We start from the raw sequence: 60,948 nt of genomic DNA, 5'->3' as shown, positions 1-60,948 counted from the left end.
GAGGAGGAATCATCGGAAGTTGGGCTCAGGTTGCCCAGAATCGATTCTTCACCCGGGGCGTCGCTTTCTCCGACAGCCTCCTGCTGATCCGGAGCGACAGCGTTTTCCAGCGCCTCATCCTGCACGGGGCCAGCTCCGATCTCTTGAGGGGCGGCTCCGGCGGTATGGGCTATGAAGTGCACGAAGTGACACCTTTGCTTCTCTAACACCTGGAAGACCCAGACGGATCTGCATTGGTCTTCCACCGTTATTTCCTGCTCAGGGGCGGATTGGGTGGGTTTTGATTTTTTCAGATCCAAGGCGGAATCCTTCTTAGGAAGTTCCTGCGACTCAGATCGGATCTTCGCGACTGCGTCCTGCTCAGCGGCGGTCGCGTCAGCGTTACTTACCAGTGGTTTTCCGTCGGAATCGACGGTTTCCCCGATGAAGATGTGTATGCCGCCAATTGGCACGATGGAGAGCTTGACGGGGTCGGTTTTAGCCGGAATCCAGCACTCATCCGGAGGGACGATCGGCAGATTTCCGGCGTAAAGGACACGCCCCACAGCGATGGTGTCGTCGAAGCTTCCCATGGCGGAACCCTCCCGGTTCCGGCCTCCAGACGCCACAGGCCCCACGGTGGGCGCCAACTGTCGTTGCCTAATCGACGGTACCCCGGAGGAGGGATCCTCACGAGGGGGAGAAGAAGTAGGGGCCATAGGGCGGAGTGCTCTCGGGACGGTGGTACGCGATTTACCCAGCTTCGGAACACCTGCACGATGACAGGGCCTACTGCTGCTTGTCTGGAATTATCTGGGCGCTTTCGCGTTGTTACCAAGAGTTGTGGTTGTGCCTCTAGGGCTCCCGAGATCCGGCTTATATAGGCGCACGGATCTAGGGTTTACATGGAGAGTCCTAGCCGGAATACAAGTTACCTAACTACGGTACAATATCTTGCCGTGTACGTCAAGGATCCGCCTTCATTCTAGGCCGTGCTGGATCCGGATACTTTATGGGCCTCCACGGATCCGGCCTCCTTCGTAGGTCGGTTGAGATCCGGCTTCCTGTTCCTGGGCTGGACTTCATCCTTCATGATCTACAGCAACTGGGCCGCCCGATGGGCCACATGCCTCACCACCAACTATGGGCCACCTGGGCTTGCCGGATCTAGGCCATGCCGTTGATATACCCATAAAATATACCCACAACAGGTTAACTTCCTTCTTCCACAGTGGGTCTAATTGGGGAAGCTCATATTCCTCGGGATTTAGGGCCAGCGGAAAATCTGGCAATGGAGGTGGCGGTGTGATGATCCGGCTGGTTCCAGTGTTTGAAGTTCTGAATTTGAAAAACGTTTAATGATCAGTATTTACTTCATTGAAGATTAATAGTAATTGACAGCCCTTCTAGAACATATAATTATTACCTTCCTTGAGTGTACAGGTGCTGGTTGTTCTGGAGCTTGCTTAATGTATCTTTTGGGATTCTGTCCAAAAGATATTTGGTTGTTCCAAAAGGGATTGAGATCCTGCAACGTTACATGCACTAAGGTCAGTCTCATTTTAATTTCGAGCAAACTTATGCAAGTGATTTTGGACTATTACACCAGGCAACAACAGCTTTCAAATGACAAAGACTCTTCGGTATTATTTCCTTGTTATGCCAATTTTTTCATACTAGATCTAGAAATTGCCAAATGACACAGTACTAGTAGATTTTTAACAAGTTAATCAAGTTCTAAAGAAGGCTTAAAGTTTGTCAAATGACCTTGATGTCGGAGGAGTTGAATGGAAGGCCTCTGAAGCCCTTTCACTCTCTTTCAAAAACTCCTCTGATGCTTGTAGTGAGGATATTGCCATCTCGTGAGATTTTTCGGTGTCTCCCTCATCAAGAATCAACCCATGGAAATAGTATGCAGCAGCCTGGCAAATATAGAAAGAAAAATATCACCTGTTTAAATCCCTCTAGAAGGAAAAGTAAAGAAATCTACATACTGTCTATCGACATGTCGAAGAGAGTGTATGATCTGGTCCAGACTTCAATTTAAATTGGATATGGGTGGTTGCATCCAAATACTTATGTTTCAATTCAAGACATGTAACATATTTGCAATTTTCAAATCAAAATAATTAACATTTTCGAAATTATGAGAAAATAGTTTCTTTTGCGAATGGTGAGAAAATAATGTTAAGCTGGTCTGCACACCTTTGCTTCAGCATACTTCCACTTTACAAATAGTGTGTGCTTTTTCGCCCATCCATCTGACAAAGGAAGCTCTGGTATGCTATCCTTAATCTGTAGAACAATAATTTGTCGATTCAAGTGCAATAAGTTTTTGGAATAGCTTTTTAAAGAAAAAATGAAATGATGTAGTATGATGGAAAAGAACAGGCCCACATGCTCATAGGCCCTTCAAAATAGGTCTCAAAGAAAAAAGATGTACCTGTTGCCAATATTTGACCAGCTCACAAGCTAAACGCCGTTTTACTGCTAAAGTAGCCTTTGGATTATCAATTGCCAATCCAAGTTGCATATCAACTCCCTGTAGGATTTGAAGATGATAGGTCACTCAACATTCCAAGAACTGAATTGAGCTAGTTCAGGTTTGGTCCTTTTGGAGGAGGTTATGAACTTATGAAGTAATCTATTTTGTAAAGAGGGCCTTATTTTTCACAAAAAAATGTTTTGTTACATATTGAAGAGTACCTGGCCAAGTCCTTGCAAGCTAAGTGCTTTTAGATTTCCTTCTGCTAGATCAACTGGGAGTGCCCTTCTGAAATTAACATAAAAAATAAAACTCAGTAGATGTCATTGCGAGTTGGGCTCTTTGAGATTTATAAACTGATATCACCAAGTATGAAACCTTTTCTCGGGTGGCATCTGCAGAAGTACTTGATTAACTGCACAATCCAAGAACCCAGCTGCTTTCAAGAAAACATCGACAGTGGCTCGCCTGCTCTCTGCACCGGATATATGTGTATTGTGTTGTTAGCGCTTATCACAATGCAATAGATCATGAAAATTAACAATATTCATAATCCAAGATGTAAGTACGAATCACGAACCTTCACATACTCTCGGCCCATAGCCGTCAGCCCGTCACTGTATGACCTAGGAAGAATCAGAGAGTTGGCCTGCAGGAAGCACACCATGGCCATCAGGTGCAGCACAGACAACACCTCGACACCTCGTACCAAGCATTTGCCATGGATGTCTCCTGCAATCAAACCATGATTTAACTTTGAGAATCTTTACCCCAGCCTCATCTTTGAACATGGATGGACCACAGAATTGCCTCAGCATCATCTTCTTGGTTAGACCAAACAAACTGCACTTTGTTTCTCAGCTCACTGCCTGCAACATCAGGCATGATAAGACAAATAAATCAGTCCACAACACTATCATAGCAACAACAAAAACCAGTATAGGATAAGATGATCACTTTCTTTCACCAGTCCTAGAAGAACTGGCAGATACTCTTCCAAAGTCTGGAGAAGATTAGCAGTGCTAGACCCTCCTGAAACCAACCAAAGGCTAGAGATCAAAACAAAACATTCTCATATTTCACATAGCAGCCAAGCTGAATACACCCCTACACACCGTGCCGTGTCGACGCAGCCTTTCGCCTCGGCTTCAGAGCTGTCGCTGATTCCTGCATTGCCATTTCCACAACCCTTGCTCTTAGAGCTGACAGCCTCTCCACCGTGCTCTTGTCCAGGTGATCACCCAGATACTGCGAGAAGTCTACGGTCCTCGGAACCCGGAGCCCCGGGAGGAAGACGACCACCTCACCAACGCCTTTTGGCCTCCCCTGGCGTCCAACGCCCGGATCCCTCGATGCCCCACAACCCATGGATGGGTCTGCAAGAATGGATTTGTCGGAAAGCCGGTGCGGTACTTGGATGCTGTGGCCTGGCTGTGAAGACTGAATGACAAAGGAAGAAGTTTATCGTAAGGAACTCGTGGAGTGAAACCAAAGTTCAGTAATGAGTGTTTGAAGACATTGACGACCAAGAGGCGAAGTGGCAGTGAAGCAAAGCCTGAAGATCAGAGAAGAAGCACACGCCGATACAACAAGTTCAAAAGCAGCGGAAAGATCCTTACCTTTGTTCCTACTTTACGGTGACCTTTTGGGTTTTGCTCAGCGACTACACTAATCTGAACCAGAACATATGCACCTTTACCCCTGCCTGTTCTCTCTGAGCAACATAAAGAAGGAGAGTGCAACTTGAGCTGGATGGAAGGCCAAGTTGGCAATCCTTTGTGGAAAAGATAACACATATGGTGGGAAATAATGTCAAGTGGGGTATTCTGAAAACTAAAAAGTGTCATGTGCCTAGTGCTGCTGCTGGAAAAGCAGTGCTGCATCGCCTGATGCATGGAACTTGGCCACTTGATGCCTCTAGTTCAGTCTTGAAGCAATGGAAGGGTGCGCCGAGACTTCCGTTGCAAAAAAAAAAAAAAAAACGAAAAACTGCCTGGCGACGAGCTAAAAATTCAGAGAAAAATTAGAGCTACGTACCTCAACCTTTGTGAAGATGTCACATGCGGCGCTTCTCCCAGCAAAGATACACTTCTAGGAGGAATATCTTAGGAGATATTGGATTTGATTTGACGGGGAAGAACACTAGACTGGGAGGGGATTAAGGCCCTCTTGGTCTTGGGAGGTGATGAGCTGAAGGAAGAAGTCGAGGGCAATGAGTTGTTAAATGATGACGTGTCTATTTAAACTCTACGCGCTTGGTGATGTGTGGGCGCAACTGGCTTGGCACGCCGCAATGAATAGGCGGCCACCTCGTCCTCGACTCATTCATGCCAATACGGAGCCATCGACACAGAAGTGGTTTCGGAAATATATTTCCCCAATTCGCAAAAAGAGATATATTTCCCCAGATACAGCGTTTGCCAACACCGAGAAAATGTCCATAGTCTTTTTGGAAAAGGCAAACGCTGTGCTGAAATGGTGGTTACTAATTTATAGTTTCGGTTTTGCTGATTCTCACTCGATTGGGAATTAGCTTAATTCTCGGTTAACTCTTAGCTAGTCACAGATTTGCTCCGTGATTCATGCTAGTGCCAGTTACAACATATATTTTTTTAAAATTGCATGTGAGGTCGCAACTGAAAAAGTCTGAACCGTTAAATCGATTCGTAAGTCATGTTATTTATAAGTTGTAACATAGGTTCCGCTGACCGTCAAATTGCTTTGTGATTCGTGTAAATCATAAGCTGCAACTAACATCACCACCTTTCTTTTCCACTTTCAACTTTTTGGTTTCATCCATATTTGTTGGCGTGTCTCTATCTACATCTTCATCTAGTGGCTGCCATAGTTGAACGGCAGTATCAGAGATCGAGTGCGCTAGCTAGATTTAGCATTGGTGCTAGCGAAACTAAACAGATACTGCAAGGGGTGAGGGCATCTCCAACCGGGCGACCCAAACGGACGCGCTGGGCCGTCCGTTTTGGGCCGTTTGGATCGCCGCCCGGACACGCGGATAGCGCCCCGCGTCCGCGTGTCCGTTTGGGTCGCGCGCTGCGCCCAACGCGCGGACGCATCGCAAATTGGAGAAACACGAAAACAAAATGAAAATGGCAAATTTAAACGATATTTGATTAAACATATGCCCTATTTTGGGCAAATTTAGTACATAGCCCTATTTTGGGCAAATAAAACTAACAAAAGAAGCCCCTATATGGGCTTTTAAATTTAAACTAAAATATAAACAGAAAATAAAAAACCCTCTAGGGTTTGGTCGGCGGCGCGGTGGCCGCCGGTGCGCCGCCTAGCCCCTGTGGGCGTCGTTGGCGACGTCGTCGAGGTCCCCGGGCGGCGAGCTGTTGTGGCTCGACCGCGCCGGGGACTCCGGCCAGGGAGACCATAGGGCCTCCTCCCACGGCGAGTGGGGGTCCGGAGCCACCCGCGCCGCCACCCGCGCCGCCCCGGAGGCGCTGCGCCTCTCACCGCCGGCGGCCCCTGTCCTCTGGCGCCGCCTCCTCCGGGGCCGGCGGCACCTCTCCTCTGGCGGCGCCGCTGCTCGTCGGCGCGGCGCTGGCCTCCTCCCGCCGCGCCGCCTCCTCCTCCTCCTCCCGTCGCGCCCGGAGGGCACAGGCGTAGAGCTCCCAGCCCTCCGCGTCCTCCACCTCCCGCCGCGCCGCCTCCTCCATTTCGGAGGTGCGAATGGCCGCATGGAGTTGCGGCCATTTCGCCTCCTCCTCCGCCGCCGAGATGATGAGGGCGGCGCGGAGGTCCGGGTCCTCCTCCGAGGACTCGGGCTTGGGCTCGAGCAGCAGCGGCGGCGGTTGCGGTAATGCCGCGCCGCCGCGGGCGGCCTCTCCGATGTGGAGGCCGCCTCGGTTTCCGCACGATGGTCGCAGCGCCGGCGGACGACGCCGGCTGCTGCTCGCCTCGTCGTCGTTGGCTCCGGCGAAAACCCGCTTCGGGGCCATGGCGGCGGTTTCGCTGCGGGAGTGGAGTGGGGACTGGAGTGGAGGGCCAGATCCCCTCCAGTCCCCATTTAATAGACTCCCCTGGTGTTGATTGCCAAAACCCACCGGCGGGCAGCGGCCTGTCAACACGGTAGAGCCGGGGAGAGCCTAGAGCTGCGGCTGGCTGAGACCCCTCCGAGCGACGGCCCGCAATGCTCTTCTGGTCACACGCGGCGATGCGAAGTGCAAGGGCGTGCCACCTGACCTATACCTGGTCAGGAAGGTGATGGGGATGCCTCGCTTAGTTTCCTGCATGGCATACACGTAAACATTAAATACGAGCCTCGATCGGCTCTCAGGTTATCCTGTGAATCGGCTCAAAGAGCCGATCCACCCATGATTCGTACGGGGTGCACGAATACTTGGTGATCCTGCTTGATCAAGATATAGCTAATGAGATCTACGACGATTTAGGGTTTTCACCGCATAATCGGATCATCCTACTCCAGGTTGGGCCTCGCGGCCACGCACGGTGCTCATAAGCCGATCCTAAACAAGGCCTGAAAACCAACAATGAAGTTGATTCTTGGAACATCCTGTTTAGGACCTGCGAACGCCACCCTACGTGCCACTGGATCCTCCCCCCCTTTGTAAGGCCTAACTATTGCAGATATTAAACTAATCCTTGCATAGCAAGAAGCAATCGTAACGGATCAGATCTACTAAATAATGAACAAGCAGGGTGCCGCCCCCACGCCTGAGATAGGCGTGAGGGCGGCTAGACATGCAAGGGTTGCACTACGTAAGCATGTTTATACGAAGAACAATGCTAACCCTAACACATCTATGATAACTACGTTGCCCGCCATCAAAGACGCTTCAGTACGGGCAACGCATGAACAACGTGGAGCTTGTGCTGCCTAGATCGCAAGATGCGATCTAGGCAGCATGTCGCTTACCTGATTGAAACCCTCGAGACGAAGGAGTTGGCGATGCGCCGAGATTGGTTTGTTTTGGGGTGAACGTTGTGTTGTCGTTTATTCCATAAACCCTAGATACATATTTATAGTCCAGCGGACTTTCTAACGTGAGAATATCCCACCGTGCACGATACAAACTCTAACTTTCGATCTAAGATATAATCTACTATAATTAAAGATACACAGGCAATCTAGCCCAAATTCTTCGTGTAAGGCCGCTTCAGAGATCTTCCACGTGTAGCCTTCCAAACCCATCTCTCGTATGGCCCACCTCTGGATTTGTCCAAAATCTGGTGATAACACATGCCCCCCTGGTTTTGGAAATAAATTTTCCAAAATCATTATGCTTTCCTTCGTCGGGTCATGTCGTGGCAGAGCAGAGCTGTTGCAGTATCCGTTATCATTATGCCCCGTCTTCTCAGCTTCTCTGCAAAATTCGATAGCTCTGGCGTCATCTCCTTGGAAACTGTAATGACAATAAATTTCCACCAGGCTCCTCATTATTTAACTGTGCCGATCGATTAGCTTTCCTCATCCCCTTCCTCTGTTCCAACCATCGGCACCCAAAAAACCCTCTCCTCCTTCAGCTATGTCTTCCTCTTCCTCCTCCTTCTCAAACCTCTTCCCCCCATTCTCGCCGAAGAAGAACGAGGACAAGCCTGATTCCGAGGTGAACCCCCTCTCCTCCAATAATGAGAAGAAAGAAGGAGAAGTAACGAAGGTCAAGACCTTCCCCTCCGCCAAGCTCCCGCCGAGGAAGCGCTCCCGCATGTGGGCGGACAGCGAGGATGAAGATGACGACGAAGAAGAAGAAGAGGAGGAGGAAGATGAATCTTCCTCTTCCGCCGGGTACCCGCCAACCAAGCGCTTCCGCTCCTGGGCGGACAGCGAGGACGATGATGATGACGAGGAGGAAGAGGCTCCGGCCACGGGCTGGGGTAGCAGCGACGAGGAGCTCCCTGGGAGCAGCGCCGACGACATCGACGGCGGTGACGACGAGGACAGCGACGACTAGTAGAATAGGACTAGTAGTAGCAGTGCGCTAGGCACTAGATCCCTCTTTTGAGAGCCATCGGCTCTTTCTTGTAAAGCCGCTCCTCTGAATTAATGAAATTGTTCTTTTTGATTCATCCTTCCATTGCCCCAATTTCATTCCTTCCGCCTGTCATGTCAAGACCGATAGCAATGTATCGGATTTTTTCTCTTTTGGACGCCCATGAAGCCGGACTCTCATGTCGATTAGCCCGTAGGCCAAGAACTTCTCAATTTCAGGCTGCGATTTGGTATCTGACCATAATTTTCCGCAATTCCTTAGCCGATGACTACCCATCGGCTATTTTGAGAATCTAGGATGGTCCAAAATCTGCAAAAGCCGACGGCCTCCTTTCCTGACTCCTCTCCATAGCTTCAGCAATCTTCTTCCACGAACGGAACTGCTTCCAGAGAGGATCACAATGCAGGATCAACCGATGCAACCATGTAGTCCGTTGCCCCCCGAGCCTTCATCAAGGCGAGAACAGTAGTGAGCCAATCACATGTGCCACCATCAGTCTCCGAATGGTAATGCATAAACAGCCGATTCTATCAAAATCGGCTCCCCAGAAAATTTTTTAAGGCGGGCTGCCCCCCGAACCTTAATCAAGGCAAGAATACCGGCAAGGATGCACAAATCGCTGATCAGCTTTCTTTACTGAACGTCGACATTGATGTAAACCTTGAGCACATAGCCAGTAGGTCTTGGTCTTGTGTAACTATACTAAAGTCGATGGCTGCGCATCGGCTTTGCTTCTTGCGAAATTTTTTTTTTATTTGGCCTATTTTTCCTTAATCGGCCCCCAATGTTCCACTGCACGCATGTCTGCATGTGCCTATCTGCACACGTTCATCTGATTATATGCCCCCCGAGCCGAATCTGCCAAATGACTGCAGATATCGGCTTTCTTGGTTAGTTAGGGCACTGCACTTGCACGTCGGCTCCGCAAAGATTCATGCTGACTTGCATCTGCCGACGTGGCCGCTGCCCAGTAGATCGTTGCTGACCACAAACAGAATATGTGCAGAAGATAATTTTGGCCGATTGCTGAAATCGGCCTCCACATTGCTTGTTCGATGAAGGTTTTGTAATGTCCCTCCATAAATTTTTTGGGGGCCGATCACAAGGATCAGCCTCGCACGGTTTGCTCATTGGTTTAATCTTGCTACTCAGTTAGGCTGGATAAAACCAACCCAACCTCTGACTTGATGCGCCTGCTGTCGTCCACCTTGAGTGCATCGTATAATCGTGGAGCACTAAGCTCTGTCGGCAAGACAAGCACCATGTTTGTGCCAGCCGATGTGTCATCATCGGCTTTCTTCTGCTTGGGACGCCACTCCATTCTCTGGGGACGACCTTCTTCATTCAGGGCTCGCTGAACCTTTGCAGCCAGATCAGGCCGTGCCTTCCTTAGCGTGTGCAGGTATAACCTTTCGGCTTCCTCCAGGCCGCGCAACCGCTGGACCCTGCGTTTTTGTGAACGGCTGAGTCCGTCAGGGCACCACCTTGGACGGTGGTACCTGTCTTCTTCTTCTGGTCCCTCGTCTTCTGAATCCTCAAGATCTGCCCAACGAGGTGACTCAGCGCGTTTGCTCTGTGGCGGGAGTGGCCCTAAGCGCCTGAACACAGACACGTTAGCTGCCTCCTTCTTCTTCTTGTTGCATTCTGGGCAATTGCCGATTGTGGGCAATCGGCTCATTCCTGAATCCCAGCAGTGTCTGAAGAAAGGGCAGTCCCAGTGTCTAGCGTTGTCATCCTGCTCCCTTGATGTGTCCGTGGCACGGCGCTCGTGCTCCTCCTCATCGTGATCCTGCCGACGATGTCTTCTGGCTTCTCTAGCCAGACGATCTCCTTCATCATCATAGTTGGACCGTCGGCGTTGGTCATACTGACTCACATATTTGTTGAGGAGGTGATCAGAGAGAGGTCGTTGATATCTTATATTCTTCACTTCTCCCTCTGTGACGTAGCGCTTGCCATCATGATAGAGCCGATCGCGTGGAGCGGCCTCCTCTGTGTCCTTGCTATGAGAGCAGCTGCCCTCATCTCCATCTTTGCCAGAGTGGTTCCCAGGTCCTACCATGTTGATGCTGAACGTGGGACCTGGCTGGCAACCCTCGGGGTAGATGACTTCTACCATATTAACGGCGGGGAAGGGCTGGGTGTCTACCTTCATGGCGTACTGGTTGAAAATTAAACGCCCCTTCTCTATCGCCGCTTGGATGTGCTGACGCCACACCCTGCAGTCGTTGGTGGCATGGGAGAGCGAGTTGTGGAACTTGCAGTACGGCTTTCCGTTTAGCTCTTGCGCCGTGGGGAACTTGAGACCTTCAGGAATCGTCAACTGTTTCTCCTTGAGCAGGAGGTCGAAGATTTGTTCAGTCTTGGTCACGTCAAAATCAAATCCCCTGGGCGGGCCTGGTGGCTTTACCCATTTGCAAGACACGGGGGTTCCTCCCCGAGTCCATTCAGCAACTGCTACTTCTTGGTCTCCCGCAGGCACTTCACCTTCCTCTGTATCGACCATGACTACTGCACGCTTGAATTTGTCTTGGTACAGGTCTGGGTGGCGCTGTTCATATGCTGATAGTTTCTGAACCATGTGCGCCAGCGAGGGATAATCTGCTTGGGAGGCCATGTCCTTGAGCTGTGTTGCAAGGCCAGCTACTGCCAACTCGACTGCTTCCTTTTCAGTTATACGAACCGAATAACATCGGTTCCTAAGATTCCTGAAGCGCTGGATGTACTCTGTCACCGTTTCTCCGCGCTTCTGACGTAGTTGTGCTAGATCGGCAATGCTAGACTCGGAAGCTTCTGAATGATATTGCATATGGAACTGTTCTTCCAGTTGCTTCCAAGACTGGATGGAGTTTGCTGGCAAAGAGGTGTACCATCCAAAAGCCGATCCCGTGAGGGACTGTGAAAAGAGCCTCACGCGTAGCTGATCCGACACTGAAGCCGGTCCTAGTTGCGCCAAATATCGGCCGATGTGCTCGATGGAGCTGGAGCCATCCGATCCACTGAATTTGGAGAAGTCAGGGAGCCGATATTTAGGTGGCAGCGGGATCATCTCGTACTCGTCGGGGTACGGCTTGGAATAGCCGATTGCCCTTCTTTTCGGCACCATGCCAAACTGGTCTCTTAGTATGGTACTGATCTGATCCGCTGTGCTGGCTGCAGGAATTGCACTCTGAAGATTCGCCGGGGTGGCGTACTTAGCCAGCCATGTTTGCTTTTCCAGCTCTGAGCCAACTGCAGGAGCTGGACTCGGGAGTTTCGTCGGGGTGGCGTACTTAGTTAGCCACGTCTGCTTCTCAAGCTCTGTTGCTGACGTTTCTCCTGTTTTCGCCGGAGTCCCTGATGTTGTGGCCTGGTTTGAGAGTGCCCAGTTGCCACAATCTGGCACATACGTGCACGCGTATCCTTGAGGTATCTCCTTAGGCGCCTCAGTCAAGAACTGGTAGTCACTAGGGTCACCACCAATCTTGTATACGACGAATGCCGGTGTAGCCGGCACTTCAGCTGGTGCTGCCAACGCATATGGCAGCGGTGGACGGGACTGGAGTGGCAACTCTCCTTGATGCGTCCCGAGAGCTGGTCCTGACGGCGAGTACTGGTGGCTCATGATCTCCTGGATCACGCGCAGAGCGAGACGCTCCAACACGTTGACCAAGTTTTCAGAGTGGCGGTGTAGCGAGTGAGCCACCAAGTAGTTCATCTCCTGCCGCAGGCCCCTGGTGCGTTCCTCCGACGGGGCAGAGAGATCTATCCCATCGAGTGCACCTTGTGGTGAGAATCCCTTCCATCTGATGCCATGGGTACGGGTTCTCTGAAAAGAGCCGATGAGGTCGGCTTCGAGGGTGACCTTGATCTCGTCATATCTCTTCTTGAGGTCAGCAGGTAACTCCTCGTAGGTGACTGGCGTGCCGTCCGCCGCCATCTCAGATGTAGATGGCGATGTGGTTGATGTAGACGATTGTCCCACCGGGCGTGCCAGAATGTGTTGATTGCCAAAACCCACCGGCGGGCAGCGGCCTGTCAACACGGTAGAGCCGGGGAGAGCCTAGAGCTGCGGCTGGCTGAGACCCCTCCGAGCGACGGCCCGCAATGCTCTTCTGGTCACACGCGGCGATGCGAAGTGCAAGGGCGTGCCACCTGACCTATACCTGGTCAGGAAGGTGATGGGGATGCCTCGCTTAGTTTCCTGCATGGCATACACGTAAACATTAAATACGAGCCTCGATCGGCTCTCGGAGTTATCTGTGAATCGGCTCAAAGAGCCGATCCACCCATGATTCGTACGGGGTGCACGAATACTTGGTGATCCTGCTTGATCAAGATATAGCTAATGAGATCTACGACGATTTAGGGTTTTCACCGCATAATCGGATCATCCTACTCCAGGTTGGGCCTCGCGGCCACGCACGGTGCTCATAAGCCGATCCTAAACAAGGCCTGAAAACCAACAATGAAGTTGATTCTTGGAACATCCTGTTTAGGACCTGTGAACGCCACCCTACGTGCCACTGGATCCTCCCCCCCTTTGTAAGGCCTAACTATTGCAGATATTAAACTAATCCTTGCATAGCAAGGAGCAATCGTAACGGATCAGATCTACTAAATAATGAACAAGCAGGGTGCCGCCCCCACGCCTGAGATAGGCGTGAGGGCGGCTAGACATGCAAGGGTTGCACTACGTAAGCATGTTTATACGAAGAACAATGCTAACCCTAACACATCTATGATAACTACGTTGCCCGCCATCAAAGACGCTTCAGTACGGGCAACGCATGAACAACGTGGAGCTTGTGCTGCCTAGATCGCAAGATGCGATCTAGGCAGCATGTCGCTTACCTGATTGAAACCCTCGAGACGAAGGAGTTGGCGATGCGCCGAGATTGGTTTATTTTGGGGTGAACGTTGTGTTGTCGTTTATTCCATAAACCCTAGATACATATTTATAGTCCAGCGGACTTTCTAACGTGAGAATATCCCACCGTGCACGATACAAACTCTAACTTTCGATCTAAGATATAATCTACTATAATTAAAGATACACAGGCAATCTAGCCCAAATTCTTCGTGTAAGGCCGCTTCAGAGATCTTCCACGTGTAGCCTTCCAAACCCATCTCTCGTACGGCCCACCTCTGGATTTGTCCAAAATCTGGTGATAACACCTGGTCACCGACGGGTGGGCCCAAGGGAGACGAGGCGACCAGCGCGCGGACGCGAGCGGACGGCGCGTGCCATCCGCGGCCACGCAAACCTAGCCCAGATTTGGGCCGGGTTTGCGTCGTTCCGGACGCCGCGGCCGTCCGCTTTTGCGTTGCGTCCCCGCGTTGGGCCGGGTTTTTGTCCGTTTCGACCCATCCGGACGCGCGGGCGCGGGATGGGTCGCCCGGTTGGAGATGCCCTGAGAGCAGGCACGGCACGAAGTCCACATTCCTCTCCCCCCAAAGCGATCTTTCTTGACTCGGGAAGAAGAGAAAATTAAGGAATCGATCCTCCATTCCCAAAAGATCACGCACGCACGCACGATGATCTGATTGGAGCTCTTCGCTTTCAGCTCATGGAGGGAGGAGGGTCCCTGCAACCACCAAATCTGCTGGAACGGAGCGCAAAAATGGAGCATGTCCCTTTCACCGATTAGGTAGCGGTGTTGCCGATCGATAGGGCCGGCAGATTTTGATTAGATCCGATGGGCAGGTTAGTTCCTATTTTGGGAGTTGGAGTGGGTAGGCCGGAAGTGTTTTGCCATAGCGTTTAGTAGATTCTACTGGCTGATTCATGATCCATCTCAATTCATAAGGCTCTAAATGATGATTTTGGATAAGTAACCTTGTCTTGGGAGGAGGTATTTCGATCATCCACATATCCGAGTTCTTTGCACTATGGAGCAAGATTCAAGCAATTCATCCATCGGACCACTTCAGAGACACAATTGTTTGGAAGCACACGAGGGATGGAAGATACTCCTCCTCGGCCTATTTGATACAATTTGAGGCACCTAGCAACTTCTTTATGAAGCCGGCAGTTTAGGATAATCGGGCACTTCCAAAATGAAAATTTTCTCGCTTGGTTGATTCTTGAAAATCGTGTTTGGACGGCGGATAGGCTTACACGTTGAGTCCGTGTTTGGACAACAGATAGGCTTACACGTCGAGGTTGGCCAAACTGAGGCATTTGCCAACTTTGCAAGCGCGGGCTGAAGACCGTGGCGCACATAATGTTCAAATGTCAGTGTTCTATCCGAGTTTGGAAGGGCGTCAAGGAGTGGCTCAACCTACTTCAAATGGACACCTCCCTTTGGAGTAATTTTGCATCGATCAAGGAATGGTAATGCTCGCTTGTGGGAGTGATGGGGGTGAGAAGGAAAGGACTCTCTACTTTGCTTTTGCTCGTGGCTTGGGGGATTTGGAATGAGCGAAATGCCCGAGTATTCAAGAACTACGCTTCGATGCCCTCTATTGTCATTGCGGCCATTAAGCGACACGCCTATCTTTGGGTGGCCACGGGGGCAAAACGTTTGAGTGCTATTATGTCACGAGAGTATGCTTTTGTGCCATAGTCTTCTAGCCTTCTTGGTTATTTCGGCTAATTTATAACCTTAATAACTTCTTAATCAATGAAATACGCAAAGTTGTCGCCTTTGATTTTTTAAAAATAAATCAGTGATGCTGCCTAAGAACATTCCTAACCAATCCCCTAAAAACTTTAGATGAGCAAATGAAAAAGAGGTTAATCGCACCTAACCAATCTCTTAAATCTTTGTAGGAGCAAATATTTACTAGTGTAAGTTACTCCAACGCCCAACTCTCATATTTTTTACTCATCTCTGATGTCACTTCTTAAGAACTTCTCTTTCCTTTTATCCTGTTCGCTGTCGCCGAAACACATGCCGTAGGCCGTTGGCCGCCTAGAAAATGGAACCCCCAACGCCCTTGCAACTTTTTTTTTCTTTTTTTCGAAATGGGAGAAATATCGTCCCAGCTTCTGCATCCAAGGGATGCGCACGGCTTTTTTATTAGATTATTCACAACATCTTACAAGAGCAATACAAAAGATCAAAACTCGAAGCCACCTCGCTAAACCTACAGAGGGATGAAGTGGGTGACAATTCACCAACTCATAACATCCAAAAACGAAATGCCTTCTCAGGCCGTCCAATAGCAGATGAGAAGCACATCCAGTCAAGCAGACTCTCAGCATACGCTAACGCACACACCATAGAAGTTGCTACCGCCGTCTTCCTCGACTCCATCTCGAAGAGAGATCATCGCATTGACCATGTCAGGCCTGTCATCGATGCCGCCACGGCGCCAGACGACTCCACCACATTTCGGTGCCCTTGCAACTCTGGCGATCCATGTCGTCGAGGAGTTCATAAATCGTGTCGTTCATGCTCCCGCACTTTCTTGCGACCCCCACATCACTGTTACCCCCCCCCCCCCCCCTTGATCGATGTTGTTGCCTTCACCTGCGAGTTCCCTTGTTCGCAAGACAAGTCTGCAACAAGTCCAGAACACAAGGACGACTATGACGCACCGCTCGGAGACGGGGACGTGGACGTGGACGGGCACAACAGCTCGTGCAGTCGTGCCACCAACTCCTTCTCCCAGCGCTGCAGTTGCATCCCGACGCCTGCCGCTACGCATACGTGCTCGCCACCCGGGGAACAACCTTTCCTCTTCTGCATTTCAGTTCGGATAGTTTGACACTACATGTAAAGGATAAGCATTTACCGTCGTGCATTCAAGAGCACACCGAAGATCACACACTGATTAGCATTTCCGTTGATGCTGACGATGAGGATGATGAGAAGCGTCATAAGAGGCCAAAAAGGCGAAATATTGTAACTGGGAGGAAGAAAAGATGGGGCATTGGCGCCCCATAGGATGAGCTAGTTGCTACGAGTGAGACCAAGAAAGCATTGATGGCCGAACACAAGGAAGACAATTAAGCAAGGTGGAATGAGATCAAAACATTGGAGGACGAGAAATGAGGTCCAAGTTGGCGGCCAAGTAGAGGAAGACGAGGGTGGAGGAGCGTAGGTTTGCACTCGGGAGGAAAAGTTGGCAAAATAGAAGAAGGCTAAAGAGCGCATGCTCTAATGTCCATGGATCCAAACACGATGGATACCACAACAAGGATCTATTATGAGTGCACTTGTCAAGAGATCCCAGACCATTATGGTGGTGGTGGTGGTGGTTGTTGTCGCGTCCTTTTTTTGCGAAAATTCCGTCAATCTATTAATAATCGTCAATAGGTGTACAAATAGATATAAAATAATAAAAATTACAAGTAGGTCCTTGGACCACCTAGCGACGACTACATACACTGATGTGAGCTGAAGGTGCGCTGCCGTCCTCGCCCTTCCATCACTAGAGCCGGGCAAAACTTGTCGTAGTAGAAAAATGGGAAGTTGTTGTGCTAAGGCCCCAAAGACCCAGCACACTAGAGCATCAACCGTCGTCAAAGATGACAACCTAGATAGGAAGAGACTGACATGAAACTACACCAACATACATGAAAACAGGCCGGATATCAGGGGATCTGTTGGGCACACGACTCTACGCACCCTCCGTCGATGCTAGACGCACCTTCGGAGAGAGGATAGAGCGGGATGACCTTGTTATGATTTCAGGGTGTAGTTGCCGCCTCACCTTCTTGAAGAAGACGCTAAAAACAATCTAACAAAAGAAGTAAACCCTCCCACCAACAAGAGTGGTGATGGTGCCTCGCGGTGGACATGGATGTGCTAATGATTTTGATGATGGTTTTCTTGTTGGTGACAAGCAGGAAAGTGGTTGAGTTCCATCGGAGTTGATGTTATCGGTAGATGTGATGGTTTTCGGAGATGCTCTACCCATCTTGATTGGTGTGTTCCTTTTTTATGAACTTGATCAATGTGGTGACCCTCGAATGAATTATATGCACGTTTTTATTTGAAATGTTCAATTTGATGAGCTATATGTTTGTCTACTGGACAAAAGCTAATTAAAAGAACTGCTGGAAAAAAAATATAAGGAGTTGAATATGAGAAATCGGTTAGAAACGACCACCTTTTAACTCTTCAAATTGTAAGGGCTCATTTGATTTATAGGGTTTATATAGGAGTTGTGTAGGATTTGGACACTACAGAAGATTTCCTATACAAGTTGTTTGATTTATAGGAACATGTCCCATAGAAAATATTCCCGTATAAATATATTGTACTGTAAATCCTATTAAAAAACATAAGATCATACCTCATGAAAAAATTCCTTTGCTACAATCAAAGATAACTCATCTTTCCATAATATTCAACTATGCATAGCATCTCAATCATATGTTTTTTTCTATTTCAGTCCTATGAATTAAATGAGATCTAAGGAGTTAAGGATGCTCGGTCGGATAAGGAATTAAGTTTGGGGGATTTTTCGATTCATATGATTTGTATATCAATTATGTAGGATTTAGATCTTATGAATTTTTTTTACTATACTAGTTGTTTGATTCATATAAACACATCCTATAGGAAAACTAATCATATAGAGATTTTGTAGTGCAAATCCTATAGAAAAAAAAGTTAGGTCAATATCTAATGAAAATTTCCTTGATACAATAAAAAAGAATTCATCTTTTCATAGAATTTAACTAGATATGACACCCCAATCCTACATTTTTCCAATTCCTATACTTTTCCTCCTATAAATAAATCAAAGAAACCCTCGTGGAGAGACGTATACCCGTGTTACTTTGCAGTGGACTTCTGACTTCCCTAGGTAGAAGTATATTATTTGAGCCGTGACATGTGCGTGCGTGAGATGTCGGCTGTCGCGGTAAAAGAAAGGAAAGTGCTGAGCGTCCCCCGGGGGATCAAATCCCTGATCCCCCGGGTCGCCAGCCGTTGGATGCGGACGGTAAGGACCGTTAGATCAGGTCAACGCTTCCCGCACGGGAAAAAGGGAGAAAACACACTCTCCGTCTCTCCCGATGCTCACGCTCACACACGAGTTTGCAAAAACAACAGCGATGTTGAGTTCGGTTTTCAGCACCGTAGCCCGCGCCGGCAGCACCCTCGCCCGAGCCAGCACCACCGCCGCTGACGTCGGCAGCACCGTCGCCGGAGCACGCAGCCCCGCACCACCGCCGTCCTCGTCGGCAGCACCATCGCCTGAGCCGGCACCACTGCCGCCCGCGCTGGCAGCACCACTGCGCCTCCCAAGCAGCATCGTCGTGCATCGTCGCTCCGGGCTCGTAGCATCACCGCCGGCTTGTGGTAGCACCGCTGCCTCGCCGGTATCCTTGAAGCACGACGACGCTCGGTTTGTAGCAGCCGCCGCCGCCATTTGTAGCAACCTCCGACGACACTTGTAGCAATATCTGCCGTCGCTAGTAGCAAATCGCCGCCGCCATCCGTTGCCGCCCCTGTAGCAGCCGCCGCCGCCATTTGTAGCAACCTCCGATGGCGCTTGTAGCAATATCTGCCGTCGCTAGTAGCAAATCACCGCCGCCATCTATGGCCGCCCCCTGTAGCAGCCGCCGCTGCCATTTGTAGCAGCTACCGGCAGCTACTGTAGCAGCCGCCACCGCCATTTGTAGCAAACTCCGCCACCACATGTAGCAGAGGCGGATGCCCTTGTAGCAGGCGCCGTGGATCTTTCTAACAGATGCCGACGCAGCTCGCAGAAGACGGCGGCGCCGCTTTCCATAGACACCGTTGCAGACGCCGACGCCAACGCTGCACGCGTCACCTGCCTCCGTCCCTCGCAGCTCCAGCAACCGCCGGTCGCAACATCCCGGCTGGAAAACTCCTCTGCCTCACCCAGCATCAACGACGTAGGAGGATGTGGTATTGGAACTCCTCGAAGTGGCGGACGGCGGCACATGCGAGCGCTTGGGGCCTTTTCGGTGGAGACAAATAGAGGAATTAGGAAGGAAATCGAGATGCGAGATGTCGGTAAGGCGGCGGCGCATCAGGCTAGAGAGGAGCGGCGGAGCATAGGAGCCGGAGAGACTACGGCGAAGGTGCGTGAGAGGAACCATGGCGTAGCTAACCATGCTCTGTCTCGTCTCTCGTGAGGAAGATGGGGAAAAGGGAAAGGAAAGTGAGCGGTGGGAGAGAAGACCGTAGGAAAAGGATAAGGTGGGTTTTTTTCTCCTCGCCACGTTCAGGACACGCGTCATGCGTTGGAGCCGGAGGAACGCGAGCGTCCGATCCCCCGGGGGAAGCGCAGTGTTTTCCTAAAAGAAACCCGCTAACTTGGTCGTGTGTCCCCGCCTATCCAGTCGCGTCCCCCAAACCGCGCTGGATTGAGCGTTTGGGGGACGTGTTTTGTTCGTGCCGTGTTTGGGGGACGTCGCTCCCCAGCCGCGTCCCCCAAACGCCGCCCCCAAACATTAAAAATATTTTTTTTTGGCATTTTTATTTCAATTTTCACAAACTAATACATAATTGGGAACGTGGTTTACATGAAGACATAGTTAGGAACATGGTTTTCCACAAACTAATACATAGTTTGAACCATGGTGGACACAAATATAAAATATTGCAAAAAAACTAAACCTAACTAGGCCGTGCATCGAAGGTTTCCTGTGTTCGCTGCTAAGAAAGAACACTCGAGGGCACACCCAGTCATCTAAACTGGAAAATCCAGCGGGAGGATGGTGCCCTTGTTGGTTCTACCGATGAGGCGAACAAGCAGAAACCTCCATGCACGTATTCGCTGCGAAGAAACAACACTCAGTCGTCCTCCTCGTCGGTGCTGTCGTCGTGGGAGTCCCTGTCGCCGAGGTAGTCCCGGCGGCAGCGCCTCTCGTCGAAGACCTTGACGCTCATGTCCCTATTGCCGAAGTAGGAGAACACGAGGATGAGGCCGGCTTGGAGGCTGTGGTGGCGCGCGAACTTCTCCCAGCCGATGTTGAGGTACATCTTGCCGCACGCGTCGTAGATCGCATCGACGATCCACCGGTAGTAGCCGCACGAATGCTCCCGCAGATGCATCTTGCGCGGGCGTACGCCGCCGTCGTACTCGGCGAAGGAGTCCGGCAGCCTCTGGATGCCGCGCGGGTCGCCCTTGAGGACGAGGACGAACTCGAACAACACGTCCGGGTCCACGTCCATCTCCGACGATGACGACGACGACGTGGGAGGCGACGGCGAGTGTTCAGCTATGCCGCGGCCACGACCACGACCACGGCCGCGAGGTCGGCCTCCGCCTCTACCAGACATAGCGTCGAGTCTTGTTGAGAGATGGTGGCGGCTAGGGTTTGGGAGAGAGGCGCTAGGGTTTGTGTGTGAGAGGGACGATGAGAGGCGTCCCTTTTTATAGGCCGGAGGGAGACGGATGAGCGGTGGCGCTCATTAACGCCGGCACGCAGAGCTAGGCGCGACGGGACGCGTCGCTGCGCCCTCTGCGGGAACTGCACCGTCGCTGCGGGAACTGCACCGTCGCTGCGCGCCAATAACTTCCGTCGCGAGGTAGTCGACGGTTAGGTTAAAATTAATTGTGCCGCTGACGGGTCGGCCCCGCCACTCCCCGTCTCGCTTTTCGTTGTGTCCGGCGTTTGTGGGACGGGGACGGGCTCGGGGCGCCGGACACCGTATAGGGACGCACCGGACAAAAATGGGCTTTGGGGGACGCGGTTGGAACGCATTTTTGTCCGGCGCGCTCCAAATCCCTTTGGGGACGCTTTGGGGTGGAGATGCTCTAACCCACATCACTTTATGACTAGCTGGTGCGTTGGACCATGGCGTACCATGCCACCACTAGTTTAACCCCGGCCCGTCGATGGAATCGCTCGTGCTGGAGTACGCACGGCTGCTTCCGGCGATCGGTAAGCTAAGCTTAAACAAAGCACGTAGGAGTAGGCAGTGGGAAGAAAGCGTTTCGTCCCTGCCCGCTCCCGCGAGCGGCAGGGCGAAACCCTAGCCGCCGCCTCCTCCTCCCACCCTCCTCCCCCTCCTCCCTCCCTCGCCGCCGCCAGCAGGCGTCGCCGGGCAAAGCCCCGGGGCACCGGCGGCGGCGAGGCCTCTCCTTCCCCCTCGCGCGGCGGTGGCGGCGCGGGCCGAGGCTGTCGCCGGGGCGCCGTGCTGGTCGGGGGCGCGGTGGCGCGGCGGCTCGTCCGCGGTGTGGAGGCTCCAGTGTGCCGGGCGTGCTCGCGGTGGCGGCGTTTCGTTGCAGCCGTCGGCGGGCGACGCGCGCCAGGTCCAGATCGGACTTCGGGGGCCGATTCCGACCCGACGCGGGGGCGTGCGCGGCCATGGCGGCGCGGCAGTTCCGGGCGGCGATTCTGACGAGGCCGGGCAGGGTGGCCTTCTGGCTGCCATGTGCAGGGCCGGGGCAGGGGCCCCGGGGCCAAGTGCTTGCCCGCCTCCGTCCCAGATCCCTAACGCTGGCAGCCAAGGGGGCTGCTTGCCGTCGATCTGGAAGGGGATCCCCTTCCCCGGCATCTCCGGCCTCCGGAGACCTCTCGGCGGTGAAGACCGGTGCTTTGCAGTTCGTAGGGTCGCCTTGCGTGGTTCCCAGGGCGGCGGCTCTGGACGGTGAGTGGCGGCGTCGACCGGAAGGCGGGTGGCGCTCGCTGGTGTTGGCTGGTCTTCTTGGTCGTGTGGACGGCGAGGAGCTGGCGGAAGTCTTGTCGCGGCGTAGTGGTGCCCTGGCGCTTTCTATGTCTGTCCTGTTTATGTCTCCATGGCTCTTCTTCTCCGCGCCAGATCCAGCTCAGATGGTCCTCGGACTGACTGATCTGCATCCGTGCGAGGCGTTCAGGTGGTTTTCCGGGGGAAACCCTTGGCTGGCTTCGTCAGCCACATCCGCAACGACGACTTCGGTTGCCGTTCTCCTTCTTGAAGGGCGGATGAGGTTACCTTACCTTTCCCTTCCCCTCCACCCCGGGTGAAAACCTAGGCTTTGGCCGAGCGACGACGGCGCTCCGCGTCGTTCTCCTCCTTGGAGGCGCCGCTTTGGGATGAGGGGACGGAGGAGTTGACAATTTGGAGGCTTGGACGTTGGTGCGGTGTGGGCATGGTGTTGGCAAGGTCGGAGGCGCTTCCCAGCAAGTTCAAAGCTTTTTGGGTGCTACACCACTTCTATGTCCTGTTTTGCTGGTGGGTCGACACCCTCGAGCCTGGGTGAGGAGGGAAGGGTCCCTCCTCCGGCAGCAGCACGGCGAGGTGGTCTCTGAGCCGGTTCTTCATCCTTTTGGCGCTGGTGCTTCTCCTCTTTGCTTGGCCCTTGTCCCTTCCGTCCGTGGCAGTTCTTCGTGGCTTGTGCAAGATGGTGTTTCGATGGCGCGGCTTCACGGAATTCGGCTCCGAGTGCCAATGTGCAGTCTCCTCCACAGCAGAGGTTGGGCAGTCTAGGGACGCAGGTTAATTCCTGCCAATGTCCAAACCTGCACTGGATGTGCAGGGGCACTCCAGGACTTGCTGCTGTTGCTTCGGCCCTGCTTGCGGCTCCCGGTGCTTTTAGTTCCTATAGGGCTTTGCTTTTCTTTTAAACTTGTTCAAGTGCAAGTAAGCAACACCGTTGTATCCTAGCCGGTTGAGGGCTTTATTAATTTAAAGTCGGGCCCTTTAGGCCTTTTATCTAAAAAAAACAAAGCACGTAGACAGGCGTACGTGCGAGCGGCCGTGGCACGGTAGGGCAAAGAGGTGTCCAGGATCCCGACGACCCTCGGGGCGAAAGGGTCGAGAGGAGGCACCGCCGGAGCGGCGTCGGCGTCCCACGTGGCCGCGACGCGCGTCGGCGTCGGCGTCAGCTGTCCAAATCTAGCTTCCCGTCGGACTCAGCCGCCGCCCGCTCCGCCGTTGGAGGCAACCGGGAAATGGCAGCGTTTCTGTCGGGTCTGGGACGTCACTGCCTGCACTACAAAATGCCACTGTCGTGCTCGTGCAGCACATGCGTGTGCGGGCGGCTAGCTTTGTCCTGCGCCGGAGGGCAGCACGGATTGGCCGTTCCCGTCGTCTGGCACGCGAGAGCCGCCGGCGGGGACACGGCAAGCTGGTGTGGCTCCTGCGCGTTGCTCCCACGGGCGACGGCAGGGGCGAAAACCTAATCCGCGCCTCCACCCGTCCTCCTCCCCTCCTCCCCCGTGGCGCCGGCGGCGGCGGGATCTCCCTTACCCGCTCGCGCGTGAACCTGCGCGGGGCAGGAGCGGTCGGCGGCGGTGCGGCTCAGGGCGCCTCGTGCTCGGTCCGACGGCGATGGCAGGGCATGGCGGCGACGGTCCTGGCGGAGGGATGGGCTGGTGCGGCTCGTGGCCTTGGGCGACAGCGGAGGGCGGTGGCGGGGCCCCCACCGCCGGCGATGCGGCCCAGTTTGGGGCCAGGCGGGCCCCGATCTGGGCCAGAAGGGCCTCGGTCTGGGACATGCGGTCCTCGATCGGGGCCAGCTCCGGCGGACGTCCGCCCTGCTTTCTCCACTGTTGGTGCCAGGGCTGGGCTAGGTGGGCTCAGCTCCGGCGGTCCTCGGCGGCACGGTCCGAGCCGCTCCTCCTCCGTTTGGGGGGTCAAAGCGGTGTTCTTGCGGGAGTGCAATGGCGAGCGCGAGGTTGCCGACAAAGTGTCGGGCTTGACCAGCGACATGGCGGCGTAGGGAACGGTGCGGTTTTGTCCTTGGGAGTCGCGGTGGGGGTGCTTCTCTGCGGCGGTATGCGGTTTTGGCCGAGGCCGTCTTGCAAGAAGTGAGGTCGCGGCGACGCCGCCCTTGGTCTCTGGCTAGCGCATGGCGATTCGGTGGTGGCACGGTTGGGATTGGCACGGTGTTGCAGGTGGATGGCGACGGCGGCCTGGGCGCAGCTGCACAGTGGCACGGCTAAGGAGGCTTGATCGAGGCCTGGCAGGCGGCCGGGCCTGATCTTGGCTGAATCGGCTATGGTACTGTGTCCGGTCGGCGGGCACCTCCTGGTGGCGGAGGGCGGATCCCCACCCCTAGGTTGTCGTGTGCTCTGATGGCTGCTGGCAACGGTGCCTCCTACTTTGTCCAATTCACGTTGCGATGTGATGGCCGAGTCACGAGCTCGAGTTCGTGGGGATGCCGGGGCGGCGGCCCTGGAAGGCAGACTGCGCGGATGGCTCTACGGCGGGCAACGTAGCAGCGGTGGTGGTCTCTCTCTTCGGTCATGAGGATGGCGTGGAGCGGACGGTGGGAGTTCCTGGAGTTGGCGGCGCTTCGGCTTTGGCAACCCCCAGATCGTGTTTGGAGATCCCATCTTGGAGACAACGAGCAACTAAGTTCTCGGGCGCGGTGTGCGGATGCTTTCGAGCGAAAGTTCAGCGCCTCGGCGCCAACGACGGCGATGCCTGCGGGTGTCGTAACCCTCTTGGGGGCGTCCTTGTGGGTATCCGTCCCGCGCTACGGCTCCGGGTGAAAACCCTAGACCTCACGGTCTCGACGACGGCGGCGGAATGCGTCGTTACCCTCTTGGGGGCGTCGTTGTGGAGCCCCGAGTCGACTTGGTCTCACCTTAATGTCTTCGGTGGCAAGTGTGGGGTTTTCTGTGTTTTTTCTTTCATTTCTTTGATCTGCCTTGTATGAGGTTCTCCTCTTCATCTTGTATCGGTTCGGCCGTTGTGGCTTTATTTATAAAGCGGGGCGAAAGCCTATTTCGAGGGACACGGCAAGCTGCGACGGTTCTCATCTCTGCGATGATGGGTTCATGGCTGCGCTCCTGTGAGCAGTCAGGACGCGTGAAGCGGGCCGAATCCTCGTGGGAGAAACTTTTACTAGTACTAGTACGGAAAGAGAGGCCTGCTATGTGAATGTATGTGTGCAGTTGGTCTTTTGTACTTTCTCTAGTATATGGAGTGGGCTCTTCGGCGCAGGAGAACGAATTCTCGTTTGGGCCGGACAGGCCACATGAAGGCCTGCTTGCTCTCGGAGCCCGACTGGCGGAAGAAAACAAAACAGAGGAGCTTTTTGTTCGATTCAGATTCGACTGATGAGCCGTATGTAGTACGGAGTACTGTACTGTGTACCGGCTGCGCACATCGTTTCCAGCTTTGGGCAGTCTGATCCATCAGCCAACGGGAAGAGAGAACAAAACTAACCGGGACGTGAGCGTTTGTCACCTTGCCGTGAACAGCCATATGCTCCTCCTGCTACACCGCCTGACGGGACAAGAACCTGATGGAGCAGAGAAAATGAGAGGGCATATCACCAGTGAAACTCAACCGATGTCGTGGTTGGTTGCTTGCATGGCTTTTCCCGTTTTCGGCTTTTGGCCCGCCAGCTGCTGCACGAACAAAAACCGAGTGCGGATCTACTTTCGCACTATGATTGTTGCCGATAACGTTTCAGCCTACATGATACACCATTTGAGCCCACTTTAGTAGGTTGCCAATATATCGGGAATATATCAGATAGAGATTTGGTGCACATGAGCTCCAGTGATCCCTTTTCAGAAAAGAAATTAAAAAATCATATTTTAAAGTTCTAAAAAAATATGAAAATAAATCATGATGTAGTCCGTATTGTATCCCACAAACGTGTAAATTTCAACCGGAAATATTGTGTATTTTGAGCTGCACAAAAATAACAAATATGTCGATCTGAGTATAGTGATTCAAATCTCAAAAAAAAATCAGAATTTGTCATTTTTGTGTAGCTCAGAAAACAAAATATTTGTAATTGAGATTTTATACGTTAGTGAAATACATCATTGGCTACTTTTAAAATTTTACTACATAATTTTTTGAAATATATAAATATAATTTTTGAATTTTTTAATACACTGAGATCACTGGTGCCCATGATCCAAAAGAATTTTTCGGAATATATCGGGATTTTAGATTGTGCTGATGCAACACGCCTGTTTGAGAGGTTGTATATGGCCCATTATGATCACCGTGCACGTATGCTTGGTGACCTTACCATCTACCCGTTTCTACTTAGGATCTTACACGTTTACATGGGATCACAGATTCACAGACGCCTACGAGAAGATGAAATACATGATTTGCATCACCAGTCTGACGCTAATGAAGTTCTTGAGACTACTTGCTTCGCCATGACATGCGATCTTTGGCGCTCCATGTTCTTAGATCTTGGGAACGCCATATTCTGCGATCTTGGGAGGTTTATAATATACTGATTGTTCCGCTAAGAATTGGGAGTAGGTTGCTTCTGCCTCCTCTCTCGTCTTGAACCCTTTGTGATGGTTCCCCGCGTACCTAGTCACTTGTAGGCTTACATCATTCAAATTTGTGTAGATTATGAGCACTTTCTCATAGAATATCATGCACAGTTGGATTTCTACCAAGATAGAACATAGGAACTAAATTCAACATGCATGATCATATAAGCAAGAGATAATAGAAAATCTAGTTTAGAACATAAGGAAAGTAGCATAAGCATGCATGATCGTATAGTCAAAAGCATTCGATTTGTTCATTGCTGAAATTCAGTCTTGGCTCCACGAACCCTCACTTATCATTGATTCTGTCATGCAACACTTGATTCGCATGCACCAAAGGATAAAACGGCAGGGTAATAAGAGACGATCTGAAAGTTTTTTTTCTACAGCTGGGTGATAAGGTTTTCTTGAAACTTCGATGCTATCTTCAAACTTCAGTGGTTGGTCGAGCTAACCACAAGCTATCTTTCAAGTTCTTTAGGCCTTTCCCAGTTTTGGCACGCATGGGCAAGGTGGCATATAAACTGGAACTGCCTACAACTAGCAGAGTTCACCATGTCTTCCATGTCTCCCAACTCTAGCCTTGTTTCGGTCCTGGACAACAGGTTCTTCCTCTTCTTCCCAACCCTGATGACATATTTTAGATCCTAGTCACCGTGCTGCAATGATGAGTTGGTAAACAAGGTCTCTGCACGGTGATCCAGGTGGTGGTTCAGTGGAGTGGGAGCCCGATGACCCACAAGTATAGGGGATCGCAACAGTCATCGAGGGAAGTAAAATCCAAATTTATTGATTCGACACAAGGGGAGGTAAAGAATACTTATAAGCCTTAATAGCTGAGTTGTCAATTCAGCTGCACCTGGAAAAGCACTAGTAACAGGGGTGATATGAGAGCAGCAGTAATATGAGAGCAATGGCAATAGTAACACAGCAGCAGTAGCAGTAACACAGAGGCAATGTCACCAGAAAATACTTTGATGGCGTGTGTGAAGGAGATATGCCCTAGAGGCAATAATAAAGTGGTTATTATTTATATCTTTATGTTTATAATAAATGTTTATATATCATGCTATAATTGTATTAACCGAAACATTAGTACATGTGTGATATGTAGACAACAAAGAAGTCTCTAGTATGCCTCTTAACTAGCTTGTTGATTAATGGATGATTAGTTTCATAATCATGAACATTGGATGTTATTAATAACAAGGTTATATCATTGTATGAATGATGTAATGGACACACCCAATTAAGCGTAGCATAAGATCTCGTCATTAAGTTATTTGCTATAAGCTTTCGATACATAGTTACCTAGTCCTTATGACCATGAGATCATGTAAATCACTTATACCGGAAAGGTACTTTGATTACATCAAACGCCACTGCGTAAATGGGTGGTTATAAAGATGGGATTAAGTATCCGGAAAGTATGAGTTGAGGCATATGGATCAACAGTGGGATTTGTCCATCCCGATGACGGATAGATATACTCTGGGCCCTCTCGGTGGAATGTCGTCTAATGTCTTGCAAGCATATGAATAAGTTCATAAGAGACCACATACCACGGTACGAGTAAAGAGTACTTGTCAGGAGACGAGGTTGAACAAGGTATAGAGTGATACCGAAGATCAAACCTCGGACAAGTAAAATATCGCGTGACAAAGGGAATTGGTATTGTATGTGAATGGTTCATTCGATCGCTAAAGTCATCGTTGAATATGTGGGAGCCATTATGGATCTCCAGATCCCGCTATTGGTTATTGGTCGGAGTGAGTACTCAACCATGTCCGCATAGTTCACGAACCGTAGGGTGACACACTTAAAGTTGGATGTTGAAATGGTAGAACTTGAATATGGAATGGAGTTCGAATATTTGTTCGGAGTCCCGGATCAGATCCCGGACATCACGAGGAGTTCCGGAATGGTCTGGAGAATAAGATTCATATATAGGAAGTCATATTCCAAGTTTGGAAATGATCCGGTGCATTTATGGCAGGTTCTAGAAGGTTCTAGAAAAGTCCGGAAGAAATCACCATGGAAAGTAGAGTCCCGGAGGGACTCCACCTTGCATGGCCAGCCAACCCTAAAGGGGAGGAGTCCAAGGTGGACTCCCCTAGGGTGGCCGGCCAACCCACCTCAAGGAAAGGTGGGAGTCCCACCTTGGGTAGGACTCCCTCCTTGAGTAGGTTTCCCACATATGGGAGGTTTTAGTGTTGGGGTCTTATTCGAAGACTTGGACTAGAACTCTTGGGGCTTCCACCAATATAATGAGGGGCATAGGAGAGGGGGCTTACTACTACAAACCTCAAACACCACCAAGGTGGCCGCACCCCATAGTGGCCGGCGCCCCCCTCTCCCCAAACCCTAGCCGCCCCGCTCCTCTACTTCCCGCACGCTTAGCGAAGCTCCGCCGGACTTCTCCACCACCACCGACACCACGCCGTCGTGCTGTCGGATTCAAGAGGAGCTACTACTTCCGCTGCCCGCTGGAACGGGGAGGTGGACGTCGTCTTCATCAACAACCGAACGTGTGACCGAGTACGGAGGTGCTGCCCGTTCGTGGCGCCGGAACCGATCGTGATCAAGATCTTCTACGCGCTTTTGCAAGCGGCAAGTGAACGTCTACCGCAGCAACAAGATCCTCATCTTGTAGGCTTTGGAATCTCTTCAAGGGTGAGACTTGATACCCCCTCGTTGCTACCATCTTCTAGATTGCATCTTGGCTTGGATTGCGTGTTCGCGGTAGGAAATTTTTTTTTTCTTTGCAACGTTATCCTACAGTGGTATCAGAGCCGTGTCTATGCATAGATGGTTGCACGAGTAGAACACAATGGTTTTGTGGGCGTTGATGCTCTTGTTATCTTTAGTTTGAGTACTTTGCATCTTTGTGGCATAGTGGGATGAAGCGGCTCGGACTAACTTTATATGACCGCGTTCATGAGACTTGTTCCTCGATCGACATGCAACTTGTATTGCGTAAGAGGCTTTGCGGGTGTCTATCTCTCCTACTATAGTGAAGATTCAATTTACTCTTCTATTGACAACACTAGTATCACCGTTGTGGTTCATGTTCATAGGTAGATTAGATCTTACTCGAAAACCCTAAACCACGTAAAATATGCAAACCAAATTAGAGACGTCTAACTTGTTTTTGCAGGGTTTGGTGATGTGATATGGCTATAATGTGATGATGAATATGTATGAGATGATCATTATTGTATTGTGGCAACCGGCAGGAGCCTTATGGTTGTCTTTAAATTTCATGTTGAGTAGTATTTCAAAGTAGTTGTAATAGTTGCTACATGGAGGACAATCATGGAGACGGCGCCATTGACCTTGACGCTACGCCGACGATGATGGAGATCATGCCCAAAGATGATGGAGATCATGTCCGTGCTTTGGAGATGAAGATCAAAGGCGCAAAGACAAAAGGGCTATATCATATCACATATGAACTGCATGTGATGTTAATCCTTTTATGCATCTTATTTTGCTTAGATCGCGACGGTAGCATTATAAGATGATCCCTCACATTAATATCAAGATAATAAAGTGTTCTCCCCTCGTATGCACCGTTGTAACAGTTCGTCGTTTCGAAGCATCTCGTGATGATCGGATGTGATAGATTCAACGATTCACATACAACGGGTGTAAGCCATGTTGCAGACGCGGAATACTTGGGTTTGCTTGACGAGCCTAGCATGTACAGACATGGCCTCGGGACAACGGAAACCGAAAGGTTGAACACGAGTCATATGGATGATATGATCAACATGTTGATGTTCACCATTGAAGCTACATCATCTCACGTGATGATCGATTTTTGGTGTAGTGAATTTGGATCGTGTACCACTTAACAACTATGAGGGATGTTGTATTAAGTGGGAGTTCATTAGTAATTAGATTAAAACATGAACTAATTATCATAAACATAGTCTGAGTAGTATTTTGAATTAATTTTGTAGTATTGGCATCCGTTTTTCTACTATGCGCTAGTCTTATTATTGAGATAGAAATACTGTTAAAATCTGATAAGAAACTTTACGGATTGGTACCGTATTGTTAAAAAAAAAATCAAGAATTGATTAAGTCCTATTGCAAACTTTTAGTAAACCTCACATTGTTGATTCAAAGAGCTAAGGTTTCAATTAGTACCTAAAGTTATCTTGTCTCCGTCAAACCTGAATTTCAAATTTGTTTGAAAAGTAAGGAGCTGAAAATTTAGTTTTCAGAAATAATCAAGGTATGAGATATATGTGATATCTAAGACCTTATTGCAAGATGATAGAATATATTTTGGTGAGACTACATAAACTCATAAGTTTTATGGGAATGTACGAAGGTTGAAGACGCAAGGCGTCACAATCCTCCAACTATTGGGGCACTAACAATATTCGCATATCCATGAAGTGACCATCATTAATATGCACCGTTACTAAGACTCGTCGTTTCGAAGCATCACGTGATGATCGGGTGTGATAGATTCTACGAGTGCATACAACGGGTGCAAGCTAGATTTGCACATGCAAATACCAAGGTTAAAACTTTACGAGCCTAGCATGTACAGACATGGTCTCGGAAAGTCGTCATGATATGATGGATAAAATTATGAGTGAAATTGTTCATCATATTACAAAGTTACTAATAGTGAAATCTGGAACACTTGTCATATGATGATCAACTTCAAAGTAAGAACCTCAAGGTTATTGGTATTTGACCAACAAACCGAGAAGTTATTGAAGTTGATGTGTTTCTCTAAATAATGAGGAAAGCTAAAAGAGAAACTGCAAAAGATATTTTGGCAAAAAGAAAAGAAAAGACTAGAAAGTCTAGCTCAGGTGTATATAAATGATATACATGTTATGGTTATATTCCTAGTTAAGTCACACTATGAAATTCTTGGGTATTAGTACTATATTGGTTGGTATGAAGTGTCATACAAAACAACACAATACAAGAATACAATGGCCTAAGTGACTGACAAGGAATATGATAGGAATACACGTCTGGAACAAAATAAAGTGTTATTATGTTCGTCGTTGGCATTCTATCTAGCACTTAGAATTTATAATAAAGAACTTAATAATTGTTACTTTTCTCTGGTCAAATGAAAACAATGAGTTGTTCAAATTATGACATTACTCCATGTACGATGGATAAGTTATTATAAATCTTAATGGTGAAACACACATACATAACACTGACGCTAAAATGCCATAAGGCAAATGATTTGAATTCCACTTATTTGTGGAACCGCCATTTAAGTCATGTTAGAAAGGAACGCATGAAGGAACTCCATGCAAATAGATTTTTGGAGTCATTTGATTTTTGAATCATTTGGCGCTTGCAAATCTTTTCTAAAGAGAATGATTAAAATACCGTTCATAGTCCAAAAGTTGAACGGGCAACTAACTTAGTTGAAAAATACATGATGATGTATGTGGTTCACTGGGCATAGTTGTGTGCGGGAGATTCTTCTACTTCATGAAAACTTTCAACAATGAATTGAGTATATATATGTGGATATATTCAATAAGGAAGAAGTTTGAAACATTTGAATGGATTCAAATAAATTTCAACATGAAGTGGAAATCATCGTAATGGAAAAAGTCAAATATCTATGATTGGATCATGGTGGAAATATTTGAATTACGAGTTTTAGCGAACATCTAAGAGAGTTATGAAATAGTTCTACAACTCACATTTCTTGGAGTATCATAATGATGATATAGTATCCGAGATATGTATCCAAACCTTGTTGGATCAATGATGAGATAAAATATTGATGCCATTATATTTTTGTGGATTATGCTTTAGTGACTACCGCTTTTACACTGAATAGAGCATCATCATGATCCGATGAAATGACACCATACAAGTTATGGCATGGGTATAAACCCTAATAGTCTTTTCTTAAATTTTGGTCTAATAATTTACAACCAAAATCGGATGAATGTCTTTGTCTCGTGGGAAGAATTCCCAATTAAATCTTTCTAGTGAAGTATTTGAGTGGGAGGACAATATAATTTGATAAGGTTTATGAACCTGAGCATAATGATCAGAGTAGCACAGCATCGGAATTGGTTTCGGAAGCGGCCACGATGATCATGGCTCCCATGACTACAAAGTGTTTTAGCCATGGAGATCGAAGAACATATTGAACCTTGTAGGTATGGTTTACTTTGTGATCAAATAAATGATTTGTGGACAAAGGATTGATTTTGAACAATGATAAACCAACTACAAACAAAGAAGTTATGATGGGCCCTGACTCTGTTAAAATGGCTATATGCCATGAAATCCAAGATAGATAAATACTTTTTGAAAGTAAATGGATCTATAAAATTGATGGACTTGGATGGAATATCCTTGAAGAAGCTTGACTTGTCGAAAAGTTGTTTACGACAAAGTTCAAAGAGTTGACTACGATAAGATTAGATCTTCCGTAGCAATGCTTATAGTCTATGTGGATTATTCTAGTAATCACTACATATTTCTTTTATGAGATATGCTAGTAGGATGGCAAAATACATTACTTATCAGAAGTATGTATTAAAGGTGTATACAAGATACAACCAAGAGTTTTGCTAATCCATGGAATACTAGATAGGTATACAAACTTCAATTGGATGAAGTAAGTATCGCGGAGTTGGAATCTTCACCAGATGAAATAGTCAAAGAGTTTTTGATTTCATCAAGAGACGATGAAGAGGCTTGCATTTGCAAGAAATTAAGTGGGAGCGCTGAGACATATTTATAATACTTATGTAGAAGACATATAGTTGGTTATAAATGATGTAATTATATACTTGATTAAAAGGATTCATTGAGAAATTAACTTCAATGAAAGGATTTGGACTGAAACATATTAGTGTCAAGATCTATGAAGATAGATTGAAACACATAATAAGTTTAAGTCAAAGTACATAGAATATTGAAGTAGTTCAATATAGAAATATTAAGAAAATGTTCTTATCATGTGAAGGTTTTATAAGACTTGAGTGTATCTGACACTCGATGAGTAAAAACACATGAGTGATTTTAGATCACGAATAATATGTACAAAATCAGATATCTTGTGCTCTAAAATGTTATGAGCATATACCAGAATGATTCATGAGATGATCATTGGACGACGATAGAAGTATCCTTGAGTACTTTAGAAGAACCAAGGATATATATATAGTTTTGTATGGAGAAATGACAAACAAATCGCTGTAAGGTGATTACACCGATATTTGTTTTGTCACATATAAAAATAAAATTTCAATCTCAAATTAGACTAAGCGTTGTTTTAAAAGGTAGCACAATGAGCTAGAAATTGTCTATGCTAGATTTAGAAGAGTTCTAAATATTGTGACGGATTCTACAAAAGAAGGCAGAATATGTCATTGTTTTGACAATGACAAAGGATGTTAAAGTCAAGAGGTTCTTTGAGAACTTGGTGTAGTTCCGACAGAGTCAGAACTTTGAAGCTCTATTGTGTGTGACAATATTAGTGACATATTTCAGATAGCGGAATTAAGGTTCCACCAGAAGATCAAACATATTTAATGCCAACTCATTTGGAAATGAGTGATGCGATTGAGACGCAAATGAATTACAAAATACATACGTTTCTGAGCGTGTCAGATCCGTTGACTAAAACCTCTCCCGTGAGCAAAACATGATAAAGCACCAGAAGGCCAAGGTGTTATATCTTTACAAATGTAAACTAGATTATTGACTCTAGTGCAACTGGGAGACTGAAGGAGATATGCCCTAGAGGCAATAATAAAGTGGTTATTATTTATATCTTTATGTTTATGATAAATGTTTATATATCATGCTATAATTGTATTAACCGAAACATTAGTACATGTGTGATATGTAGACAACAAAGAAGTCTCTAGTATGCCTCTTAACTAGCTTGTTGATTAATGAATGATTAGTTTCATAATCATGAACATTGGATGTTATTAATAACAAGGTTATATCATTGTATGAATGATGTAATGGACACACCCAATTAAGCATAGCATAAGATCTCGTCATTAAGTTATTTGCTATAAGCTTTCGATACATAGTTACCTAGTCCTTATGACCATGAGATCATGTAAATCACTTATACCGGAAAGGTACTTTGATTACATCAAACGCCACTGCGTAAATGGGTGGTTATAAAGATGGGATTAAGTATCCGGAAAGTATGAGTTGAGGCATATGGATCAACAGTGGGATTTGTCCATCCCGATGACGGATAGATATACTCTGGGCCCTCTCGGTGGAATGTCGTCTAATGTCTTGCAAGCATATGAATAAGTTCATAAGAGACCACATACCACGGTACGAGTAAAGAGTACTTGTCAGGAGACGAGGTTGAACAAGTTATAGAGTGATACCGAAGATCAAACCTCGGACAAGTAAAATATCGTGTGACAAAGGGAATTGGTATTGTATGTGAATGGTTCATTCGATCACTAAAGTCATTGTTGAATATGTGGGAGCCATTATGGATCTCCAGATCCCGCTATTGGTTATTGGTCGGAGTGAGTACTCAACCATGTCCGCATAGTTCACGAACCGTAGGGTGACACACTTAAAGTTGGATGTTGAAATGGTAGAACTTGAATATGGAATGGAGTTCGAATATTTGTTCGGAGTCCCGGATTAGATCCCGGACATCACGAGGAGTTCCGGAATGGTCTGGAGAATAAGATTCATATATAGGAAGTCATATTCCAAGTTTGGAAATGATCCGGTGCATTTATGGTAGGTTCTAGAAGGTTCTAGAAAAGTCCGGAAGAAATCACCATGGAAAGTAGAGTCCCGGAGGGACTCCACCTTGCATGGCCAGCCAACCCTAAAGGGGAGGAGTCCAAGGTGGACTCCCCTAGGGTGGCCGGCCAACCCACCTCAAGGAAAGGTGGGAGTCCCACCTTGGGTAGGACTCCCTCCTTGAGTAGGTTTCCCACATATGGGAGGTTTTAGTGTTGGGGTCTTATTCGAAGACTTGGACTAGAACTCTTGGGGCTTCCATGTGGTGACCCTGCATACCACTGCATGTTGTAGTATGCCAGTCGTTGATATAACATTCGCGAAGTACCATTCCGCAAATATCACATCCCTCAGAGTAGTACAACAGAACATAGCAAGGTCCATAACTCATTCACATATTATTACAATACACATACACAAGTCGTCTCGGAGCTCCTCTTGGGTCCTAAGAGGATATCTCCTGGGTTCGAGGTGAACCCAACTTAACTTACAATACCATTGTCTCATTAAACAAAACATTTATTTAATCGAGCAGCTACATGGTAAGAGTTTGTGCTGCTCGGCTACTACTACTCCTCAGATATCTCTAGGCTTGTTCTTCTCCGGAAGCCTCCCCGGATCCGTAGACGATGATGTAGTCTACGCCTTCAACTCCTCCTGAGAGGTCAGGTGCATCATAGCCGATAACCTCGGCTCCTTCATTGTTGTCGTAGTCCTCCTCCAGACGGTTCAGACAATCTAAGCATGGGATTTAAGAGTGGTATGAGTACGAGCGTACTCAACAAGTTCATTATAGATAAGAGGTGTTTAATGCACTAGCTACGATATTAGACCAGAAGGTCTAATACCAATGCAAGTTTTGATAATCATTTCTTCAAGAGATTGCTTTTATTTCAAAGAGCTATGTCCGTCAGCCTTCACCGGTTTACTAGAACTTCATGGAGCTCCTTTCCGGCCGCGTTCGCAGTTCCTCAATCCCGGAACAGGGAGTGACAGGTCACAGTTTGTTACACTCTGCAGAGGTGTGTTGCTTTACCCATAAGAGATCTTAACCTTGGTGCCAACCGGGCAGCTCTCCCGTTCACACTTCCTTAGGTGTGAGGCCCGGTATAAGGTCTAGCCAATCATGTTCCTCCGCTACCTCGAACACCCACCCTTTTGTAAGATTGTCCTCCCCTATATCCATGATGAGGCCCATTCGGGCACTTATATGCCTTCCCCTATCAAACATGGATAGACCGTTCCAGACATCTTACAATCCATCATAGACCGCAATACCGTGGGGACTTAGGACTCCCCAGCCTCACCATCTTGCTCCTTCGGGCGACAAGTGTACTACGGACTATGCCGTGGGGACTTAGGACTCCCCAGCCTCACCAGCTTGCCCCCTTGGATCACAAGTGTACTACGGTAAAGCGCATCCGTTGATGAACGAGAGGTGGAAACACTTTTGACTATTCCGTCCCACTCCGGATCTTATGGTTAACACGGGTATTATGGCACAAGAATCACTGGCGACATTTGTTGTTTAATCCTAGATGGATATAAACCCGTGCAATGGAACCTCCACCATATCAACACAATCCATGGTTCCATTGCCCACCACATAGTCATATTCATAGTTATGAAAGTAGTGGTTTTAATTTTTTGTGCAATAGTGATAACCATAATACTTTGCAAGTAATTTGATAGAAATACTCAAATGACATGAGCAAGTGATGAACTTGCCTGAACACTGCAAAGTTCTGCAGTTGGAAGGTATGGACTGACCCTTGTCCTCTTGTTCTGAAAAATAGCATCATTGTCCGATAAGGGCAATTGTTAAAGAAGCAATTATGCATGATTCCATTTTTAGGGTTTGTTCCCCCCTTCCGATGTCGTTGTTATTTTATGTAAGAGGTTAGTACTAAGAATGATTTGGGAATACTTGATTTAGAGTAAAATACAACCTTGAAATGTTCTCAAGGTGTTTTTAAAGTCCAAATGAATTTATGGACTTATTTTCATTATTGAAAACAACATGTGTGATTTAAATGATTATTAATTCATCAAATTTGAACTTATTCTAGTTTATCTCCAAAAATTCCATTTCATATTTTATTATGGTAGAGAATTTTATTCTGAGTGGTTTTCATATTTTTCATTATTTTTTTAGAGCTATTAATAATTTTCTATGATTATTCAAAGTTTCAGCATTTTTATTTGTTTGTGAAAAGACAAAAACACCCCTGGGCCCACCTGTCGGTGCAACCCAGTGGGTTAGGTCGAACCGACCGGCCCGGTCCGGCTCGACCAGCCCCACTCCTCTCTCTTCTCCGCACGCGCGAACGAACCCTAACCCTAACCTGCTCTGGCGACCCGCGTCGCCTCCGCCGTCGCCGCTTGATTCCGGCGAGGTTCGCCGGACTTGGCCCCCGCCATGGTGCGCAATCAACGCGCCACACGACGGCGGTCAATCCTATCCGCGTCGATCTGACGCGGGCGACCTGCTGCTCTCGGTCTCGTCCCCGTCTGGTGCTAGGGTTACGGGATCCGTTCGATCCCGCCGTTCCTGGCGCTCCTGGTGCTTGGACTCCGCCCTGGCTTCGCCGCCGTGGTGCGGGTGGTGCCGTGGTGTCGCCATGGCCAGGCTTGGCTTGGCGCCGCCGCGCTCTGGCGTGTGCCGCCGTGGCCGCCATGGCCGTGCCTACCTGCTCGACCACGGTAAGTGTTCCGCCGCCCCCTTTTCTCCTGTGCCTCTCTTCTTCTTCCTCCAGTATCCCTGGCCATGGCTTCCCTCCTTGTGGAGGTGCTGGCCGTGCTCAGCTACTGCGCTGTTGCTGTGAATCTGCTATGCTTAGCTTACTGCTGTCGCCATAGATCCTAGCTTGCTGTGCTGTGCTGTTCTTGCTCTACAGTTAAGCGTATGCTGCTTACTATGCTGTGATTACCATGCTTCTGTGCTTCCTAGCTATTTCTATTCATTGTAATCTCTGGCTGTGGCCCTCCTGTGATTGCTCATGAGCATCCAATGATGCTCATGGCCTACTGTCATGCTCCTATTCTTTTTTACTGTCACTAGGGCATACTGTGTGTGCTTAATTCTGTCCCTGGCTTGATTGTTGTAGATAATCCTTGCATATTTGCAAGTGCCAGTGCCTCTGGTGAGATCCTATCTGTGCTTCAATTCATGGACATGCTCATTTGAGCTTATCTGTTGCATTATCAACTCCATCCCTTGATGGAGTGCTTCTGGATACAATTATATTGCCTGATGCCCTATCTGTGATACAATTGTTCAGTTATTAATTATCTGTTCATGTGTTAACTGCTTAGACTGAGTTCTAGCATGCAGTAGCATGTTCTAGCAAGCTTCTGGTGATCATATGATCACCAGTTGCTTGTAAAAGCTGCTCTTTGGTGTCTGTGGCTCACTGTTGCTCACTCTGTGCTGTGTGTGTATCACACAGGCTTAACCTGGTGTGTATGGTTGTTGGCTTATACAACTGCTGTTGCTTGCACTGATCCATTGGATCACTGCAAAGCCCTGGTGCTTTTATTTATTTGTTTTGTTCACTTATCTGTGTTGCCTGAATTTTACTGAAGTAGATAAGTGATGTGAGCTGCTGTGCAGTTGTGATCATCTAATTAATTGTGACAGGGCTAGATGGATGCCAACCCTCAGTTGTGTACCCTAGCCCTTTACTGAATCCAAATGGATAATGAGGTATAGGTTCTTGTGCTGGCTCAGGGTTGAGGTGGCCCTGGCAGCACCTGTGTTGCTGTCCTGGTTGCTCCCCTATCTGTGATTTTCCATGGTTTGTGTTGGCTGGCTGGAATGGAATAGTTGTTCACTAGCTTGATCCAATCTTGGACTTCCAGTGACCTTTTGGTGTTGACAAAATTATATAGACATGTACTTGTCTATAATCTGATGGCCTAGCTAGCTGTAGGTGCTTAGTGAGTGGTTTAGGCTAGCTATGGTTTCATTCTTGGCTGGATTCCTCTAGTTATGCATGGATTTGCATAACTGTTGTTCCCATAGAATGTTTACCTAGTGGTCTTTCCCATCTATGCTTGCACCAAATGGCCTGGTAGCCAGATGATGACACACACAGGGTATTCTACCCTTCTGTGCTTCAGTGATGCATTGTATGCTTATTTATGAGCAAAACTTGGTTTTGCTCAGGTTCTTTTGTGTATACCTCACTCCAGCTCCTAGAAAATGAGTGTTGGTGTAGAGGATTGCTTCTGTGTTGTTCTTGTGGTTGATTTACTTGCCCTGCTCCTCCTGGTGATCTTGATTTATTTCTGTGGTGAGGTTGAACAGGTTGAACAGCACTGGCTGTTCTTCTTGTTCAAGCTGTTCTTGGTGTTCTTGGTAACTTACCACTGCTGCCTGTCGATGGATGAGCAAATGACTAGGGTTTGGCTTCTGAAAAGCTTTTATATGGTGCTCCTATGCTCTCCCTGGTCGACAGCTTGGCCTGGTTACTTTGGTGACTCACTGATGCTGTGTGTGTGTTGTGCCACATGCACAAGCAGTGGCTTGGTGGTGAGCATGCACACCTGATGTGTGTGCTGCTTGTGTGTCTGTGTGAACCAGATCATGTGAATCTGGCCTGGAGAGGATCAGCTCGGCAGAGCTGTGATATTATCCACCATTTTAACTTCTTTTCTAATCTGCCAAGTGGCTTTGCCACTTGGCATAATTTGTTCTTCTTCTTTGTGATTTTGTGCAGGGATCAAGAATGGCTCCTAATGGACTTGGAATTCATCAAGTTCAAGATCAAATGAAGATGATCTTGTAGAATTTAGACTAGGATCATTAACTTGTAATTTTTCTTTATTTTTCTTTTTCTATTCTGCCTATTTTTGTAATGTGTTGTAATTCATTTATTTCACTTATGAATATTGTAAAGACATTGTAATGTGTGTGATGATCAATAAAGCTCAAAGTTTTCTCTAATGAGCTTTACTTTATTATAATTGTTCAACTTGTTTATTATTGATCATTTACTTAATGAATTTCCTCAATTGAATTATTTAAGGTAATTATTTAATGTTTGAATTTGAAATTCAAATTCAACCTTGGTTTGAATTCAACCATGTCTTATCATTTAGAATTCAATCAAGCAAACTCTCCCCTCTCATCTCAAAACCCTAACTAGTGAAGAGAAATGCAAGTTTGTCGCACTCTCGAAACCCTAACCCTGTAAGGTGTCGAGAGAGAAACTTGTCCCCCTTCGATGCAGTTTTTGTTTAAAAGCGCGAAATTTCCCCAGAATTTACTATGCAATGTACATCCCTTTCTTAAATCTACCCCTCGATCGTCTCTAAACCTGGGACATTACAGCCTTTCCCCCTTAAAGAAAACTTCGTCCCGAAGTTGTGGTCGTAATACCTGAACAGCTCGGGGTATGTTTTCCTCAGGTCTTCCTCTTTTTCCCAGGTGGCTTCCCTCTCGGGATGATGCTTCCATTGTATCTTGCAATACTTGATCGCCTTGTTTCTGAGTTGTTTCCAGCTCTCCTCAAGAATCTTGGCTGGCTTCTCGATGTACGTCAGATCTGGTTGTAACTCAAGCTCATCATGTGATATTGGTTCATCTGGGGTCTTCAAACATTTCCGAAGTTGTGACACATGGAACACATTGTGAACTTGGGCTAACCTTCCCGGTAAATCCAACTCAAAGGCTAAACCTCGATTCTGACTCAGTATCTTGAAAGGTCCTATATATCTAGGACTGAGTTTCCCTTTTACTCCAAACCTCTGGAGTCCTTTCATCGGGCTTACCTTAAGATAAACCATGTCTCCAACTCGTGGCTCCCATGTCCTTCTCTTCTGATCGGCATAACTCTTTTGCCGACTCTGGGCTATCTTGAGCCTGTCTCTGATAATGTCAATGATTTGTTGTTTTTCCTTGACATAATCAGGGTTGAACTCTTTGCTTGCTCCGACTTCATACCAACATATTGGTGATCTACACTTCCTCCCGTACAGAGCTTCAAATGGTGCCATCTTGATGCTGCTTTGATAACTATTGTTATATGAAAACTCTGCTAAAGGTAGATGCTCCTCCCATGATCCTCCGAAGTCTAGGGCACAAGCCCTAAGCATATCTTCTAAGATCTGATTGGTTCTCTCGGTTTGTCCACCGGTTTGTGGATGATATGCGGTACTATAATCTAACTTGGATCCTAAAGCTTCGTGAAGCTGCTTCCAGAATGCTGATGTGAACACGGATCCTCGATCCGATACGATCTTCTTTGGCACTCCATGCTTACTTACGATCTCTTTGATGTAAAGATCGATAAGTTTCTCTCCTTTATCCTGCTGGTTTACCGCTAAGAAGTGTGCACTTTTCGTCAACCGGTCCACGATTACCCATATCATGTCCTTCTTTTTATTGGTCATGGGTAGTCCGGTGATGAAATCCATCCCTATTTCCTCCCATTTCCACTCTGGAATAGGTAGAGGTTGTAACTTCCCTGCCGGACTCTGATGTTCAGCCTTCACTCGCTGGCAGGTATGGCATTCTGCCACATATTGTGCTATCTCCCTCTTCATGTTATTCCACCAGAATAGTTCCTTTAGATCCATGTACATCTTTGTACTTCCCGGATGTATGGAATATGGTGTTTGATGAGCTTCCCGGAGTATTACTTCCTTAATTTCAGCAATATCCGGAACGCAAATCCTCTTCTGGAACCACAAAGATCCAGATTCTCCTCGGTGAAATTCTGATGGTCTTCCCTCATCTATTCTCCTCATCTCTTCTACAATGAATGGATCGTCCAACTGACCCATCATTATCTCATTCTTCAGGTTGACATTCAACTCATCAGCTACTTGCAACGCCGATAATCCTTCATGGGCTTCCTTCTCCCAAAGTTGTATTTGAGCTTGGCTTATTTCCTTCCTCAACTCCGGTGATATTTCTTGTTCCACTCCTCCGGTACTCTTCCTACTCAGGGCGTCTGCTACAACATTAGCCTTCCCTGGTGTGTAATTGATTGTCAGGTCATAATCCTTAATCAATTCTAGCCATCTTTTCTGCCTCATGTTGAGTTCCTTCTGAGTGAAGAAATATTTGAGGCTTTTATGATCTGTATAGAGCTCACACTTAGCTCCATGGAGAAAATGTCTCCAAGTTTTTAATGCAAACACGACAGCTGCTAATTCCAAGTCATGTGTTGGATAGTTCACTTCATGAGGTCTGAGTTGCCTCGATCCATAAGATATCACTTTCCGATCTTGCATGAGTACGCAACCCAATCCATGTTTGGATGCGTCACAGTACACGGTGTAATCCTTGCCAACTTCCGGAACTGCTAACACCGGTGCCGTGGTGAGTTTCTCCTTCAGAGTTTGAAAACTCTTCTCACACTCCTCTGACCACACGAATGGTGTATTCTTCCTTAACAACTTTGTCATAGGTCCTGCTATCTTAGAGAATCCTTCAATGAATCTCCGATAGTATCCTGCCATTCCAAGGAATCCTCGGATTTCCTTGACAGTCTTGGGTGCTTCCCATTCTAAAACTGCTGCTACTTTGCTCGGGTTGACAGCGATTCCATCTTTACTAATGACATGACCAAGAAATTCCACTTGATCTAGCCAAAATTCACACTTACTGAATTTGGCATAAAGTTGGTGTTCCCTTAGTGTCTGCAACACTAACCTCAAATGTTCGGCATTATCTGCCTTGTTCTTGGAATATATCAAGATATCATCGATGAATACGATGACAAACTTGTCTAGATATGGCATGAAGATCTTATTCATGAGATTCATGAATATTGCTGGGGCATTGGTTAATCCAAAAGGTACTACAAGGTATTCATGATGTCCATACCTTGAGACAAAGGCAGTTTTCGGAACGTCCTCCTTCTTGATCTTTATCTGGTGATAACCCGATCTTAGATCAATCTTGGAAAAGACTCCCGCGCCTCTAACTTGATCAAATAGATCTTGTATTCTTGGAAGTGGATACTTGTTCTTGATTGTGACGTTGTTCAGATTCCTGTAGTCTCCGCACATCCTTCTTCCTCCATCTCTTTTATCCACGAAGATCACAGGTGATCCCCATGGTGAAACACTTTCTTGAATGAATCCCTTTTGTTCCAAGTCATCCAATTGCTCCTTTAGTTCTTTCAATTCCTTAGGCCCCATTTTATATGGTGCTTTAGCAATCGGAGCTGTTCCTGGGATTAGGTCGATAGTGAATTCTATCTCCCTATCTGGTGGCATACCAGTTAATTCCGCAGGAAACACATCCTGGAATTCATTTACTACCGGTATGTCTTCTAATTTCACCTCCTTCATGCTATTCAGCTGTAGCTCCACTTCAATCTGTGTATGTTTGTCGCCTTGGTAGATCATTCTACTTCCATCGGGGCTTTTCAACGATACCGTCTTGTTCACACAGTCGATCAATGCTCCATTAGCTTCCAACCAGTTCATACCAAGAATGTCCTTCATCGGTAAAATGAACAGGTCCGCGTCAAACGCGCACTTATTGATCATAATGACTTGTTTTTGTTTGGCATGGGTTACTACTATCGTTCCCCCCGCAGAAAGTATGGTTATGGTTGTATCTAACTTAGTGCAACTAATCCCATGTTTGATGATGAATTGTTGAGAAATGAATGATGTAGTTGCACCAGTATCAAAAAGTACTTTGCCAGGATGAGTGAGTATCTGGAGCGTACCTATCACCGCCTGGTCAGAGTTGACCACCTCCTCCAGACTGGTACAGTTCAGCTTGCCGAAAGGCTTCTTATTCTTCCAATTGCCTCCGGTGTTTCCACGATTTCCTCCTCCTCCAGATTGACCTCCTCCACTATTCTTCTTGGGGCAGTCCTTCAGCATGTGCCCCTCCTGGCGACAACCAAAGCATATAATCCTTGGTTTCTTGCAATCCCTGGCGAAATGCCCTGTAAGTCCACAACTCCTGCAAACGCTTTGATTTGCAGTCTGGAATGCCTGATTCTTCCTACTACCGTAGTAGTTGCTGTTGTTGTTGTTGTTGTTGTTGTTGTTGTTGTTGTTTTTGTTGTTGTTGTTGTTGTATCTAGGCTTGAAACTCAAGCTGGTATTAGACTTGTTACTAACAAACCTCTTAGGCTCATACTTGGCCTTCTTCCTCTTCTCTTCTTGCAGTTGTTTGAAGTCATCTTCAAGAGTGATGGCTGCATCCACCAACTCTTGGAATTCCGTTGCTCTCATCATCCGCAGCTGTACCTTGAACTGGGGACTTAACCCCCTCAGAAATCTCTTTTTCTTCTTGTCCTCGGTATTGACTTCCTCAACCGCGTACCGGGACAGCTTTGAAAACTCCCTGACATAGGTCAGGATTGCCTTGTCCTTCTGCTCGAGACTCTCGAACTCTCGACGCTTCAGTTCCACGATACTTTCAGGGATATTGGATTCCCTGAACTTCCTTGCAAACTCCTCCCAGGTAAATACCTTTCCTGCCGGATACACGGCTACAATGTTGTCCCACCATGATGCGGCAGGTCCACATAGCAGATGGGTAGCATATCGAACCTTCTCTTGGTCATTGCATCCTACAGTGTTGAGCTTGCGCTCAGTATCCATCAGCCAATCTTCCGCATCCATAGGCTCTGGCGCATATGCGAAAGATATCGGCTTGGTGTTTTGGAAGTCTGCTAAGGTGACTCCCTGGTTCTCAGGTCTCTCCACCCTATTCTGCTGCATCAGATCCTGAAGGAATTTGTTCTGCAGCTCCAGTGTTACACGCTGCCTCTCTTCCGCAAGTTGCATGTACTGGATAAAGTTTTGCTGCGTCATGGGTGGTGGTGGTGGTGGAAACCGATCTCTGGCTGCACCCTCAGCCTCTTCCTTCTCTTTTGCTTCGCGCTCCATGCACTGTGCTTCAGTCTCGTTTCCTAACGTTCCCGACATAATCCCCCTAGTTCTGCAACACAAGATGATACTCATAATTACTCCATGCGCAAGTTTTCTGAGCTCAACATTGTGCACAGAACTAGTCACGCAATGGAAATCAAGAAGCAAATCCAAATCATACAAAACATATACCCTGTATATACAAACATAAGTGGTCTTATTACAGTACTCAAGTCGATGTGAGTATGCAAACTCACTTATTAAAGTATATGTACAAATTTCTACAAATATTACAAACTATAATACACGTGGTACTTGTGTATTATAGCCACGCCTCCCTTGGTGGACTTCTAATCGGTCTTCACTCCCGGTACATTCCAGGCTTCCATCCAGTCGAACGTGTCGTCCTCCTGATAGACCCTGGAACATAAGGTCTCCCCGTTGGCTTGTAATCCGAATCCGATGATGACCCTAAGGAGAAATCAGTGTTCACAAACTGATCGTTGAGTGCATCATAATCCACCCATCGGGTGTACTCTCCTGTAGCCCCACCATAAGGGTTACCAAAACCCATACCCGACTCAACCTGTGTCGGATATCCTCCATCCACTCCTTCATTACTAGGATAGCTTTGGTTCTGGGTTGTTGCATCATCGTTCTTCTCTCCATCATAATACTCAGTAGTACTATGGGTTCCAGTATCATTACCCCAACGCCAACCCCTAGAATTTTCGATCGGAGTCTCGGAACGCTGGTTGTTTCCGGATTCCGCTCCACCTTCGTATCCCCCATAGGAACTACCCAGGTAGTTCCCAGGTGTAGCAGGTGTAGGTTCACGTGCAAGTGGATCAAAGCTGATGTAGTCACCAGCTGAATAAACTGGTGTGTGTACAACATTCTCCATAGGTTCTTTCCCCCTACTCTCCTCCTTGGGTTCAGTGAACTCCTCAAGCATCGTATCAATAGCTCCTATCAGATGATGATTCAACTGAAAGAGTAATGATATGAAGTTACGGCTGTTGTCCATGTATTTGGCTGCTTCGGCTGGTTTACTTTTGGCATATTTGAAATGGTTCAGCATGGGATCATTGTCCTCCTCCATATGAGGAATGTGGGTGAATTCGGAACCCATAAGCGCTTTCGTCTTATGCTCCCGAATGTCGGTTATGGCTCTCATAACAGCTATATGGTAGGCTGTATTGGTTGTCCTAGCTTCCCCAGCTGGCATGACTACGCTCATTCCCAAAGATTCGGGAAGTCGCAGTCCTACTCTGCACTTGGCCAACACCGGTCCATCATAGAACATGTACTTCTTTACTGGAATCTGGGGATCACACCCAAACTCCAGCAACATGGCTCGTAGGATATCACCAAGTCCTCCTTGGTATTCGTTCAGTGTGGAATCCATAACTTTTACGTTCCTTCCCGGTCGTGAACTTGCCATGTTGGCTGTAGAAACAGAAAGATTATAAGATTAGTAATAATGCATCATAATAGAGATAATAAAGAATTATCGCACTAAAAGATATGATTGTTGTATTCTCAATTGAATATATACCATATTTTTAGAGAATTCTTTACTAATCCTATTTGACTCCTAACGTTTGGTCCCATTTACTAGGTTCCAACCTAAGGTCAAAGCTTTTGCTCTGATACCAACTGTGGTGACCCTGCATACCACTGCATGTTGTAGTATGCCAGTCGTTGATATAACATTCGCGAAGTACCATTCCGCAAATATCACATCCCTCAGAGTAGTACAACAGAACATAGCAAGGTCCATAACTCATTCACATATTATTACAATACACATACACAAGTCGTCTCGGAGCTCCTCTTGGGTCCTAAGAGGATATCTCCTGGGTTCGAGGTGAACCCAACTTAACTTACAATACCATTGTCTCATTAAACAAAACATTTATTTAATCGAGCAGCTACATGGTAAGAGTTTGTGCTGCTCGGCTACTACTACTCCTCAGATATCTCTAGGCTTGTTCTTCTCCGGAAGCCTCCCCGGATCCGTAGACGATGATGTAGTCTACGCCTTCAACTCCTCCTGAGAGGTCAGGTGCATCATAGCCGATAACCTCGGCTCCTTCATTGTTGTCGTAGTCCTCCTCCAGACGGTTCAGACAATCTAAGCATGGGATTTAAGAGTGGTATGAGTACGAGCGTACTCAACAAGTTCATTATAGATAAGAGGTGTTTAATGCACTAGCTACGATATTAGACCAGAAGGTCTAATACCAATGCAAGTTTTGATAATCATTTCTTCAAGAGATTGCTTTTATTTCAAAGAGCTATGTCCGTCAGCCTTCACCGGTTTACTAGAACTTCATGGAGCTCCTTTCCGGCCGCGTTCGCAGTTCCTCAATCCCGGAACAGGGAGTGACAGGTCACAGTTTGTTACACTCTGCAGAGGTGTGTTGCTTTACCCATAAGAGATCTTAACCTTGGTGCCAACCGGGCAGCTCTCCCGTTCACACTTCCTTAGGTGTGAGGCCCGGTATAAGGTCTAGCCAATCATGTTCCTCCGCTACCTCGAACACCCACCCTTTTGTAAGATTGTCCTCCCCTATATCCATGATGAGACCGTTCCGGGCACTTATATGCCTTCCCCTATCAAACATGGATAGACCGTTCCGGACATCTTACAATCCATCATAGACCGCAATACCGTGGGGACTTAGGACTCCCCAGCCTCACCATCTTGCTCCTTCGGGCGACAAGTGTACTACGGACTATGCCGTGGGGACTTAGGACTCCCCAGCCTCACCAGCTTGCCCCCTTGGATCACAAGTGTACTACGGTAAAGCGCATCCGTTGATGAACGAGAGGTGGAAACACTTTTGACTATTCCGTCCCACTCCGGATCTTATGGTTAACACGGGTATTACGGCACAAGAATCACTGGCGACATTTGTTGTTTAATCCTAGATGGATATAAACCCGTGCAATGGAACCTCCACCATATCAACACAATCCATGGTTCCATTGCCCACCACATAGTCATATTCATAGTTATGAAAGTAGTGGTTTTGATTTTTGTGCAATAGTGATAACCATAATACTTTGCAAGTAATTTGATAGAAATACTCAAATGACATGAGCAAGTGATGAACTTGCCTGAACACTGCAAAGTTCTGCAGTTGGAAGGTATGGACTGACCCTTGTCCTCTTGTTCTGAAAAATAGCATCATTGTCCGATAAGGGCAATGGTTAAAGAAGCAATTATGCATGATTCCATTTTTAGGGTTTGTTCCCCCCTTCCGATGTCGTTGTTATTTTATGTAAGAGGTTAGTACTAAGAATGATTTGGGAATACTTGATTTAGAGTAAAATACAACCTTGAAATGTTGTCAAGGTGTTTTTAAAGTCCAAATGAATTTATGGACTTATTTTCATTATTGAAAACAACATGTGTGATTTAAATGATTATTAATTCATCAAATTTGAACTTATTCTAGTTTATCTCCAAAAATTCCATTTCATATTTTATTATGGTAGAGAATTTTATTCTGAGTGGTTTTCATATTTTTCATTATTTTTTTTAGAGCTATTAATAATTTTCTATGATTATTCAAAGTTTCAGCATTTTTATTTGTTTGTGAAAAGACAAAAACACCCCTGGGCCCACCTGTCGGTGCAACCCAGTGGGTTAGGTCGAACCGACCGGCCCGGTCCGGCTCGACCAGCCCCACTCCTCTCTCTTCTCCGCACGCGCGAACGAACCCTAACCCTAACCTGCTCTGGCGACCCGCGTCGCCTCCGCCGTCGCCGCTTGATTCCGGCGAGGTTCGCCGGACTTGGCCCCCGCCATGGTGCGCAATCAACGCGCCACACGACGGCGGTCAATCCTATCCGCGTCGATCTGACGCGGGCGACCTGCTGCTCTCGGTCTCGTCCCCGTCTGGTGCTAGGGTTACGGGATCCGTTCGATCCCGCCGTTCCTGGCGCTCCTGGTGCTTGGACTCCGCCCTGGCTTCGCCGCCGTGGTGCGGGTGGTGCCGTGGTGTCGCCATGGCCAGGCTTGGCTTGGCGCCGCCGCGCTCTGGCGTGTGTCGCCGTGGCCGCCATGGCCGTGCCTACCTGCTCGACCACGGTAAGTGTTCCGCCGCCCCCTTTTCTCCTGTGCCTCTCTTCTTCTTCCTCCAGTATCCCTGGCCATGGCTTCCCTCCTTGTGGAGGTGCTGGCCGTGCTCGCCCATCGCGGCATTCTTTGTGAATCTGCTATGCTTAGCTTCTGCTGTCGCCATAGATCCTAGCTTCTTTGTCTTTGTCTGTTCTTGCTCTCTGATTAAGCGTATGCTGCTTACTATGCTGTGATTACCATGCTTCTGTGCTTCCTAGCTATTTCTATTCATTGTAATCTCTGGCTGTGGCCCTCCTGTGATTGCTCATGAGCATCCAATGATGCTCATGGCCTACTGTCATGCTCCTATTCTTTTTACTGTCACTAGGGCATAATGTGTGTTCTTAATTCTGTCCCTGGCTTGATTGTTGTAGATAATCCTTGCATATTTGCAAGTGCCAGTGCCTCTGGTGAGATCCTATCTGTGCTTCAATTCATGGACATGCTCATTTGAGCTTATCTGTTGCATTATCAACTCCATCCCTTGATGGAGTGCTTCTGGATACAATTATATTGCCTGATGCCCTATCTGTGATACAATTGTTCAGTTATTAATTATCTGTTCATGTGTTAACTGCTTAGACTGAGTTCTAGCATGCAGTAGCATGTTCTAGCAAGCTTCTGGTGATCATATGATCACCAGTTGCTTGTAAAAGCTGCTCTTTGGTGTCTGTGGCTCACTGTTGCTCACTCTGTGCTGTGTGTGTATCACACAGGCTTAACCTGGTGTGTATGGTTGTTGGCTTATACAACTGCTGTTGCTTGCACTGATCCATTGGATCACTGCAAAGCCCTGGTGCTTTTATTTATTTGTTTTGTTCACTTATCTGTGTTGCCTGAATTTTACTGAAGTAGATAAGTGATGTGAGCTGCTGTGCAGTTGTGATCATCTAATTAATTGTGACAGGGCTAGATGGATGCCAACCCTCAGTTGTGTACCCTAGCCCTTTACTGAATCCAAATGGATAATGAGGTATAGGTTCTTGTCTTTGGCTCGGGGGTTGAGGTGGCCCTGGCAGCACCTGTGTTGCTGTCCTGGTTGCTCCCCTATCTGTGATTTGCCATGGTTTGTGTTGGCTGGCTGGAATGGAATAGTTGTTCACTGGCTTGATCCAATCTTGGACTTCCAGTGACCTTTTGGTGTTGACAAAATTATATAGACAGGTACTTGTCTATAATCTGATGGCCTAGCTAGCTGTAGGTGCTTAGTGAGTGGTTTAGGCTAGCTATGGTTTCATTCTTGGCTGGATTCCTCTAGTTATGCATGGATTTGCATAACTGTTGTTCCCATAGAATGTTTACCTAGTGGTCTTTCCCATCTATGCTTGCACCAAATGGCCTGGTAGCCAGATGATGACACACACAGGGTATTCTACCCTTCTGTGCTTCAGTGATGCATTGTATGCTTATTTATGAGCAAAACTTGGTTTTGCTCAGGTTCTTTTGTGTATACCTCACTCCAGCTCCTAGAAAATGAGTGTTGGTGTAGAGGATTGCTTCTGTGTTGTTCTTGTGGTTGATTTACTTGCCCTGCTCCTCCTGGTGATCTTGATTTATTTCTGTGGTGAGGTTGAACAGGTTGAACAGCACTGGCTGTTCTTCTTGTTCAAGCTGTTCTTGGTGTTCTTGGTAACTTACCACTGCTGCCTGTCGATGGATGAGCAAATGACTAGGGTTTGGCTTCTGAAAAGCTTTTATATGGTGCTCCTATGCTCTCCCTGGTCGACAGCTTGGCCTGGTTACTTTGGTGACTCACTGATGCTGTGTGTGTGTTGTGCCACATGCACAAGCAGTGGCTTGGTGGTGAGCATGCACACCTGATGTGTGTGCTGCTTGTGTGTCTGTGTGAACCAGATCATGTGAATCTGGCCTGGAGAGGATCAGCTCGGCAGAGCTGTGATATTATCCACCATTTTAACTTCTTTTCTAATCTGCCAAGTGGCTTTGCCACTTGGCATAATTTGTTCTTCTTCTTTGTGATTTTGTGCAGGGATCAAGAATGGCTCCTAATGGACTTGGAATTCATCAAGTTCAAGATCAAATGAAGATGATCTTGTAGAATTTAGACTAGGATCATTAACTTGTAATTTTTCTTTATTTTTCTTTTTCTATTCTGCCTATTTTTGTAATGTGTTGTAATTCATTTATTTCACTTATGAATATTGTAAAGACATTGTAATGTGTGTGATGATCAATAAAGCTCAAAGTTTTCTCTAATGAGCTTTACTTTATTATAATTGTTCAACTTGTTTATTATTGATCATTTACTTAATGAATTTCCTCAATTGAATTATTTAAGGTAATTATTTAATGTTTGAATTTGAAATTCAAATTCAACCTTGGTTTGAATTCAACCATGTCTTATCATTTAGAATTCAATCAAGCAAACTCTCCCCTCTCATCTCAAAACCCTAACTAGTGAAGAGAAATGCAAGTTTGTCGCACTCTCGAAACCCTAACCCTGTAAGGTGTCGAGAGAGAAACTTGTCCCCCTTCGATGCAGTTTTTGTTTAAAAGCGCGAAATTTCCCCAGAATTTACTATGCAATGCACATCCCTTTCTTAAATCTACCCCTCGATCGTCTCTAAACCTGGGACATTACATTCCACCTATATAATGAGGGGCATAGGAGAGGGGGCTTACTACTACAAACCTCAAACACCACCAAGGTGGCCGCACCCCATAGTGGCCGGCGCCCCCCTCTCCCCAAACCCTAGCCGCCCCGCTCCTCTACTTCCCGCACGCTTAGCGAAGCTCCGCCAGACTTCTCCACCACCACCGACACCACGCCGTCGTGCTGTGGGATTCAAGAGGAGCTACTACTTCCGCTGCCCGCTGGAACGGGGAGGTGGACGTCGTCTTCATCAACAACCGAACGTGTGACCGAGTACGGAGGTGCTGCCCGTTCGTGGCGCCGGAACCGATCGTGATCAAGATCTTCTACGCGCTTTTGCAAGCGGCAAGTGAACGTCTACCGCAGCAACAAGAGCCTCATCTTGTAGGCTTTGGAATCTCTTCAAGGGTGAGACTCGATACCCCCTCGTTGCTACCGTCTTCTAGATTGCATCTTGGCTTGGATTGCGTGTTCGCGGTAGGAATTTTTTTGTTTTCTTTGCAACGTTGTCCTACAGTGTGACGGGGGAGTGTCTTGATTTTCTCGTCGAAGGGAATTTATAGGCGGAAGGGCGAGGTCGGTGGGCGCCAAGTGGCCCCAGACCACCCCTAGGCGCGGGCCAGGGCCAGGCCGCGCCTAGGCATGGTCTGGCCGGCCCCTGGCCCCCCTCCGTCTCTCCTCTGGACTCCGTCTTTGTTTCGGTAAAATAGCAACTTCGGCTTTTGTTTCGTCCAATTCCGAGAATATTTCCTGTACAACTTTTCTGAAATACAAAACAGCAAAAAACAGGGAACTGGCACTGTGGCATCTTGTTAATAGGTTAGTACCGGAAAATGCATAAAAGTGTCACGAAGTGTAAACAAAACATATTGGAATTGGTGTAAAACAAGCATGGAGTATCAAAATTATAGATACGTTTGAGACGTATCAGAGCCCCAGAGTCTATGGCCACTGTGAAGACCTTGACTTGCTTCGACAAAGGTTTCAAGGGCGTCTACTTGGGGACAAGGAGAATTTCACAAAAGGGGGATTGTCAACGACCTAGATGTACCTGTCAACGGCAATAAAGCTGAAGCAACTGAGGCACAAGACCAAGCCCAGATCGTCGAAGAAGGATGAGAATACCCCTAGCTGGCTTGCGGGCTTTGATCTGGCCGAGACGTAAAAGGGTCATGTAATCGTCTAGGTTTGTGAGGTTATAAGGGATTCGGTATTCACGACTAGGACCTGGACGGAAGGACCGTTATGCCATATGTGTTGGTATGAACTTGCTCGGGGTTGGATGGGTGGTGAGAAATACAATTCGAATTTCATCTTGTTTTTAGTGAAATCCGATTGAATACAATAGTAGATCCACATGGATCTTACACTTTCTCCTGGCTTGAACCCACCTGTTTTTCTGATAAAGGGAGTTTTATTAACTGAATACTCCATATACTCTTAACATGTGACACATAGGATCAACATGGTCATGCTCGGCCTCTGCCTGCACATAGCCCAACAAAATGCATAAAATGTTTAGGATATACTCTTAGGGCTCATTTGATTCAAAGGATTTGCATAGAAATTACGTAGGATTTGGTTCCTATAGGAAAATTTCCTATACATGTTGTTTGATTCATAGGAACATATCCTATAGGAAAAATTCCTATAGGAATCTTGTAGTGTAATTTCTATAGGAAAAAAGCATTAGCTCATACGTCATGAAAAAATTCCCACTACAGGAATCGCCGGAGACGCCGACGACCGGCTGCCCTCGGTGTAGCCAGGCCTGGCCCTCGGCGTAGGCTACGCCGACGGCAGCCCTCGGCGTGCGTCGTCGGCGTCCACCTCCCTCGGCACAGCCGTGCTCACCGTCGGCGTAGGCCTGGCCGTCGGCGTACACCACATACGCCTAGGGCCGCGCTCACCGTCGGTGTACACGTCGTCGGCGTACGCTCGCCGGCGTGCCGTCGCCGTTAACGGCGCCCTCCATACGCAGAGGGAATAACCCTCGGCATAGATCGACGTGACGACGACGTGGCGGCTCGTGGCGCGCCGTAGCATGGGTCTACGCCGAGGGCAACATGCAGACGCCGACGGCCGGCTGCGTGACGTGGCGTCTGTGCGCGTGCCCGTACTGCCTCGCTTGCGCCGCACGCTAGGGGTCTACGCCGAGGGTAATACCCTCGGCATAGACCTGACCATATGGTCGCACCAGGGGTCTATGCCGACGGCATTGCCCTCGGCGTAGACCTGCTCTTTTTTTTGTTCCGGCAGTTCAGTTAGCACAGTTTAGCAGTTCAATTAGCACAGTACAGGAGTTCATACATCCAAATACATCGAAATTCATCCAAATTCGCCATAATTCACCAAAATAGCATAAAATCCACATAGTATCTTGGAAAACCCTAGGACGGGGACCCCGCAGATCTACCCCTATAGGGAGGGACCTAATGCTCACAGCCCAGGTGTTCCGTGGAGCCCAAATCCTGCTGTCACCATGTCCTGGAACTGGTAGAACCCAAATTTGAAGTGGATGGAGGATGTGGGAGAGAACTATTATTGGGTCCCTGTGAAGATTGGAGGGAAGAAGAAGAATGAATGTGCATCCTGCACGCTGTCGTGGTATCGTCACGGCATATGCCATAGGGTGGCTAATCGAAGTGGTTCCTGAGAGATCTCACGGCGGTATCCGGAAGCGGGTATGGGCACGAGCGACACGGCGACGTACCCAGGTTCGAGGCCCTCCGATGGAGGTAAAACCTCTACTCCTGCTATGAGTGTATATGATGATCACACGGTACAGTGGTGCTCCTAGAGCTGTGTCCGGCTGCTCCTGAGAGGCTAAGGGAGACGATGGTCTCTCTCACAGGGCAGCTCCGTAGGTAGGTGAAAGCAATAAATGATCGATCGTCCCTGCACTAGAGGGGTAGTGCGGCTTATATAGGCACCGGCACTTTACATAAAAGACCCTATAGTCTACTGGCCGGCTTGGCCGGCTTCGGCTTCCGCTCCTTCCCGAGGCGGTGACGTCAGGAGTGGTTGAGGCGTCGTGGCCTGTCCCATCCGGCTGCCACGGTCAGCGGTATGGAGGAGGTGTCCCTGTCTCCGTCAGCCACTGTAGCCGGTACGGATCGTCGTAAGCTCTGACGGCCTGTCCGGCGCGGGGCACTATTGCTCCACAGTGCCCCGTGCTTTCCGGAAGACAGAGTCAGCGTGGACTTTGGGAACCCGGATCACCAACCCGGTTCCTTCCTGTGCAAGACTCGCCAGCCTCGAGTCGGTCTGAGGTACAAACCCCAGTCGGATATGGCTTGTAGAAGCCGGCCCAGCTACAGCATTGGTGGCCGCAGCCAGGCCGACTAGGACCTAGAGCCAGCCGGCTTCCGGGCCAGCCGGCCACGGCGCCAGCCGGCTGCTCCTCAGCCGGCCTTTGCCGCGAGCCGGCCAGTGGCCAGCCGGCTGCTCCCGCGTCCATTGCCCTATCCGGGGTCTTCCCCCCGACATTAGCCCCCGAAGCTGGCAAGGTCCTGCGTTTAGAAGGACCTAGGCAGGTTTTCCTGGCTTCTCGAATATGTTTGACGGCACTTGGAGGGGCCGACTGAGGATTTCCTTTCAGCCGGCTGCGCCCTCATCCGGCTCGTTTCTGCCGGCTGCTCCTCAGCCGGCCGCTTTTTACACTTGTATAGTTTCTGCTTTTTTGCAAGACCTGATGGCGCCTCCGCCTTGCTGATGAATTTTGGCTTGAGTGGAACTTTTGGTCCGGCTCCGGCTTGCGGCGCGCCGGAGTCTCCGCCGCCTCGGGCTCTGCGCCCGACTTGACTGGCCTGACGCCTGGCCTGGCGGTCGGTTCGTCTGGTCACATCAATGTCCCTCCGGATCCGGTGCGGTAGTGGGCGACGTGGTGTGGCCGTTTCCGATAACCGTTGTGGACGTGGGAGGAGCTATGCGCAGTTACGGCGCAGTAAATCCGGGGAGTTACGGCCCACGACCGCCACTTGGAGGCCAACCGCCCGCGTCGGGTGGCTATAAATGCCGCGGGGGAGCGCCTCGAGGCGGCCACTTGCCACTTCTTCCTCGCACTCTCGCTTCCATCGCTCTCCTCCGCGCACTTGAGCTCGCCGCTGCTCCGGCGAACATCTTCCGCTGGCGAACTCCGGCGGGCGAATCCCCACCGATCCGCCGCCGCCACTCCGCCAATCCGGCGCCATGGGGCCGCGCGTCTCGACGGAGCGTCCTCAGCTGCCGCTGTCGCCGCCGCGGTCGCAGGGTTCCTCCTCGCCGTTCAGCCTCTCCTGGTCGTCTTCTTCCTCGTCCTCGTCAATGGCGTCTCCGAGCGGATCGTGGAGGGGCTCCTACATGCGCGAGGATGACATCGAACGCCTGGTGCGCCTCCGGCGGATCCCGCAGTCGGTCATCACGCGGGTGCCCGGCGAGGAGAAGGAGCCCGAGCCGAGGAACGGCGAGCGCGTCGTCTTCGGCGCGCACCTTGATCGCGGGCTGGGCCTGCCGGCTTCGCCGTTCTTCCGGCAATTCCTCGACCACTTCGGCCTCCAGCCGCACCACCTGCCGGCCAACGCGTGCGTCCTCCTGAGCTGCTTCGTAGCGTTCATGGAGGCCTACGCCGGCTTGTGGCCCGACATCGACTTCTGGAGCCGGCTCTTCTTCTTGAAGGCGCAGACCAACGACGGCCGCCTGCGAGCCTGCGGCGCCGCCTCGATCTACACCCGGCCTGGTACGCCCTTCCCCAAGATCCCCACCGTCGACTCGGTGAAGAACTGGCAAATGTCATTCTTCTATGTGCGCAACGATGGGGAGCTCGTCGACCGGATCAACCTGCCGGAGTTCAATCCGTCTCCTCCAGTCGGCCGGATCAACTGGAGCCACAACGCCCGCTCGACGGACCAGAACGCCGAGGTGAACCTGCTCTGGGATCTCCTGGCGACAGCCACCGCTGGCGGGCTGACTGCCGAAGATCTTCTCTGCACCATCGCCGAGCGCCGGGTGCTGCCGCTCCAGGTGCGCACCCACAAGATCGGGCACATGTCCGGCCGGTTCGATCCGAATCGGACGTCCAAGGTGCCGCTCACCAAGGCCCAGGTGGCCAGCCGGGTGAACCACATCACCAAGGCGAACCTGGCGGAGGACTGGAGCTACGGGCTGGAGCCCTGCGACAGGAACCATCCACCGGCGCGGGTAAGCTTCGTGTCCTTGCCATTCTCCGGCTTGCGGCTGCGAGGCCGACTTCCTTTTTCTTCTGCCGACTTCCGGCTTGTCATATGCTCATGTTTTTCTGTCTTTCTAGGTTTTTGAGCGCCAGAACGCCGAGGACGGCGACCTGGTGACGAAGAGGTGGACGCCGGATCTCGTCGATCCGGCTGACCAAGCCGGCGACCATGCCGGCGACGACGATCTGCCGCAGGCGCCTGATCTGGGCGGCCAGGGGGAGCACAATCCGCCCCCGTCGCCAGAGCACCAGGAGGAGGAGGAGCCGGCGATGTCCGGCACGGGGCCAATCCCCGCCGTGCCTCTGCGCACGAGGCCGCCAAGCACCACGGCGACTTCGGCGCCCAAGGGTACGAAACGAGCCGGCTCCACCGCCGCCTTGGAGGCGAAGGCGAAGAAGCAGCGCCGGCAGCAGCCGAAGAAGGTCCCGGAGCAAGCCGGGTGAGTTCTCTTTCGTTTTCTTGTTTGATTCCTTTTCTTTCCTTACTTTTATGCTTATTATCTTTCTGTTTATCCGGCTAGGGCCCCTATCAAGTTTGCCCAGGGCGGCGGCTCCCGGCAAGCTCCGCGCGTTACGTCGCCGCTTCCGCGCCAGAGGAGGGAGCAGATGCCGCAGCCTTCCTCGCGCGCACCTACGCCGCCGCCGCCTGCGACAGGGGCTTCTTCCTTCGCCGTGCCGCTGGCCTCCGCGCCAGATCGTGGCACGCGGGTTGAGCCGACTCGCCAGGCGACACTGGACGACATGTTCCCGGGCCGAACTCGTCCTCTGGGCCCAGCTGCTGGGGCTGGTCTGGGCATGCCGCCTTCAGCCGGAGCCGGAGCCGGCAGGGCTGCTCCTGAAACCGGCGCGGGCAGGGCTGTGCCGCCTGCGGCCGGAGCCGGCACCGGGCCCACCGTGGTGGAGCTGGACGAGAGCCCGGAGGCGCCCCGGGCGCCGGAGACGACAGGGCCGGCTGGGCCATCCGATGCGCCCGGAGCGACGCCGCCGCCGCAGCCGACGAGGGACGAGCCGACGGCAGGAGCCGGCAAGGGACGAGCCGGCGAGCAGGCCGGCGAGGGACGAGCCGGCGCGCATGGAGGGCGCCGACTCGCGCGCGCTGGTGAGGACGGAGGGCGCAGCGGGCCCGTCTGAGGGCCTGCATGTGGCCAAGGGTGCCCGGTTGGTGGCTGTGCCGTCCGCCTCCGACTCCAGCTTCGGCTCGGCAGGAACTATGGAGAAGGCATGGCACCAGGCGAACTCCTGCGAGGTACTCAGCCGGGAGGGGCAGCCTGGCACGGCGCCCATGAAGATGCTTTTCTCCGGCTATCGCGCCAGCCTCAAGACCAAGGCCGCCGAGACCCTAGCCCAGCTGGCGACGCTGGAGGATGCTGAGAAGGTGTGTTTTCTTTTCTTTTGCGATTTTCTTGTTCTGGTAGCCCTCCGAGACGTGGGCCGGCTGCCTGAAGCCGGTCCAGGTTTCGTCTAAACAACTGATTCTTTCAGACGGTTGAGGAGCGGCGCACCTTCTTGTACAACCAGGTGGTGACCAGCTACCACCGGGCCAAGATCGAGCGGGCCGCCTTGGCTCGTGAGCTGGAGGTCGTCAAGGGTGAGCTCCACGCTACTTTCGACTTGATATCTTATTTTCTTTTTAATCTTGGTTGGCTGACATTTCTCTCTGGCCGCCTCGCAGCCGAAGCCGCCAAGGTTCCGCAGCTGGAGTCGGATCTCCGAGCCGCTCGCGCCCAGTGCGCCGAGAGCGAGGAGGCGGGCCGATCCTCCGCCGGCAAGCTCAAGCTGGCTGAGCAGGAGCTGACGCGGCTCCGCCTGCTGGAGAAGAACCATCTCACCGAGCTTAACGCCCTCAGGGCGGCGGAGAAGGAGAAGGTGGATGATCTGAGCCGGCGGCTGACGGAGGTGGAGAAGCAGCGGCTTGCGCTGCAGGAGGAGGTCACTGCCAAGTCCACAGAGCTGACGGCTACCGCCAAACGCTGGACTGAAGACTTTAGCGCGCTTGATCGTGGCTTGGCGGGTAAGCACATCTTTATGTTCCTTCCTCCTGCCGGCTTTCGGCTGTCGACTGCCGACTTTCGTTGGTAGCCGGCAGCAGAAACTTCTGATTTCTTCGCTATCCTCATCTTCGGGCTGGTGACAGTCGATTCCTGCCGGCTGCCGCCAGGCTTTTCCTTTTGGCTTAGGACTTCAAAAATTTGCATTTTTCAGCTTATTTCGGCTTTGACGGTTTCCGACTTGCTTCTTCTTCTTGCAGCGGCCTTCCCGGAGACGCAAGACGCGGCTTTGGCAGCCGTCGGCGCCGCACGTGACTCCAGGAGGCAGGAGACCGGCGAGGGCAGCTCGGAGTACTTCTCCATGGAGGACCACCTGGCGTCCATGGCCGCCCGCATCGAGCCCGTCACCCAGCTCGGCTGGGAGCTGCGGAAGGCGGCTGAAGAGCTGGTGCCCATGCTATGGCCTGGGGAGGCGGTGCCGCAAGACATCTCCGGCCTCATCTCCGCGATGGAGCGGGCGCCGGACCGCTTCCTCGACTGGAAGGAGTCGGCCACGCGCGCCGGTGCCGACATGGCGCTATCTTTCGTCCTCTCCTGGTATAACGAGGTGGACCTGGGGCAGCTTGAGTTCCGGCGAGCCGGCGTGGAGACCAAGCTCCCAGCCGATCTCAAGGCCGCCCGCCTCGCTCGAGCCAGCACCATCGCCGAGTTCGTTGACAAGACCCTCTTCGTCGCGGATCCGAACCCTCCTCCATCCGATGATGAAGAATACATGGATGAGGGGGAGGCGGAAGACGTGCCTGAGGACGACCCGGCCGCCGGCTCCACTGATGCCCCTCCGGCTTAGATTTCCTGCTTTTCAGTTGTTCTTTTGCAAGACGATTTATTAAATCCCCGGGATGCCGGGTGCAGATGTAAGACAATATTATCACCTTTTTATTAAGTCACACTTTAGTGTGTTTGTTAATCATTTGTGTGCCGAGCTGCTTTCTTTCGACTCGTTCGCTTTTTCCCATCCGCCCCACTCTTTGGCTGTGCCCTTGCCGGTCGTACGTCCGACTTGCGATCCGTCGCCGGATCAAGAGCGGGCCGCTGGGTGAGGCCGACAGTATTTCAGTCGAACGAGCTGAATTCGGCAATCCGGCACTTTTATGAAAAGTTGCAAGTCAACTCGCTTTTACACTTTCCCTTAGTCGTTTTTCGCGTGCCGGCTCCCTAGGCCTTACTCCCGCCAGCCGGACAGCCGGGTTGCGGTCTGTAGCTGGATCGGAAGCCGGCTGTCGGAAACCGGATCACGTTACTGAGCCGGCCGCGTGAGAGGGTTCAAGCCAATTGGCGAAACAAGGTAAAGTATGCGAAAAACTTGTCGGAAACGGCGCTCTTGGCGCGTGCTTTTTCATAACTCACAAAAGGGATACAAGGGATACATACATTCTTGCTCTCATGTGTAAAATGGGCGGAGTAACCTGACATTCCAGGGACGCTTAGTCTCCTCGTCAGCCTTGTCTGGCTTGTTTTTCTTAGCCTCTTGGGCATCTATGAGATAGTAGGAATCATTGCCTACTGCCTTGCTCACGATGAAGGGACCCTCCCATGGGGATGATAGTTTATGCTGTCCGGCTGTCCTCTGGATCAGCCGGAGCACTAGGTCTCCTTCTCGGAATGCTAAGGGCTGGACCTTCCGGCTGTGATAGCGTCGGAGGCTTTGCTGGTAGATAGTAGATCTAGACTCAGCCAGCAGCCGGGCCTCTTCGACCAGGTCAACTCCATCTTCGCGAGCTTCTTTGGCTTCGGCTTCTGTGTAGAGCTTGATCCTTGGCGCGTCATGCTCGATATCAGTCGGCAGGACGGCTT

General features: G+C 49.3%; 2 long non-coding RNA genes and 1 pseudogene across 2 annotated transcripts; all 3 read right to left on the bottom strand.

Moving 5' to 3' along the window:
- Window positions 1-757: 757 nt before the first annotated feature.
- On the bottom strand, window positions 758-4,439 carry LOC127307205 (uncharacterized; annotated as a pseudogene).
- A 31,216-nt stretch (window positions 4,440-35,655) lies between these two features.
- On the bottom strand, window positions 35,656-37,096 carry LOC139832076 (uncharacterized). Its single transcript, XR_011746589.1, has 2 exons — window positions 37,028-37,096; window positions 35,656-36,037 (listed from the first exon to the last, which is right to left on the bottom strand). It is a non-coding gene; the product is annotated as an uncharacterized lncRNA (long non-coding RNA).
- Window positions 37,097-46,906: 9,810 nt separating this feature from the next.
- Window positions 46,907-48,346, bottom strand: LOC139832075 (uncharacterized). Its single transcript, XR_011746588.1, has 2 exons — window positions 48,278-48,346; window positions 46,907-47,288 (listed from the first exon to the last, which is right to left on the bottom strand). It is a non-coding gene; the product is annotated as an uncharacterized lncRNA (long non-coding RNA).
- Between the last annotated feature and the right edge of the window lie 12,602 nt (window positions 48,347-60,948).

This window comes from Lolium perenne, chromosome 6, assembly GCF_019359855.2.
Source record: "Lolium perenne isolate Kyuss_39 chromosome 6, Kyuss_2.0, whole genome shotgun sequence".
NCBI classification, from domain to species: Eukaryota; Viridiplantae; Streptophyta; class Magnoliopsida; order Poales; family Poaceae; genus Lolium; species Lolium perenne.
This window is presented reverse-complemented; position numbering and strand designations above follow the sequence as displayed.